A 72,089-nucleotide genomic window follows, 5' to 3' on the forward strand; every position below is an offset into this window, starting at 1 on the left:
GAAATACGTGTTCACTGCCCTGAGGACATGTCATCAATACAAGGCTAAGGTGGCGGAGTGTTCACACCCATACCTCAGTGCCATCTACGATCCAACGCTTTTCTCAAAAGGTGAGTGTGCTGAATACCAAGACATCCTCCGTACAAATTCTATTTTGTTTCCCTTTTTAAAGGCTTGGTCATACTGAAACTGGAATTGCTATGCGGAGGTGCATCCATTGTTTCCAGAATGTTCAGAGATTGTTCTGACTATAGAAGACTTCTGGCATACAAGAATGCCTTTAGAATCCAACGTTACTGGGCACATGTCTAAATCACAAAGGACTGACATGCATCTTTTCAAGGTCAGATGACCCTGTGTTTGTGTTATATTCTGAAGTCTGAGCCTCAGTCCTCTCATTTGTAAGGACAGTATGATATGCACAAGCCACGTCTGAGGTCCGGTGAAGCTAACAATTTTGTTGGCTTCCATCACAACCATGAATGATTTTATTTTTTTCCTCATCTCATTCTATTCTTTGAATTTAGGAATTTGACACCTTTGTGATAGATCTGGAAACAAAGCACAAATGTGCCAAAATTGCCACAGGGCTGACAAACAGCAGTGTCTGTGATGAGTGTAAGCACCACCTGCTACCACCATCTGTGAGGGGCTGAGGTGACCGGCTTCCACAGGCAGACAGGTTGGCTCTGTTCGCTCAACCGAAAGTTGGTTTGCAAAGGGAGGTCTGCCTGCAGCCTTCAGACTCAGTGTTCCAGCCTCATAATTTGTCATATCCAAGTAACGTTCGGCCAGTGAAACAAAAAGGAGGAAAGAAATGCTCTGCGTCCTTACGTGGCATCAGAGAAGGAGCGGAAGATAGCTGTAAGTTTGTTAACCCGATTCCTTTACGTCACCTTGAGACTATTGAACGGTAAGGTTGGGACAGACCGTTTTCTTCCCATGTAGCTTTGCTTGGTTAATTCACTGCTTGTCTCCCAAAATAGGGGGTGCTTGTTAAGGGCGGGGTTTCTCCTGTGTCATTCAGGGCACCGGCACAGCGTCTTTGTAAGGAAGAGAAGAAAGGAAGAGGGAGATAAAAAGGAAGAATGAGAATGGCAGGTCTGTCGGTGTTTACCTCAGTTCTTACTGATGACGGTGTTTCCTGTAAAAGGTTTCTACAATCAGAAATTGACAAATGATGCCAGAGGATAGAGCTCTCTGCTTAAAGATCTCAGTTTCAAGGAAAAAAAATAGCTCCAATGCCACTCGCCATTTCCATGACAGAAAATTATCATCTTTCTTTGCACTCTTGCAAATACAGCTGACGGTTGGCAGAGACCACCCCGAGGAGCCTTTCCTTGAGCCTCCTGTTGCAGCTGCAGACAGCAGCTTGGGATGTCTTCAGATGGCTGGACGTGACATAAGCTGCCTGCAAAGCCAAAGACGGGATGTGGCCAGGGTGTTTGCATCATCACAGAAGTCTGTAGTGCCAGCGAAGGCCTGTGTTCGCATTAATCGTGGCATATCCTTCATGTGAATAAGTCTACATATTACACCAATTATAGGATTTCCACTGGGTCACCAGGGAAAGATCTCCTTGGGTGACAAAAAACGGTATGGCACCAGCATTCTGAAGCAGTCATCCTGGGATGTGGCCGTCTAGCCTCCTCAAGGCCTCCAGGGAGTGCTTGCCGGCATGAGGATGGGCCGTCCGGTACCCGGGTTGACAGTCTTTTATACAAGCCAAGGCTGGATACCCAAGAGGGAGATAGGAAATACAATATAGAGTTGGAAGCAGAGGGACCATGATGATGGATGGAATGGGAATCACTGTATAAAGTCACGGTTTTAAAGGGTATGCCAGAGGCTCAGGAATTATGACGCCACAGTGACAATCAGTACACACAGCACCCAGTGCACAAGGAGAAAAACCAAAATCCCGTGGAGAGATGTCCAGCTCCATTTCCCGATCAGGAGAAACACAAAGCAAGCTTGGAAGAGCTTGTGCCAAGAAAGAGCCGCCCAGGAACAAAGGCAGCTTGTGAGGAAGTAAGAAAGGTCTATCTGCAGGCAATGACAAGTCTCACACAGCCTCCAGGACAGATGTGACTGGGACATCCAGGGACTGGAGAAAAGACAAACACGCAGGCACACAGAGAAGCTGGGACAGGATCTTGTGTGATCTAGGCTCTCAGGTGAAGAACCACAGCACTTGGGAGTTCGTCCTGTTTATTATATACAGTTATAACCCAGAGAGGCGGGGTTAGTCCATACAGCTGAGTTAACGACACAGGCTGGGCTAGTCTCAGGAGTGGGAGGGGAGCAGTCTTCATGCAGTAAATACCCAGGGCCAAAAGCTACGGTGAACACTTCTGCACACAGTATTAACATCTGCACATGGACAGAAAGAAGGCTTTACTTCTGTTTGAGCCTCACGGGGGTCCAGAGTTTCTTGGCCCTTGACCTGGCCATGCCCCTGTCCAAAACAGACTTCGTTCTCTTGGGCTTCCTCCACTCCCCAGAGAGGACTACAAGGGAGTTAACTTTTTCTTTGCATTTATTTATTTGTGTTTCTGTGAGTGTGCAGCCAAGAGCACATAGAAATGCACAGGTTTGGCCATCAGAGGCCAACCCATGGGAGTCCCTTTCATCATGTGGGCCCTGGGGATGCTGGGAATAGAACTCAGGTTGTCAGGCTTGAAATTCTGTTTCGCTTGATCAACACCTGTGCTCCCCAAGCTTTCAGACCCTGCCAGCATCCACCCTGTTTCTGTGAGTCCCGCTGTTTAAGAGCCCGTGTATGATGCTAAAGCCTACAGTTTCTGTCTTTCTGACCTGAACTCTCAGCTGAGCCCGTTCATTTCACACACTGGGTGGTGTGGAAGGCAAATGATGAAGCTGGGTGAAGACTGTGTGTAGCTTGCTCAGCCAGCCGTGTGCAACTCCGACAGGTTCGATTCCCTGGGTCATGCTCTTGTATTCTTGCAGTGAGAGGTGACTTCCCTGTCAGAGCCTCGTCCTGAAGGTCTGGGCTGCTGGCCTAGATGTGCTCTGGAGAAGCCATGTTCGCTCCTCAGTCCTCACAGCCTCCTGCTGCTGCTCCCTGCTTCCCTCACTCTGTCAGTTTGCTGCTGTTTCCGAATGACAAATGAGTGTCAGCCTTCTTCACTTTATGAGATTGTTAATGTCTCTAAAAGGCAAGATGTGTCGCAATGTCCCTGTGAAGCTGACGCTAATGCCGTCAAACCTATGAAAGTCTCCTCAGCCAAGTGAATAAAGAGAATAAATCTTTGTCGCAGATTTCTCTGTCGTTAGATTGAGAATTTCATGCCTGCCACACTTAAAATTGTGTATAATATTAAAACTAATCAGTGTTTATTAAAATGCAGACATGGTCACAACTGTTGGAACAGCTGAGTGCCTGTAAGTTAAATTGATTTTAGTCCTTAGACACCCATTAACACTTCGGCTTCCCATCTTCATAATGAAATACAGTTGTGGAGGGGTGTTTATGAAATGACACCTATCTGATTTATACGTGACCTTGACTGTGTGGGAGAATATGAACAATTACACCTCCCCCACTGTGATTGCTGCATTGCAGCTGTGGGCTCCCGTTGGCAGCCCGCACGAGACACAACAAATAACAAGTTTGATTCCTTCAGCCTACATCAGACACAATATGAACACAATGTTCAGATTTGATATTAACCGGCTCAACAGGAAGCCAGCTAAGCAGGCTCTGAGATGGTACAATAAACAACTTCAGGGGCCTTTATAATTTCAAGAGAAAAAAAAAATCAGGCTCTACCCATTGGAAACCTGTTCTTAGGCACTTTAGAACTCTCTAAAGTTGGAAGCTTACAACTTGATTGGCTCTGTAATGACTTGAGATATTCTAAGACAGCCCAGTCTAAGTCTGTAGAAGAAAGTATCAGCCCTGATTTTACTCTGTCTGCTGAGACCAATGCTTGCACACCTGAGGTCTCCAGGCTCTCTAGTCTCAAGCGTGGCCAGCGGTGACAGTGGATTGGCAGATTGTCCTCTGCCTCCACCATATTCCTTTCAAGGAGATTTTATTTGAAAACTTTTTTCCTCTTACCAAAATGTGCATAGGATGGTCAAAACCTACAGTCCTTAAAGCCATCCTTTGGATGGATGGATGGCGAAGAATCAGGAGAAACAGCCACACCCCATTCCCAAAACAGCTTTGATTTGTTTTAGGCTTAAGAATTGTATTGATTTTATATTAAACAGAACATCCCTCGAACAATTTTTGTACTTCAGTGTTTTATAATTTAAAGTTGAATCTCAAATGTCTTTTCTGTGGCTAAACCAAGTAAGCTTGGAGTAGCATTTCTTTTGTTTTCCAGGGGGCCTTTCATGTGTCAGAGTCTCTGTGACACAGAAAGCTCATGTCTGTGTACGAAGGCGGGGTGCCACTGGGTTCCACAGCTGTGGGAACACCCGGATGCAGATGAGTCAAGCGCCTCCACTGACTTTACCTCAGCGGGGTGGGGAGAGTTTCATGGAAGGTGGCAGGTAGATGCCCACATCGTTAAGTAAAGAACTTAAGAAAGCACGATTCGCATTTGGAATAGTACAAATACTAGAAGGTGAGATGTGAGCGAACTTGTCAGACAGAAGACCCGCCGCATGCTGTGTCTGCAGCCGCGTGCTGTGTCTGCAGGAGGGAAAGTCCAACATTTTTCCAGGGAAAGAAAGGAGCTGTGAGGATCATGGAGAAATGACCTGAAATAGGCTAACAAGAGCAAGAAGACCCTAAATGGACTCAGAGGAGATTTTTGTCAGTCTTTCCCCCCACACCCCCCCCCCCCCCGTGTCAATCACGGACCACCCACTTCACCTGCCCTGTACTGTAACAAGCGGTTCCTAAGTGGACAGTTTTATAGATGTCCTGAGGCTGTCTGTGATAACTGGGTCACCCTCTGCTCTCTCACTTGAGATCTCTACTCACACAACATTCCAAGCTCTATGCTGCACTTTCAACTCCAGCCATGCCTTGGACGCGTTGTCCTTTCACCGAGTTCCTCCATCAGAGTGCCCGCTGCCTTGTCCTGTCCCTGGGGTCTTAAGACTCCAGGCTCTCTCAGTGAAACCCTCAAATCAGCAGCAAGCAGAGCAGGGGCCAAGCCACACTGAGATCCTCAGTTCACAATGACATCCCAGACCAGTGATTTTTTTTTTTCCAGTCAGGCAAGGTTCCGGGCTCCCGTGTACAGATGTGCTTCTGTGTATGTGTGTGTTTGTCTTCTTCTCCGTTGTTCTTTGGGGATGGTATATTCTTGAGTCTGGGGAAAAGTGACTTTCAGTAGGAGAAGAGTTAGATGGATTCCTCCAGATTAGCACTTGAGGAGTATGGTCATTTCTTTCCAACTACTGTTAATATTCCCCACTTGCTGTTAATAAGAAGGGCTATGGGGGAAGAGACAGGAAAGAGGAACTTTTGCTAACAGAGTTAGGGTTAATTTGTCTCTAAAGGCTGAAGGTATAGAGGGTTTGTCGGGACACACTTTGGTTTTGTGTGTGCGTATTTATGCCCATGGAGACGAGGAGTCAATATCTGAACCCCTCTTCAATTGTTCGGCACATTGTTGTTGTTTAAGACAGTTTCTCGCTCAAACTGAAACTTAAAGACATCTAAACTGGTTGGATAGAATTTCGCCCAAGGGATCTTCCTGACTCCATGTCCCCGGTAGTGACGTGGCCACACTGCTGTTCTTTGTACACAGGTGCTGAAGCCTGAGATCAAGCCTTCTTGTCATGACGAGCACATTCCCAAAGGAATCATTACCCCTGTCCCCAAAGATAACATGGATAAAAATACTGTAGAGATAGACAGGTCAAATCATAGTTCATTTTGTTTGGGAATCATTACCCCTGCCCCCAAACATAACATGGATAAAAATACTGTAGAGATAGACAGGTCAAATCATAGTTTATTCTGTCTTTATAGAAACTTGGGGCAATTTAAATACTGTCAGCTTCAACATCCTTACTTTTAAAAATAGGGAAAAAATTCCTATGTAACATGGTTTTCAAAGGCCTTCCCAAGATATATGACAGTCCTTTATACTAAGGCCTGGCCCCAAAAGTCACTCAGTGAATATCCCCCCTTCGTTTTGTCATCATTATGGATAACAAATAAGAATGCTTCATTTATAGCCCACCTACTGTGGAGAAAACATTTACCCTTTGACCATTCTAGAAAGGTCTGGAAATGCTTGTGTACGTTCCTACTGAGTGCCAACTGTCTTGAATAATGAGCCCTTTTCCCTCCAATCCTGTGTTTGGATAAGACCAATAGTTCACAGACTTAAAAGGGGGAGGGGTGTTGAACTGTATCAACCAAAATGAGCAAGTCTCAGAAACATGTTCTGAATTTCCCTCAGCAGCCAGCATTAATCAAAGAACAGGAATCCCAGGGCAAAAGGCTTCTGGCAAGAGGGAGAAGGTCTGTTTAGCTGGCGTGGCCCTGAGCTGTGTAGCCTTCCTGCTTACAGCTCTCAGCTTCACACAGAGAAGCTGGTGTGTGGAGAGCTTCTCTTTGTCCTCACCCACAAGTATCCGTTCCACTTTCTCTCTGTGCTGTGCTGAACATGGTGCATCAGACTCCCTGAATCTGTCAGACGTCTTGGTGACTTTTGACAATTAAGACTTTGGAACCTGGAGTGATTTGCCAGAGGGGGAGCAGTTCTGGGGATCCTCGGCTGTGACTGGGCTCCCAGCCTCTTGATAACCCTCAACAGCTGCTGTAGAAGATCTCATTCTGAGGGGCACCATGTTGGAAATGGAGAACCGGCCTCCATACTCATTTGTATGGTCATTTGTATGATTGAATTTCCCATTTTGAGGGAGGCGAATGACACTTTATCTAAAAACAATTTAGCTTTCTTCCTTTGAGGGGGAGGATTAGGATGTGCTGGCACAATGTAAAACAGGGTAGAGAAAGGAAGAGAGTCCAGATAAAAAGGAGCAACAAAGACAAGGATGAGGGAGGACTTACATCGACCCGAGTTTGTGAGCCATGGTCACACACTAACAATCCTCTTTCTCGGTTACTTGTTCTCTTAATCCAGATCCACCCTGTGTGTATGACAAAGAAAGATGTGGACAGTCAAGTTCAGCTTGTATTTAGCACATGGTAAACTATTGAATATTTGAACAGATCTGAGAGCAGGATAGCTACTTGGGTGGGAAGAGGGCTCTGTGAGACGGAGCTGTGTGAGGCAGCCTGTGTGTGTTGAACTAGGATTTACTACCAAAGATCCATATCATAGTCAGTGCAGCAGCAGAGGACACAGTCTGTCATCCCAACTAAGATGGAGCCAGATCCGTACCTGCTCAGTTGTGGCACCCATATCACAAAAGCACTGTGATTGGAAAGGCTGTATTTAAACAGAACTCTGTGTTAAGTCCCAGAGGATGGCACTCTAAGGAGAGAATTGTAAATATGGAGTACCAAATGTAATACTATTTGCTAAAACATCTAAGTTACTTGTGCTGTGTTTTTCAAATCTCCCTTCTCCTTTTCTTAAAACATTTTTAAATGTTTTCAAAAGAGGAAGATTCCCACCCCATTTCCCAGACCTCCTCTGTGTCTGCATAGGTCACAGAGTTAGACCTCCCCCCAGAAGAACTCCAGGGACCTTATCTTCCTGGTCGCCTGTTTGGTTTCCTTTTTAGCTATACATGTGGGTTGAACATTATACACAAACTAAGATTTATTCATGAGATAACGTCAGTACTTGAAGTTCTTCTTAAGGATGTGCTTTACAGTCAAGAAAGCCATAATGTGTTTTCCCATACTGGAGCAAGAAGAAATAGAGTAACAAGATTTAAACCTATAATAGAACTGAACTGTCACCAAGCGGTTGCCAGGGAACTTAAGTAAAAGGAAGGTGGAAATGAAGAGGCAGATACTGCTATTTTAGGGTATATCTTGTGTTGTTGGGGGAGGTCGGTGACCTTTGAGAGCCCCTGTTCTTCTTTAACTGATGTACTTGGGGGTGTAGAGATGGCTCTGTGGTTACGAGCACTGGTTTCTCTTACAGAGGACCCAGGTTCAGTTCCCAGCACCCTGTGTGTACTTACAGCTATGACTCTAATCCCAGGAGAATCTTCCATTGTCTTCTGGCCTCTGTGGGCATGCACATGGTAAACTTTTTTCCTGTGGGGAAAATACTCATACACATAAAAAATGAATAAATGTGTTTTTTTTAAGTTGTAAATTGAAAGCTTTTCTATCAAGAAAAGGCCATTGGCTATTTAACCAGAGCTGCTGTAATCAACCACAGAGCCACAAAACCTTTCCTTACAGTCATGAATATCCACCATGAGATGGCAGGGTCTTTTCGCTCTGCAGAGTCTGGTTATCATGTAGATGTTCATCTTCTTCCTCGTCGGTGACCTCCTTTTTTCTTTCATGGATGCCAGTCATATTGGATTAGATGCACCCAGGTAAGCTAATGACCCCCTTCAACGGCAGCCACATTCTGAAATATACAAATGTGTAGCTAGCATACACAATTAACTCATGACAGGCAATAAAGGAAAATGTAGCACAATAACCCTCTTCTTTCCTCCTGTTAGCAGCAACCGTGCATCCTCATGTATCCATCAATAGGAAGAAAAGATTTCCACTTAAAGACAAGAGGCAATCATCAAAGTCTATAAAGAGAAAAACCTGTTTAATGCCAGGCGCCCTTTAGGAACGTGCTATGGTGCTGAAGAGACACCTCAGTTGTTAGGACCAATGGCTGCTCTTCCAGAGGACTTGGGTTCTAGTCAGTATCCCCAATGTGTTATTGGTGACAAGTGTATATCTGTAGGAACTAAACCATGATTCACATAGATGTTAACATACACACACACACACAAACACTAACTCTAAGTCTCTGACCTGTTGTTGATGATAAATACAAAATTAATATTTCCTGTATCCTATTTCCCACCACCAATACGTGATGAGAATCCCAAATCTATTGCCAGCTAACATGTAGAATACAGACAAGAGTTCTTGAAGAATGATCATTACTTACTATAAATAACTGAGAGACAGATATCCACTGAAGGCCACGGAAAATTAGCTTGTCAACTAGTGTGACAGAGAAGAAATGGAGATGAAGAATTGCTTCCTCCTTGTTGGTACAAATGCAGAGACATGAAACCATCTCTCAATGCTCTGGGAAGAAAATGCATTCTTTCAGGAAACAAGGCAAAGTCATATATCACTTCAGCAGAAAGGCAGACTGAGAGTCACACCATTTTGAAGCCTACTACAAACGAGAGACTCAGAATATTTTTAGTGGAAGCACGTGGTACACAGAGTCACCACCATGAATCCTATCATCTGAGACAGACTTGAGAATTTAAAACACTGATTCAGGCAACACTTGCACAGTTTCCCATTATAGCAAAGTTGATGGAGTGGAATGTGAACAGTCATTTTGCAGAATGGATAATCTCAAAACTATGGCCGTCTTGAGAAAGAGGACAAGCCAACATTACACTCTTCTCATCTGTCACTGTGAGGCTTCCCAAGTCACAGAAACAAGACAAACTAGGTTAGGATTTACTGAGATGGGAAAGTGCAGGGATTTCCTATCTGGTAAGCCACATTAGTCATCGAGGAAAATGCAAATTAGAACATCAGGTTGGGGAAGTTTGTTGTTCTTCACTACACAAAATACAAGATGAAAATCAATAAAAAACAAAAGGTATCTGTGGGAAATTAAACACTGTATGCTTTTCTGTGGGAACACTGTATGCTTCAAAGCCAAAAACAAAATAGTTAGCCCCTGACTGAATAATGATCAATTATGGTAAAATTCATTGCTTTTGCTATTAGTGTTTAAAAAATACAAAATATATTTCATTAAACAAACAACCATAAAGATTATAAATTATAATAATTTAAAATTTAACCAAATAAGTGATATCTTTAGACAATTAAGAATATTCTGGATTGGCCAAATTGTTCAGTATGTAAAGATACTTACCAAGAAAGCTGATAACTCAAGTTTGTCCCTTTAGGGACCCATATAGTGGAGGGAGAGGACAAATTCCTCAAGTTGTCCTCTGAGCTTCAATCTTGGACTGTGGCATGCACACATACACACACACATACACACACACACACATGCACACACACACATACACACACACATATGCACACACACACATACACATATACTAATAATAATTTCTAAAATAGGTTTTTCAAATAAAGTCATGTTTTAAAAGCATACATACTATATCCTGTTTTTCTATTATTGTATGAGATGGGCACGGACCCATGACTGGAAGATGACATAAATTGCAGACATAATTTAAAATTATCAATAAAAGAGTAGATAGAGAGATGGTGTTAATGGAAGAGGGGAGGGGGAGAGGAGAGGATGGAGAGAGAAAGAGGAGGGAAATGAGATAGGGAGAGAGGAGAGGAGAGGGGAGGGAGGAACTTGGAAGTAACTTTAGTTACAGAAAGATCAGGATGTGACCAAAGTCAGAGCATTTATAGAAATGTGGAGGGAGGAGGGTTTCAGGTTTAGGTTGTGTAGAATACAGATGTGAGAAGAGAGCAATTGATCTCAGAAGCTCATTAATTCATGGAATATTTGTCCCAGGAGAGACCCTGATGAACCCCCACCCTCTCATTTGACAGACAGGATGAAGAAGAGCATTCAGCATCTCTCTATATTCTGAATAGAGACCACTGTACTCAGGAACTCCTCTAGCTGAACCATATCCAGCACAGTCTTCAGAGATTTGACCCTGGAAAAGAAGCATGGGTTCCATGTCTTTAAAAATTTCTTCTAAATCAGGTTTCAGTCTAACATATGTGTGGATTCGTTTCCAGTCATATATATGAATATATGCATGTTTTCAGAATCCCCAAATAACTTGTTTTTTCATATGACCTTTATTTCATATCAGCCTACAGACCACCTGGTGAAGTTTAGAATCCCGGAATGTGGCATTAAAGGCCTTAGAGAGCATTCAGAAACATATCGCTTAGAAGTTGAAAGCGCTGTTTTTACACACTGTCTCATATGCCAGAGTCTCAGAAGCCAAGTGACTACTGAATAGACTGCGTCCAGCTTACTGAAGACTACGGTAGTGTTACATCTTCTGTTCTTTCTTTCTTCTTTTGTTTTTATTCTCTTCTTAGCAACAAAGGAAAGGAGGGGGGGGGAGATGTGAAGTTTCCATATTAACTGATAGAAATGATGGGTTTTAGTTTTTAATTTAATTTTTTACTTATTCACTTTACATTCTGTTCACTGCCCCCTCTCCCAGTGTCTTAGTTAGGGTTTTACTGCTGTGAACAGACACCATGACCAAGACAACTCTTATAAAGACAGCATTTAATTGGGGCTGGCTTATAGGTTCAGAGATTCAGTCCATTATCATCAAGGTGGGAACATGGTAGGTATGGTGCAGGAGGATCTGAGAGTTCTACCTCTTCATGTGAAGGCCTCTAGCAGAATACTGGCTCCCAGGCAGCTAGAACAAGGGTATTAAATCCCACACCCACAAGGCCACACCTACTCCAACAAGGTCACACCTACTCCAACAAGGTCATACCTCCCTACAGTACCACCCCTAAAATCAAACATATACAAACCCCCTCCCACAATCCTTCCCCCATCCTCTCATTTCTCCTCTGAAAATGTAGGACCCCCCCCCCCACTCCAGCCCTGGTACTTCAAGTCTTTGTGAGGCTAAGCTCTTCTTCTCCCACTGAAGCCAGACAAGGCAGCCCAACTAGAAGAACATATTCCACATACAGTCAACAACTTTTAGGTCACCCCCTACTCCATTTGTTTGGAACCCACATGAAGACCAAACTGCCCATCTGTTACATGTGAACATGAAGACATAGATACATCTGGTGTATGCTCTTTAGTTGGTGGCTCTGAGAACCCAAGGGTCCAGGTTAGTCAGACTCTTGGTCTTCCTGTGGAGTTCCTGTCTCCTTCAGGGCCCACAATCCTTCCTCGTATTCTTCCATAGGAGTCCCCAAGCTCCACTCACTGTTTGGCTGTGAGTGTCTGTTCTATTCTCTGACACTTCTTCCAGTGATCTACACTGTCCAGCAAGAGATGTCAGCTTCTGTTCACAGAGTTCACAATCCCCATCTTCTCATTTACAGATGGTTATTAAGCAAGGACTGGTTTGGACCCCATTTGAAGGACTGGTTTGAACACCATTTGAAGGACTGGTTTGGAACCATTTTCAGAGCCATGTGAGCAAACAGGTCATCTCATGCATTTGTTACCTCAGTCAGCAGAGACAGCACAGCCTCTGGAAGAAACGGGCAGGCACATGGAAAGAAAAAAAAGGGACAAAACCCAAGCCATTCCTCTGATTTTTTGTCTTCTGGTGGGAAAGAAAACCATATGTGGATCTGATGCACCCATGTTGGATCTGCCCTGCTATGGATGTTGTACAATGGTCCAGCATACAGCATCATGGTCAGTGATCTTACATGTGGCTCTTGACTCTCTTCTCTGTAGGGAAGGAATCTACTTTATCTTCAGAACTTCTCACAAATAGCTCATCTCTGAGCCCCAATTTTAAAGTACAGACCAACAGATCCAGTGCATAGTATATTGCAGGGATTACACTGATAGATGTGATCATTGTGCCTGTGAATGTCAGAGATTGTTGTTGGTTTCAATAACATGAGAGCACAAAAGACACCACGTGTTTACTTGACTTGAAAATGTAAAATTTCTACTCTAGCCAAACCATGATTGTGAACTCAGTTTCTGAAGTATAATAGTGGTGGTGGGTACAGAGTCTGGGTAAAGAAACTTTTCTGAACAAAGTATTAGAAGCAGGACCCAACCTGACACACTAGAGAGCCCTGCAGATATCTGGAACGGCTAGGGCTGGGTATGTAAGCCCAGTAGCCATGCATACCAGACCTTAGCCCGAGGACCAGAGAGTGGCAGGCAGCTGGGTCTGATGTAGCCACTTGCGCTTTGCAATTAGGTGTCTGATCTGGAAACTGAGGGAGTAAGACTAGGCAGCAAGTGTTGTCCTTTCCACTCTGGAGTTCCAGGGATTTAACTCGGGATCTAATCAAGTTAAGCCAGAAGGTTTAGTTTGCCTTCTGGAAAGACCAAATATTATTAGCTGGGAAAGAATGAAAAAAAATCTGTCAGCATTATAGAGAAAGAAGTAAAGAGTATGTGAAAGCATGTGTGAACTTCCATACAGATGTAGAATAAGGGGTTAGTTCCTCGGTAGAGATAGATGCAATAAATGCTACCTAAGAAATGAAGAATTGTCATAACTACTCTATACTGAACTACATGTGGATTTGCTCTCTTGCTATTGAGGTGTTTTAAAGCTTCTGAAATATATATACACACACACATGCATGCATGTGTATATGTTCATATATTATATTACATATATGATTACATATATACATATATATATGATTGAGGGTATGCACACTCATATATGTGCATTGTGGTGTGATGTGTCTGTCTGTGTGTATGCAATGTATGTGTGAATGTGTGATATGTGTGCCCACATGTGCATGCACACATACATGTGTACTGGTGCTTGGGTCAATCCTAGGCCTGTGTGTGCTAAGCTCATACTTTAACACTGACCTCTACATCCAGCCAGCCCTATATTTCAGTCACTACCTAACCTCCTAAGTGTTCTGCTGCCATTATCTTGAAAGGACATGTTTGGAACTTGTTATGAAGCGCTAATTTAGAGAAGTACATGGTGTTTGTATTAGTCAGAGTTTCTATTTCAATTGTTGTGATAAAAATGATTATAAGCAACTTGAGGAAAGAGTTTGTTTGTCTTATGTTTTCCATGTCCCAGTTCATCACTGATGGAAAAAGCAGAGCAGGGATCCAGAAGACAAATTGATGCAGAGGCCGTGAAGGATGCTGCTTACACATTCCCCATGGCTTGCTCAGTCTTCTTACGGTTTTAACAGAACTCAGGACCATGGCCCAGGGATGTCCTTTTTTACAAAGTGTGGGGCCCTCCTCCATCAATCATTAATCAAGAAAATGCCCAACAAGCTTGCCCATAACTGGATCTTATGGAGCCATTTTCTCAATTGAGGCTGCCTCCTCTCAGATGATTCTAACGTGTATAAAATTAACATAAAAATTAGCCAGCACAAAATTGATCACTATTGACTGGCTGATAAAAATGAATCTAAAGCAGAATAAAAGAGAAGATAATATAAACTATGACTGAAAAAGAGAAAATGTCCATTTTAGAAAAAAGAGAAAACAATATGTAGGTTGTTTTGAAAAAGGAACATCACAAGATTAAGTGTTATTGGGAGAGTCTCCTGACTATAGGAGCTGTGATCGGGATTTGAGGTGGGAAAGCATTAAAAAAGAGTCAGTATATCTCTTAATTACATTCTTTTTGCGGTGATGACATCACAAGAAAGCACCCATTTAATTGAGGCCTTGCTTATAATTTCAGAGGATGAGTCTATGATCATTATGGTGGGGAGTGTGGCAGCAAACACCTATAGTGCTAGATCAGTAGATGAGAGCTCACATCTCATTTATAGGCAGAGAGTGGGAGACGGGGCTTGGAGTGAGCTTTTGAAACCTTAGTAACTTACCTCTTCCAACAAGGCCATACCTCCTAATCCTTCTCAAACAGTTCCACCAACTAAGGACCAAAAATTCAAATATATGAGCCTATGGGGGTCTTTCTCATTCAAATCATCACAGTACAATTTAGCAGAGGTGACATGTTTGGAGACTCAAAACAAAAAGGAGGTTTCCTTTAAAGCCTAGAGAGTAACTTCATTAAGAGGTACAGTTTAAAAGAAAACTACGAGAGGTAGGATGATGGGGAAAGCTCAGAAGAGGTCCTTTAGAGAAAAGCTCCAGAGAAAAATACCAGATATATCCTTTCAGGGTTGGTGACAAGTTCCATCCATGTGACTTATTCTGAGCTATGCTATATGACAAAGAGCATAGAGAAGCCATATACCATAAAGTAAGGCCTGTCATGCTAGAACATTATATCACTTCCTAATTCTGTCCCAGAGAGAGCACTTCAAAGATGAGCAGCCTGATTTCTTCAGGCTGTAGTATCCAGCCACTTAGAGTGACCAGCATCTTAGAGGAGACGCATGACTTGACATGACCCTAAGAAAGGAATTGTTGACACACCTCTCTATGTGGAAAACAAGATTCCCACTCCATAGCAACAAGTACCACATCTACAGAGTCAGAAGCAGGACAGCTACACTCTTGCAAGGCTAAGCACCAACCATACAAAATGGTGGGTGTGCCAAATTAGGTATGAAAAGTCATTTGTCTAGCCCAACTGCAGGTCACCTTCCCTCTACACCTCATTTCAACATTGGCTGTGTAGAGTTATTTTAATCCAGCAACATGGATGCTCTGGCAAGGAATCACATCCAAAAATATGATCCAGCCAGAATGAAGACACACCCTGGCTTACAGTATGATCTGGCTGGAATACAGACACATCCTTAGTACACACTTTTATTCCCTAACAATGACAGTAAGGTTAGTTTGTAGAAGGAAGCAGCCATGTTCAAAAGTGATGTCTAATTGAGGGGTAGACAAAGTGATGAATCACAGAGAGATTTGACAGAATGAGTCAGAGACAGGATATGCCCAACTCTTATGGGAACAGCACAGGGAAAAGAGGCTACTTAGGAACATAGAGAGAGAGGGAGAGATGGTTTGTGTGTATGTATGACTGCTTTACTGGGGCAGTTTTACAGAGATAGGTTACAAAGAGAACAAGATAGACACAGGTGAAGACAGAATCAACCAATTAGAACATATTGCTGAGAGGACTGAGTTAGCCAAAGCCAGTCTGACTCTATGACAGACTACAAACTGGCAGTTTGGGAGGCTAGGCCTAAGTTTCTGTTTCTCAGAAATAAAAACCCAGATCCAGAAACTTCTGGTTAGCCAACCACAGCCTTAGGCAACTGACCGGAGGACATCATGTCATCTGGCCTGAAGTAAGAATAAGTAGCTAGAATGAGTAAGCCACCCCCTGGGAAGTCCTCAAAGCTTAACCAATTGTAGAATCAGTCAGATCCCTAGAAATATGCTAACCAACCAAGATAAAGGGACATATACTCCTCTGTGGAATTCCACTAACTGACAAGAGAAACTGAGGCTGTGAGTCCCAAATGGGGAGAGCTCCTGCATGCAGAAAATTCTGCTGAATAAAACACTCTTTGCTGTTGCATACTGTTTGAGTTGCACAAAGTAGAATTTAGCTGATGGAGAACTCCCTATTCCCACATACCTACAAGCCAAGCAATATACTAACCAGGCCTGTTAGTGTAACCAGGGTGTAGAAGGGCCAGATGATGCACTGCTTCTAGATTTCTGAGCACCCAGAAGAACCTCAGGAGGCTCTCTATCCTGAGCCCACGGGTAAGTCCCCACTGTAATGCTGCTCATTCTGCCTTTATATGTTACCTGTCCTTTTCCTTACTGCTGTAAGTATCCTTTATTTGCTTTGAACATTTGGTGTTTTGACTATTATGTGTCAAGAGGAATTTCTTTTCTGGTCCAATCTATTTGGAGTTCTGTAGGCTTCTTGTGTGTTCATGGTCAACTTTTTCTTTAGGTTGAAGATGTTTTCTTCTATGATTTTGTTGAAGATATTTAGTGGGTTGTGGAGAGCATTTTTGGCACCTCTGGACAGTTGGTGGCGAATAATCTTATTTTACTAGGACACTCTGAAGCTGGCCAAAGGCAGGAAACTGGTCTTAGTGCTATGACCTGGAAAGGCCCTTATTGAGTACATTTGCATCTGAAAGGTCAGGGCAGAACACTTAATATTGAAGCCCAGGGAAGTACATTTGCATTTGAAGCTCAGGACCGTGCAGATTCAGTGGCTGTAGGCTGGGCAGTCTCTGATCACCTTTTGTCCCTGATCTTCACACCTGTCCTCCAGAAAGATGTTTACAGGATCTTTGATTGTTAACTTGTTTGTTCCATGTCTCAAAAATGATGTTACCTTTCTGTATGTAATTAAAGTGGTTTAAAAGAGGACTAAATAAAGAAGGCTTCTCTTCAGCCTCAAGTCTGGCCAAAGTCATGTTACAATTTTGACTGACTGTCTCTTTCTTCTTTCAATCCTCGCTCAGGCCCTGGGGAACCAGTTGTTTGACTGAGCTGGTCTCAGACAGTGGGTCTTTTTTTTAGTTGGGAGTCTTCGATCTCTTCTACACCTATTATCCTTAGGTTTAGTCTTCTCGTTGTGTCCTGAATCTTCTGGACGTTTTGGGATAGGAGCTTTTCAATTTTTCATTTTCTCTGACTGATGTGTCAATGTTTTCTATGGTATCTTCTGTCCCTGAGATTCTCTCTTACATCTCTTGTAGTCTGTTGGTGATGCTTGCATCTATGACTCCTGATCTCTCCATGCTTGTCTCCTTTTATGATTTTTTTTATTGTTTCTATTTCCATTTTTAATTCCTTCACCTGTTTGGTTGTGTTTTCCTATAGCTCTTTAAGTGATATTTTTTCCCCTCTTTAAGATCTTCTACTTGTTTACATGTGTTTTCCTGTAATTCATGTGCTTCTCAAGGATCTTCATCATCATCATGAAGTATGATTTTAAGTCTAAATCTTGTTTTTCTGGAATGTTGAGAAATCCACTACTTGCTTTGGTGGGAGAACTGGGTTTTGATGTTGCCAGGTTGTCTTGGTTTCCATTTCTTAGGTTTTTGCCATCTTGTTGTCTGTGATGCTAGGTGATCTTGTTGTCTCTGTCTGGAGCTTGTCTCTCCTGTTGGTCTGTGGGTCCATAGACTCAGAAGGGAGAGTGCTCCTGTGTGTTAAGTTCTCTGTGGGTAGGCTGTGAGTTCCAATGACAGTGGGCCAGCTCTGGCTTTGGGCTGGAACCATTTGTTCCCAGGCAGTACAGTGTTACCTGTACCTCAAGAGTTCCCAGTGGTCTCTCCAGATAGTCAGTGGAGAGGAAGTGTGGACTCACCCATGGGCTCAGGAGGGAGCACTCCTGCTGCTCCTCTGGGTGCTCAACCAAGATACATTTTTAATCACTGCAGTCAGAAAAATATCTAGGGTGTGGAGTACATTGCCAACATCCCTTTATGGGAAGAAAGATGAACATCACTTTGTAAATATTTTTTATTTATGCTGTTCTGTGACTTCTCTTCCTTAGGACATAAGATGATCTCTTATCCTTTCTCCACTGTAGAGCAGAAAATGATCTTATCCCAGCATCTGTGGCCACTAATTGAGTAGAAACATCTAGAGTTCTACAGACATAATGATAATGGAGCTATTGACACTTTAGTAATAAAGTGTGAAGGGGCAGAACATAGCATTGGAACCTGACATTAAATAAATTACTTCCACCTACCCATCCCAAGCCTCAAGTCATCTTGGGAGATGCTGGAACATACAGGAAGAAAGAGGTCAACTGAACCTTGTAATGCAGCTGTCATTTGGGCATCATTCATGAAGGCAACTTGAACTGATGTCAGCTCTTTGGGGGTCTCTCACACTCCTAGAAGTGACTGTAAGCTTGATGAATGACTTTCTGTTGAATCTTCACTCTAGCCCTGTGGTCCCCAGCCTTCCTGATAATGCGCTTGTTTAACACTGTTCATCATGTGTGATGACCCCCAACATTATTGCCACTTCAAAACTGTAATTTTGCTAGTTATGAGTCATAACATAAATATCTGTGTTTTCCGATGATCTTAGGTGACCTTCGTGAAAATGTTGTTCGAACCCAAAAGGGTCATGACCCACAGGTTGAGTACCACTTGGACCTCTGCTGTGAACACAAATTTGGTTACACCTCCAGGAAGTTAACACAACAAATGTCTAAAATTTAAAAGCAAAGCTGGAAACCTTTAGCTCTCCTGATGATGCATTGTGAGTGAGGCGCTCTGCTTTCTCCACTGATGAGCACAGGAAACCTAGCATTTTGTGCTCTGGAGCTGATTGCTTTGTCTAAAATATACAAAGATTTAAACACTTCAGTTTCTTTCTAGTCTTCAGTGTTCCAAGAATGAGACAACAGGTCAACAAGTATGTCCCCTTCACTGCAGCAAACTCAGTGTTGGGTCAGCAGCCATCTTAGATTTGATATACTTCTGCCCACTCGTATTTGGAGTAATGATCCAAGGCTTAATGTAATTGTTGGTCTTTTTCTTTTTTTTCTTCATGAAACCTTCAATTTATGGTTGGAAGATTGGGGAACCCTTTATGGTCCTGGCAGTATGTAAACCTTAAACCAAAAAGTTAGTTGACTTCTCTCTTCAGAGATGTCATAGCTTACATATTTGGTTTTCGATAATGTCATACACCAAACCCCAGAAGCCGCAGGCACAAAGCTTACCTTGTTTTGACATTACTCAGATACTTCTGTCATGAGTGTACTCCACTGAACATAGGAAACTGGTTTCTGTCTTTTCACAGTGTCAGAATCAGAATTGAATGAGAAGAAATTTACAAAGCATTAGGGTTTCACTGGCAGCACTATGCCAGATTTTTCCCAATTTTCTTGAAAACTCTGGTCCAGGCAACAAAATAAATATTTTAATGCTTTAATTTATTTAGTTTTGTTTACTTGTTTGTTTTCATGTGTATGTGTGTTTTGCCTAAGTGTGTGTCTGTGTACCACGACTATGAGTGGTGCCTATAGGGGTTAGAGAGGGCACCAGATCCCCTGGGTAGTTACAGGAGGTTATGAGTTATCATGTGGGTGCTAACATGTGACCCAGGTCCTTTGGAAGAAATACTCTTAGCCATCGAGCCATCTCTCCAGCTCCAACACAGACATTCCCATCTTCATGTTTTACATTAACTTTCAGGTCTCATATTACATATCACATAATAAATACATGTATATTATATATGTATATATGTACATATGTGTGCATATTTGTGCCAATAAGGGCATGGCACAAAGAATTAAATAGGCACGGAGTTTCACAAGGCCCTGAGAGGCCAAAGCATTTCCAATAATGTGATGCTGAACCTATCAGAGCTGCAGAAGAAGCCAGGAGAGCTGTTGCAGCTACTGGCTGCTGCTGACCACGGAGTCAGGCTGAAGGGTTAGAGGTGAACTACAGAGGCAAACGCAGTACTGTGCAAGTTTGGGGATGAGCAGACGGGTGGACAACAGGTTCAGGAAGGAGATGTGATTCAAACTGGCCTCATCAACAACAACAACTGAAACAAATGGAAAGCTCTCTACCTATTCATTCTTTTGGTGCATGTACTGAGTGTTGGGATTCCATAAACCCCACCCCTCAGTTACCTAGCAACAGCCAGGTATACCCCACCCCTCAGTTACCTGACAATAGCCAGGTAACCCCACCCCTCAGTTACCTGACAATAGCCAGGTATGCTCCGCCCCAGTGACCTGACATTATAAAAGAGGATGTGTGTCCCCTCCTCTTCCTCTTGCTCTCTCTCACCTCTCTTGCTCTTGCACTCTTACTCTCTCTCTTGCTCTCCCCTTACCCCAGCCCTCCTCTTCCCCTTCCCTTCCCCCATCTCTCTCTCCTTGCTCATGGCTGGCCTCTACTCCTCTACTCATCTATTCCCCCTCCCATGCCTCTACTACCCTCTTAACTCTTCGATGACCTGAATAAACTATATTTGTACTATACTGTTGTGTGGCTGGTCCCTCAGAGGGAAGGGACTTCCAACATGGGTCCCCCAGAGGGATGTGTCTCCCTTGTCCCCAGGCCTCGCTGCACCTCCATGGGCCATATCTCCCCCACTCTCTTCATCCTTTTCTTAACACTGAGTGGTCGGATAATAGTTTGGTGAAAGTCACTGCCAGCAAAGTGTCCACCTCTTGATGTAGGTCACATGAGGGAGTTGCCTCTGTCTTTTTTTCAGCCTAGCTGTTCAGTAAGTTTTGGGCATGGTTTTCCTGATGTGCTTTTAATATGCTGTGTGCTAATATGCCCTGGTAAATTTACAGAAGAGGACTCATCATATTCGAAGCAATCAGTCATTTGTCAGTCTGCACCACGTGTGTGCCCCTGGGCAGATGGTTCCATTTGTGCTTCTATCCATGTTCACAGGGAGCCTCCATCCTCAAAAGCTGTTGACAAAGTGGAGAGTTTCAGTGCTGAGAGATGACACAAATCAAGAGCACTTGCTGCTCTTCCAACTTCAGCCCTCAGCACCCATCCACGTGGCAACTCACAATCATGAATAATTCCAGTTCCAGAGGATCTGATGTCTTCTCTCACCTTGGTGTGTGTACTAGATACACACATGTAAATATACAAAGGAAAAATAGCAACACAGATTAAAAGATAAATCTAACTCTTTAGCCTCTTTTATTGAAAATAGACTCATTTCTCATATAACAAATCCTGATCAATTTCATCGCCCCTGATTCCTCCCAGGGCCTTCTCACCCCTGTCTGATCCACTCTTTTTTGTCTCTTATTAGTGAAGAACAGGCTTCTGCCTCCTCCTCCCATGAGCTCTGAGGGGAGCTGTGTTCCAAGCTCTCTGTGCATAATGTTTGGCTGTGGGTCTCTGTATTTGTTCCCTGGCACTGCAGCAGGAAGCATCTCTGATGATGGTCAAATAAGGCATTGATCTATGAGTATTACAAAATATCATTAGAAGTTATTTTATTGCTAGTTTTCTGTTGTTGTTGTTGTTGTTGTTTAGACAAACAGTACTGTGGTTTTATCCTAGGTCCCTGGGCTATCTAGACTCTGGTTCTTGGTCACTCAAGCAGTATCAGATATGGGTTCCATCTCGTGAAATAGGACAGTAAGTCAGATATTGGACGATTATTCCCACAAGCTTTGTGCCATGGTGCCTTAGCATATTTTGAAGGCAGGAAAGGTTATAGATCAAAGGTTATGTGGCTGGACTGGTGTTTGTAAGTTTCTTTTGGTATCCTACAGAGAACCTTTCCATACCTAAGTCACAGGAGTGTGAAGGTGAAGGCTCTAGGCAGGCACCAGCTCACCTTCTCCATGGTGAGAGTTGTGTGGGTGTTGTCTTCAGCAGTGGAGACTTGCTGTCCATTTATGGAAAACAACCTATTGTGTTGGCAACAGTGTGGGTTATTTGTGTATTTCCATGGAACTCCTTTAGTCAACAATTGAAATAAATATAATCCAGCCCTCGTACTAAAAGCTTCTTTTGGTGACAAGAGATAGCCAGTTGGAGCTCTATCTCCCTCGTCATTTGGAAATTCCATTAGAATCACCTTCATATATTTTAGGCTCTTTCCACTGCATTAGCTTTCTATACCATCCTCATATGTCTCTCAATTTTAGCTCTCTCTCTCTTCTCCTTCATACCCTCTTCTCCAACCCCATGTTCCATCTCCTTCTCCACCTGGTCCTCCATTTTCCATCTCCCTTTTTCCTAATCTACCAAAAAACCAACCAACCAACCAAACAAACAAAAATTATTGTTTCCCCAGGAAGATGCATATGTTCCTTCTAGTCCCTTTCTCTACACCTAACCTCTCTGGATCTATGGACTGTGGACTGACTATTATTTACATAATGGTTAATATCCAATCCACACATAAACAAACATATACCATATGTATTTTTATCTGTGTTACCTCACCCAGGATTTTTTTCTAGTTCCATTCATTTATGAATGTTTACATATTTACAAATTTAATGTTACTTTTTAAAAAATCTGGTTAATACTCTATTGTGTAAATGTACCATTTTTTAAAATCCATTTATCTGCTGAGGGATATTAGGCTGCTTCCAGTTCTGGCTGTTATTAGTAGAGCAGCAAGGAACGTGGTTGAGCAAGTGTCTCTGTGGTAGAATGAAGCATCCTTTGGGTATATTCCCAAATGTGGTATAGCTGGATGTTTAAAGTAAATCAACTCCCATATTTTAAGGAAGTACCATACTGATTTCCAAAATGGCTGTACAAGTTTACACTTTCCCAGCAATGCAGGAGTGTTGCCCTTGCTCCATCCTCGCCAGCAGGAGCTGTCACTTGTGTCATTGATCTTAGCCACTCTTGGGGTGTGAGGTGGAATCTCAAAGTTGTTTTGATTTGCATTTCCCTGATGGACTAGAACGTTGGACATCTCTTTTAAGTGGTTTTCAGTCATTTGAGCTTGTTCTATTGAAAGTTGTGTTTAGATTTATACCCTATTTTAACTGAATTATGTTTTTTAATTTAGTTCTTTTATGATTTATTCATTTAGTAATTTACAGCATTCTGCCTGCACATCTTCAGGCCAGAAGAGGGCATCAGACTCCTTTCCAGATGGTTGTGAGTCACCATGTGGTTGCTGGGAATTGAATTCAAGCTCTCTGGGAGAGCAGTCGGTGCTCTTAACCTCTGAGCCACCTCTCCAGTCCCCAAAAATTTAGTTCTTGAGTTCTTTATATATTTTAGATATTAGTTTTCTACTAAGTATGAAGTTGGTTTAAGAAAAACCTTTTTTCCATTCTAAAGGCAACCATATTGTCCAAGTAATGACGTCCTTTGCCTTGTAGGTGCTTTACAGTGGCCCCATACATTAACTGATGATCTCAGTGCTTATACTAATGGTGCCTGTTCAGAAAGACTTTTCCTGTGACAACAAGTTCAAGCTTATTTTCCACTGTCCTATCAGGTTTGATATTTCTGGTTTTATTTTGAGGGCTTTGATCCATTTGGAGCTGAGTTTTATATAGTGTAAGTATGGGCCTGTTTGTGTTTTCTACATGTAGCGAACCAGTGTGACCAGAGCCATTTGTTGAAGATACTGTCTTTTTTCCAGTCTGTATTTTTGTTTTATCAAATGACCAGGTGTTCATAAATTTATTTTTATAAACTGATTATCAAACCCTGCTTGTGTTTCCATGTTTCTTTTGCCTCTGTCAGAACGCCTTATGTCTCCGTACATGGATTTATGTCTGGGTCTTCAGTTTGATTCCACTGACAAACTTTGTCTGCATAATTTTTAATGGAGTCAGGCAGATAGGGAACACACAGAGGCCTGCCTGTCACCATGCAGCACAGCACAGAGGAGAGGATGAAGACATTCAGAGACCTGCCTGCCTCCAAGCCAAGTTGGTGAGCAGAAGACATCCAGAGGTCAGCCGGCAGCCACACTACACAGGCAGGTAACGGACACACAGAGGCCCTCCTACAGCCATGTCACACTGCCTGTGTAGAAGACCCCCAGAAGCCTTCCTGTTGCCATGCTACACAGAGCAGACAGAGAAGGTGACCCAGAAGCCTTGTGCCCCACCTACAGTAGAAACTACCACCAAGTGCAAGTGTGTGGCAGACAGATGTGAGAGGATGAGAAACTGAACAGTTTCAGCATTATGAGGAGAGGTGGAACTGGAGATTGAGGATGGAGAGAAATGGCTTGCTGTAAGTAACCTGCACCACCACCTGAAGCCATGGTGAAATCCCAGCCTGTGCTGCTACTGAGAGCCATCCGTGCAGCATAGGAGTCTCAGTGTCTGCTGCTCATATTACCGCTAAAGACCATGTACACATCCTTGGTCTGGGCAGCCACCCAGGACTGCATAGATGTCCAAAGGCTGTGCAGAGATGGCCTGACCCTCACTGGTTGTAGCACTTTGAAGAATGAGCCCTACCCCTTACTTGGGCAGCACAGTAGAGCTGTCCTCATGGCAAAAGCACAGAAAAGCCAGCACTGAGCGTATGAGAGCAGGAGAGCTGGCCCTGCCCCTCAGCGGTTGCAGCATGCAGGCCCTGCTCCTCTCCTGGGCAGCACAGTGGAGCCAGCTCTAGTGGTGTAAATGGGTGAGCTTGCCATGCAAGCATGAGAGAGAAAGAGCTGTTCCCGGCCCATGACATTGGGTGAGCTAGCCTGGGCAATGCTAGAGACCTCCCCCTGGTGATGTGTGCATAGAAGAGGTGGCAGGCTGACCAGCTCAGCTACCACCCAGGGCTAGATCCAGGGCTTTGAGTTGGCCCACTGCAACATTTACTTCAATCTCTGAACTGCCAGAGTATGTGAAAGGGCCAGTTCTACATAACCAAAGTTACAGTATATACAACACAGGGCAACAATGCAATACGGGAGTCCCAGCAAAGATCCAGTATCGATGGTGCAGTAGAATCTGGAGACCCTGAAGCATACAATGACCTGCTGCAATGAACATTTGCAAGCAATTATGTGTAAACAAAAGGGTATATTATGGGAAACACTGACATAACACAGCTTCCACAAGGATATTTTTCTATGGTTTGCTTTGTTTTATTTTTTAATTTTGTTGAGGGAGCAGGGAGCTGGTAAGGCTAGACAGCAGATATGAAATAACTGAGAGATCAATGAGACTGGGGTGCATGGTGTGAAACTCATAAAGAATCAATAACACGTTTTTAAAATGGAGTCTTTCAGGCCAAGGGAGGCACTGTCTGAAAAAAAAAATGTATCTCATACAATACTTAGTAACCTGCTGTAGGACACAGCCTAATATCAATAGCTTCATGGTTTGAAAATCCATCACGCTCTGAGCTGTGTACTCTATGTTGTGAGAAGATATCACAAGGGAAATACAAACCAAAGCACAGCCTCCCCACGGGACCAGCAGTGCGTGTGGTGTTCCAGCATAAAGCAATGGCATGGCAACTTCAGGAAACTCTGCAGTGAAAGTTCCACAAGGAAGTGCAATGGGGATCCCACGCATGACACACAGTTTGTCACCATTATTTTATTTAATCTTAGTTCTGGCCTTGACTGCTTTAGAAACATGACTGTTCGATGTCAAGAGATTAAGCAATTTGCTCAAAGCCAAAGACCTAAAATGACAGTGACGTGGTGTCTGTAATTTCAAAGCCCAGAGGGTGCACAGAGCCTTACGCCCTCCGGAAGCCCTGATGGGCCCTGATGGCATCCATACAATGGTTTCCCAAGTCCCTACAAACCACTAAGAGTTTTGACAGCTTTTCAATGGTTCTGGGGAATTTCTTTACTCGATGTATCGAGATCCCCACTGTTGCCCCATTTCTCCCCTTGTCTGTTAAACAATATTTATTTGAAACAGAACGGAAACTGCTTCCCAGGCCAGTCTTGAATTCCCAGGCTCAAGTGTTCCTCCTACCTCAGCCTTCTAAGAAGCTTGGAGCACGGATGAGCGGCCTCCGTACCCAGCTGTCTTTGTTATGAGTACTCCAAATGCTTTCTCTCTTCAACGCCTCAGTGAGAACACAGTGCTAACTGCCCAGCTAAGGTTCTGTGCTCTATCATGGTTCTCCCGTAAGCCAGCTGAATCCCGGGCTCTCATCTTACCTGCCCCCACAACACTCTCCTTAGAGGGTAGCACCATTCTCCCGTCTGCCGCTCTCCTGGGTTCTCTATGTGCTGTTTCTCCTCAGCTTGGCCCATAACTAATATTGGAGAAAAGATGCTGTCTCCCTGCTCCCCTAGCCATCATCCTTTCTTAGGTAACCTTACATGTGCCTCTACTGCCTACATGCTGATAACTGGCCTCAGCATTTGGTATCAGGTTCCCATGCCCTGCAGCTCACTTGATAGCTTCATGGGGAAGAGGGTTTTCCACAGTACCCTTGACCTTCGCCCTCTCACCCTCAGCTGTTCTGTCCCATAAAGGCTCCATTGCCAACAATCATCCTTGGCTTCTGTCCCTTTATTTTCTATGGCCAACTAACTCATCAGCAGATCAACTCTCCCCAGCACCGCTGCTGCCATTCTAATCCAAACAACCATTACTCCTTCAGCGTTTGCCCCAGTCTCCCGCCCCCTCCTTGTCTATCAACTGCTGTGTAGCCATCCCTGTTTTTTATTTTATTTTATTTTATTTTATTTTATTTTCCAGCAACAGCACTGCTGACATTCTAGGTTGACAGCTTCTTTGTCGTGGGGGATTTGTTCAAGCATTGTAGAGTATTTAACAACATATCTGGCTTCTACCCAGTAGGTGCTAGTGGCACCTCCATCACCAAAATTGCTAAAACAAAAATATCTCTAGACATGGTCCCTAGGGAACAAAATCACCATCCAGTGAGAATCACTGCCACAGGGCCAGGGAGAATGGTCAAAGAGTAAAGGTGCTGTTGTGAAGACAGACAGCCTGAGTTCATACTCCCAGAAGGCATATAAAGGCTGGACACAGTAGTGAAGTGTCCATAACCTTAAGGTGCCTACAGAGACAGGAGAATCTCTAGAAGCTCATAGGCTGTCTAACGTGGCTTACACAGCAGCCAAAGGACCTCACTCAATCTAAAGTGGAAAGGCAAGGGCCAGTGAGTGAAGATCCTTGTTCTCTGACCTACACACATGAACCTTGGCACAAGTGCCTACACACACACACACACACACACACACACACACACACAGGGAGTAACACATCCACACCTACATACATGAGCACACACATACTCATACACCTCACATACATTCACATTATAAAAATGAATCATAATTAACAATGTCACATGCACTGACCCAAGAAAACAGCAGTACTGTGACCTGTCTAATTTAAGCTTCCTTATGGTTCTCCAGACATTTTCTCATTGTCAGGAAGTTTATCTTCCTCACCTCTAGCCAGTTGCTTCTCTCTGTACAGAGCTTCCTTCTCTGAACTTCATCATGGCTACTTTCTTGCAGAGTGGACCCTCAGCCTGCCTCTCAGGATCTATTCCATGTGTCCCTACTCTCTGATGCTGTCCCCTCTGAGTTTCTTTAATGCTATATTCATCACAGCACACCTGCTTACCTAGAATTATCTTCAGTTCACAGGTCTCGTTTTTGTCTCCCAAAACAACACAGCACTGTGAAACAGAGGATCGATCGTGCTGAGTGCCTCACATGGTGGCAGCCACAGAACAGGTGCCTAAGAAACACGAGGTTTCGGAATTCTTCATACTGGTTTATGGATTACTTTGATAAAGTACATCTTTGTAAATTGTTGTATTAGGATACTGGTCACACAGAGCAGATAATGTTTTTGTCAACACAAGGTGCTTGCTAAGACAAACAGGGAGGACAGTCCTCCTCAAGGAAAAGCTGTGAGCTTGCTTGGGCAGTGATTAGGGTGCAGTTGTCAATAAACAAAGTTGGGACAGTTAAGATCCTGAGACTCATCTTTGCAAGTGACCTCAGCCTGTTGAAACCCATTCCCAGAGGGGACCACCGAACAAGTCTGTCTCCTGTGCCATCCAGCCTTCTGTTTGATACATGTTTTGTCAAGGGAATGAGTTATTGACGTTTTAATGTCTGTAGATTATGGTAATATGCTGAACTATATTGATCTGTTCAGTATTTGGACTTGCTTTGGCTGCTGTCCCAAAAATTCCAAGAGAAGGAAGTGTCCAGATGGTCAAAACATGAACTATGAAACGGGATCAAAGATGCAGCTTATCAGAGTAATTCATAAAACATTAGACATTAAATTGTGACACTTCAGTTAATCTGGAAGTCTAATGAGAAGGTATTTAATGGGCTCAATTAATCAGTGTGTGTGCATGTGAACGTGTGAGTGTACGTGTGTATGTGTGTGTGTATGTGCGTACGTGTGTGTGTGTGTGTGTGTGTGTGGTGTATGGTGTGTGTGTATGTGTGTGTGCATGTGGACATGAGTGTACATGTGTGAATGTGTGTGTATGTTTCTGTATGTGTGTATATGTGTATGTATGTGTGTGTTTGTGTGTGCATGTTCACGCTCACATGTGACAAGAATGAGGATTTCCTAGCTAATCTGCAGAGTCTGTGGGAGGGATGGAGAAGCAACTTTTCAGGCAGAGTCGTTTGCCATTCAAACAAGTACATCAGAATTAATACAGTAATGCAACGCACAGGAAGAGAAGCCAGGAGAGCCCCTGGGCCTGGCAGAACTCAGGGAGGCATCTGTGGAGTACGGATTGAGCAGGTTTGCTTAGCCCAGCCCCCATTCTATCCACTTGCATTTGCATGCCCACGTGTGGTTTGTTTCCCTACGTGTTCACCTTTCTTCTGAGAGAAAAGAGAGAAATAATGTTCCTCATCCCAAGGTGATGGGAGAATAAAATGTAGTAGCGTATATGCCAAGGACTGGGACCAGAACCGCGCTCCTCCCAAGTCTGCTCTTTCCTTCCGACCTCTGCGGCCCTGGCTCTCGTTAGGCTGCCATATGAATTACCTACTTGACCTTGAAAGCAGCCAAGTCCTTCAGAGACGGATCTCTGTGCAGCATCTCCTGCCCTCAGCAGCTTTTGCAAATTGCCTCGGAGGAAAGATTAGCTCCTGTGAAATGCTGATATTGAATTACCTTCTGCTCTGCAAAGGTGATGGAAGGCTTGGCAGGAGGGCCTGAGGGAGTATCTGTGCCCACTACCCCAATTTGCCAACCTGCAACAGAAGAACAGAGACCAGCACCTCAGGGCCCTGCCAGCATGGCTCTTTGCAGTAATTATAATAAAAGCTACGTCTGCCAGCCCTGCCTGGCTCCGTCAGAGTCGATAAACAATAACTAGAAGATTAAATAATGTGGGACATTTCATATTTAAGTGTGAGGGCTTGGTGGAAACTGAGAGTATAGTAAATAAAAGCTCTGAGAGAGCCTTTAATAAAGCCAACAGACCAAGGAGTCATTCATTTGCCATATCAAAGATTTGTTTTCCAGGGTAATCATGCAAAAAGAAAACCAAAAAAAAAAAAAAAAAAAAAAAACCAAAAAACTTAGTCTTTCCTGCATATGAGAAACTGCTCTGACCTATCCTTCCAAGCCAAGCAAACTCTGCAAACAAGATTTTCAAAGTACTCTTTTTCAATGAATGCTTTAGTACTTTGAGGCTTTTCGTGGAAGTTATAACTTCAGCTGTTCAAGATGACTTATGCAACTGCCTGATTTACAATCACACCCACGCGATGCCAGTGGCCTTTGCAAATTCAATTTTTAAAATAATCCTCAAGGCGGCTCCTTTTTATGCACCCAAATGCTTCCTGTGTGCAGTCTCCCAGCCTGATGCTGAAGAATGGTTTTCAAAACTGGCTGTACATTCAGCTCTCCTATACACTGATGGGCCTCTTTAGATGGCCTTGCCTCTGCCTGTTGTTTAGACACAGCGGGGGCAGGGGGTCAAGAGCTGTCAATCACCAAGGCTTCATTATGCTCGCCGATCGCAGCTGGTCATCCTCTTCCCCCAGCCCTGCTCTGGGTGTCTTGTCTGAACTCTCTCTACCGCGGTGAACTGAAGGCCTTCCCAAACCTTTGTCTCGGTACATCAGCCCTTGCTCAGGAAACTGCTTGTGGCACCTATTTCCAGTTGAAATCTCTACTTCCTTCTCACTCTTGTATGTCCCTGTCCCTTCCCTCTGTTGGCACAGCCAGCCTTCCCCAAGGTCATTGCTAAAACCGCTGAGTGTGCATTTGCTGGCTGGCGTCACGCAAAGCCAGTCACTTCAGCCTTAGCTTATGAAGTTTGCATGCTTGATTCATTCACCTACAACTGCACCAAGAAACGTTATTTGTTTTGTTGCTCAAAAGTCCGCCATAAGCCACCCGTGCCTCCTTTCTTCCTAGTAACCATGACAACCAGTATCTTCTCCGAGTCGGTCTTTCAGACATCTTACAGTTGGATAATGAGGCTGTGGCTCTTCCGGTAGCTTCTGTCACTTTGTAGGACACATCAACAATTCCAACATGTCTCTTTCTAGGTTAATCGTTCACTTTCTTTTTCAACATGGAATGATAGTCCATTGTACAGAGATATGTTGTTCCTTTTGACAGTCACAGGAAATCATCATTTTATTACTTTTATTTTTCAAGATTATGACATATTATACCATTACAATAGGGTATATTAGTTCCATATAAAAGATGATTAAAAATGATACCATTTCTCTCTTCCCTTTCTTCCCCCTACACCCATATGGCCCTCCTTGCTCCACATTCACGGTGAAACGATAACAGGTCCAATCTTATGGGGGAAGAGAAATTAATTTTGGTTTAAATTGTATGTATGTGCATGCTTGTGTGTAACCATATGTGTATGGATGCAGATACACAGCACCACACACACACACACACACACACACACACACACACACACACACACACACACACACACGCGCGCGCGCGCGCGCGCGCGCGCATACCGAACTTGAGTCTTTAGAGAGAGCCTTCCTTTCCATGATTATGGGGATCAACCCCACATATGTTGGGTAAGTGCTCTAACACTGAGCTACGTGGAGCTTTAGAAAAAACGGATGAAAATCTAGTTTTTCTGTTGCTATTGTTCCTGTTGTCACAAAGCTGTTTGCGCATGCTCAGTAAGAACCCCCCCCCCCCACTGTGGCCTGTTCAGCTCCGCGAACTTTTCCGCAGCTCTGTCCGCCAGTGTTTTCCACACCCATTCTTTTGTTTCAGAACACCCTAAATTTTTTTTTTCCTCACTGGAATTTTCACCCAACCTTACTTCCTTTGCTGAGTACCGAACTCTGCCTTCCCAAGTACTGACTCTGCCTCTTCGCAAACATCCAGCTCTGGTTCCGCTGTTTGACCACCACGGGGAACATTCTCTCTGTGAAAGTGCATAGTGTGCAAGGATACAAGCTAAATGTGCATGAACTTGAACATTAAAGATTCAGAAGCTAGAGTTTAGTTACGTTAGCTGAAAACCGTACCTTTGCCTCCTCCGGAGTAAGAGTTAAGAGATCGGTTACTGGGTAGATCCACAGTAATACTAAAAGCAGTAAACAGAAGCCACCGGGTGCTTTAAAAGATGAAACTAGATGATACTAAAGAATGTTAAAGCTAAGAGCAGCATCACCCAAAGGAGCATGCTCACGGCTGTCCAGAGCAGAGGTGGAGCTTTTGTTCGTCACACACAGGGTCTCCCACCTAACAAACAGGCAGGCATCAGTGAGCCCTGGAGCTGATGTGTGTAATTTTAAAATCGCATTCCCTCCTGTGCCCTGGACCACGGGCCTTGCTCCTCGTTTAGCTCCAAGATTAGTTGCTGCCCGCCCCACTCCTGCCTTGTCTGTTCCTCAGCTTAGCCCTGCCAAGGGCCGGCTAGTTCCTCCAGGGATCAGTGATTGTGTCCCAGCCCCTTCCGGCTGAGCTTCACCAAGTCCGGCTTATCTCTGTCTCTGTCCACCTTGCTTTTAGGAAGAAAAGCATTTAGACAGCTTTATTATCTGAGAACAATTGGGCGCAGAACCTCCTGCCCTAACCTTACTGGCGAGCCCATTTCAGCCATCCGCTGGAGGCGGTTCTAGCTACCCCAAGATCTACGTGGTTGTTGCACGCTCCTCATTCCAAAGCCCAGCAAAACGCCCTTTCTCTTTCCTCGCTTCTTTCCTTTTGGGACCTAGAAGTCCCACCATTACCCTTTGCCCAGCGATTGGGTCCCACCTTGGCCAAATCAAGAACCAATTAGGGAACCAGATTTTGGTATCAGCTCCTCCCCCTACACGGAGCGGAACTCACTGGAGAGCCATCTTCCGAGGAGCCTTGCTGGTGGGTCCCTCAGCTCTGCTCCCTACTTTCAAACAGCTACGCTTGCTTTTCCCTCATACTAACTGTACAGTTGGCTTAGAGAAACAATGGCCCCAGAGTACACCATGAAATTTGTACCACAGTGAGAAATGTGGCTGGAGACGTCCTACCTATATCCCGGACCCAGACACCTGGAAGTAGGTGTGGACCGTGAGCACCGAAATTACAGTGCACTGAATGCTGAGGTGAGAGGCGACCCTACAGAGCAGCAGTGAAGTCTCCACCGGCTCTCCTCATTAACTTATTAGCCGGGATGCTAATTCCCAAAGCCGAATAGACAACCCATATCATTAGTCATGTGAGGAAAAGCAATAGAATTGAAAAGAAACAACACAGGGGAGAGCTAGGAAAGAAGATTCTGATTTGCGTTAGTCAGATGAGAAATGTTAGAAGGTATAAAGATAGCTCAGTATCAGGGGGCCGCAGCAGGAAAATAAAGGGTTCAATACCATCCTGGGCTACATAGTTTGAGGCTAGCCTAGGCTACAAAGAGAGACTGTCTCAGTTCTTCTCTCCCCTAGTGTAAGACAGTTATGAATAATGTAGCTAATGCTAGGAATTCTACCTGCCAGGCGTGCATAACACTGAAAACGTGCAGTGAAGGAAGTTATTGAGGAATCAGGATGGTTATCTCCCTTCACAGACACCCCTGTCTTTTGATTAAGGTATGTCTCAGGCAACATCTCGGCTTCTCAGCAACTGTGATGGTTGCCGATGTCTTTATCCTTTGGAGGGAGATTATTCCTAGTCAGGAATCAGCTGGGATGTTTATTAAAAGAGGTGCTATGAACAGAAGGACCACAAACAAAAAAAACTGCGTGTAGGAAATTGGAAGAATGTTAGCCTTAACAAGAAGATTACAATCACTCTGGCTGTGTTTAATGAGGATGCAGAAAACATAATGCCATGAAGGAAAAAGTCATACATTTTCATTTGAACCAAGTATTGAAAACCAGAGCTAAAAAAGGAAGTGATACCAGAAATGTACGGTAAAGATGCACAAAAATCTTACAATTTTGAATGGTGGCTGGAAGATAAAAAAGGCGACTCCACTAAAACCTCCTAATAGCCTTTCTGTCATTGTGACAGAGTGCCTGACATAAACCCCTGAAAGACATATTGATTGGGGGTCATTGTTTGACAGGTGTCTATCTGCCCACCATGGCAGGGCGGGGAGCATCACAGAGCATTTAACATCGCCACAGCCAGGAAATAAGAGGAAGAGAACAAGATACAGGCCCCATGGACATACCCCCAGGGGGAGCCATCCCCTTCCTTTCATCCACTGCAATATCACCATCATATTGTGAACCCCCAAAAAAGGATTTACTCCTTTCCTGGATCAGAGCTTTCAAGATGTAACCCTTGTGCCAATAGTTTCACAGGAACACCTAGAGACATGCTTCAGACATCCCCAAGAATCTGGAAACGCTGAGAAACAGCACTAACCCTCCCATGCTGCCTCTGCATAGCTCTACCCATTAAAGGGTGTGAGCATAGCATTTCCTATTTCTCGGATCCTAGCTATATTAATCAATTCTATGAGGGACAAAATTTACATTGCAGTATATTTCTCTTTCTATCTGGGTTCCTATTTTTTAATTACTCTTTATTTTTATCTAAAGCATGAAACATTTAACAGCTATTATAAAGCAGGATATAAATGCTAATAGTAACTAACATTCAAAACCATGGTACAGCTAAGAAGTTGAGAAGAAACTAACTACAGATTTAAAATAATGCAGGAGTACTGATTAATTCATTTCATATCACCAAACATAAGCAAATTCATCCATAAACCAGTCATTAGAATTGCGATTTGTAGTTTGATGTTGTTTTTAGAATGAGCTAGTTATGACTGGAAGAAGATAGATTTCAGAAACTTGTGTGTTTTGTTTTACTAATATTATCAAGTTGTTTAACACACACACATGACTTCTATGATGCCTCTAAAACTTAGAGTTTTCTCATTCTGTTTCTTTCAATTTTCATGAAAGCAGATCATTTCAAAAGTGATAATTTTCTGCAGTTGGCAGCCAACATGTCTTCAAATTACTCCGACACGTTGTCATGCTCTTACCTGGTATACCTTTAACTCATCTGAATGTTTACATCTTCCTTCTTGACTCTACTCCAGTGTATACTTGGCCTTTGTATACGTCTCCCTGGTTTGACCAGTGAATCTCTCTAGGGATCGTGCATAACTCTGATGGTTCTGTATTGGTCTGTTTTTATAACCATAATGAAATTCTTGGGGCAGACCACTTTACAGAGAAAAGGGAATTCGTTCAGTTCTTGGTCAGGAAGAGTAGAGGTAAGGGGCTGAAGGACAACACAGAACCCATTAGTCTCCATGAAGGACCAGGCACCCACTCCAGGAACAGACCATAAAATCCAGAAACAAAGTCATAAAACCCCCTCCCAAAGAACAAAGGACAAACACAAAAGCAGGAATATCTTATCTCAGAATGGGCCGTCTCTACTGGGCAGCTCTATTTCATTGTATGCTAAACTTCATAACACACAAATGCAGATCACTGACCACCTGTGACCCCCTAGCACCCACCAATGAAATTTTAGATTACCTAATCCTTCTAAAGAGTTCCCCCCAGTTCCCTATAAGAAGGCCTGCCTGCCTTTGTCTACAGTCGCCATCTTGGAGAATGTTTGACCCTCACATGCTGGTTGTTTCTGCAGAATGAACACTCTTTGTCTTTCCATACTGTCTGAGTCTGGGGTCTTCTGTCAGCGATTTTCAGACCCTTACAGGGCTATATCTGATAATGCAGTTTTTACTGAAAAAGGCCTCAGATGGTGCAAGCAAGAAATCATAGAGTAAGAAAGAATAGCACGAGTGCATGCATGTGAGCTTGCGTGCACATATTGCTTTCTTTTTAAGACAGGGTATCATTCTACAGTCTTTTCTGGCCTGGAACTTGCTGTTTGATATGTTTTATAAAGAAGCCCCATGATGTGGCAGGAGAGGGTGCCTTAATGGGACCATGCTGGGGCAACCCCCCATAGTATTTGCCACATGACAGCTCTAGTATAAAATAAAGTTTATTTAGGACATGTAAAGTGGGGGGGGGGGGGGGTTAGGGGAAGGGAGTAGAGGTAATCCAATCATCCCAAGGCTATGAGATCCTGCCTGTGCCTGACAAATAAAATCAATGACCCAGAGTAATTCTCAAAAAAAAAAAAAACAAAAACAAAAAAACAAAACAACAACAACAAAAAAAAAAAAAAAACCCCACAGAATATACTGACTGATAGCCACTTGGATCTCTAAAAAGTCTTAGATAGGGTCCTGACACATGTCATAGTTAACTCATGCTCTAATCACCCATTTCTGAGAAACAAAACAAGGACAAAACCTCTCAAAGTTTTGAAATATATAAACAAGGTACTGAAAATATAAAAACAAAGTTTTAGTGAACAGGTCAAGCTATCCTGACCTGTTAAGACAAAACAAAAATGAGTGCTTTAGGAACAGCTCCCCTACCCCTCCCTGTACTGAATTTCAAGGAAAATGCAAATTATCAACAACCTTACTGCCAAAGTTTCTCCCCCCTTCCTCTCCTCTTTCTGAAAATTATACTGCTGACCAATGGTAAGATAATAGTACACCGCCCTCACAAAAAAGTATAAAAGATGTGTGCTTTTTGAGTTCGGGGTTGACTCTCCCTGGGAGGATGAGCAATGCCGTGTACATGGAATAAAAGCCTCTTGTTATTACAGTGGTCTATTGTCTAATTGTGCTCTGTGGGTCATGCTCCTGAGTTAAGACTCCTCGGGGTCTTACAACAGAGGCGGAAAAAGAAAGGGGACAGAAAAGGACAGAAAGAGAGGGGAAAGAGAAAGAAGGAAAGAGGCCACCTGGGAACATGTAGATAGAGAAAGAAAATGGGGAAAGTGAAAGTTGTGTGTGTGTGTGTGTGTGTGTGTGTGTGTATGTATGTGTGCATGTGTGTGTATGTATGTGTATGTGTGTGTATGTATGGTATGTGTGCATGTGTGTTTGTATGTGTATATGTGTGAGTATATGTGTGTATGTGTGTGTGAGTATGTGTGTGTATATGTGTGAGTATATGTGTGTATGTGTGTGTGAGTATTTGTGTGTATGTATGTGTGTGTATGTATGGTATGTGTGCATGTGTGTTTGTATGTGTATATATGTGAGTATATGTGTGTATGTGTGTGTGTGTATTTGTGTGTATGTATGTGTGTGTATGTATGTGTGCCTGTGTGTGTATATGTGAGTGTGTGTGTGTATGTATGTGTATGTATGTGTGTATGTGTGTGTGTGTGTGTGTGTGTGTGTGGAGCAGGGGGGAGAGAGGGAGAGAGGAAGAGTAGGAGGGAGTAAGGGAGGGAGGGAGAGAAGGAGGGAGCATGTGGTCCAGGTTTGTGCCTGTCTGTTGCTGGGTAACGCTTGGGCAGAGTCTAAAGGAAATGCTAATATTGACCAGGCTGGCCAGAGAGCCACACCCCAGCAAATGCAGGGATTAAAGACACGTGCCTCCATGCCAGCCTTCTTTATGTACAGTTCTTAAGAAGCCATCCAGATCCAGACATGGAGGCTGGGCTTTATGTAATTCTTTCTGCTCCCAAAGGCATAGCCCCTGAAAAAACAAAGTAGAATTAAATTTCTACCCTCTTACTTAAAACTTACAATGAGGATTAAATTCCACCAGCTTAGGTAATGCTCTCAAATTTTATCCAAAACCAAATCCTCTCTAGTGGATCAAGTTCAAGGTTCTCAGTTGTGCAGTGGAAAGAAGAGCTTTTGTGTAGAGGGAGGTCTGAGCCAGTGTTACTTCTAGGTCTTTAAAATAACGTGTTCACCAGTCTCATACCCAGCCATGCTGCTGACAGGCTCAGACTGCTTGTAGGCTAAGATCACACCCAAGCTCCGTTTCCTGGAGGCTACATTGGAATGTGTTTTATACTGGCTTTCCTCCTTCCTTCCATCCCAGGTGCCAATCACTTGTACCTAGAGACACTCTCTCCCTGGGACCCCCAGGGGCCACAAGGGGCTGGGACTCAGGTGAGCAATTTCACTCTCCTTCCTGTTCTTCATTACAAGTGAAATACTTATTTAATAAAACTTAAAGAGATGGAAGAATGAAACTGAAAAAGATACTAAAAGATGGAAAGACTTCCTATGCTCATGGATGGTTAGGATTAATATGGTGAAAATGGTCATCCTACCAAAAGCAACATACAAATACAATGTAATCCTGATCAACATTCCAAACACAACTTTCTGCAAAACTTAAAGGACAATTTTTAGCTTCATATGTAAACACACACACACACACATACACACACACAAAACCCAGAATACCTTTAATAATTCTGAATAATAAAACTTCTGGATGCATAACCATCCCCAATCTTAAGCTGCACTACAGAGTATAGTAATCAAAAACAACATGATATTGACATGCAAACAGATATGTAAACAGACATGTTGGTCAAATGGAATAGAATTGAAAACCCAGGCCTACGTTCACAATGTGTGAACACCTGATTTTTAACAACAAAAAGCCAGAAAGACATCATCTTCAACAAATGGTGCTGGTCAAACTGGACAGCTTCATGTAGAAGAATGCAAATATATCAATATTTATCACTGTGCACAAAACTGAACTCCAAATGGATCAAAGATCACAGCATAAGACCAGCTACACTGAGTCTGATAGAAGAGAAAGTAAAGTCCTAAACTCATTGGCACAGGAAAGACCTTCTCAACAGGGCATCGGCAGCACAGGTGCTAATAGTAATAATTAATAACCAGGACCTCTGCAAAGGAAAGGCTGTGTGGAAGGTGACACCAACTCCCCTCTAGAATCCCTTTTCCCAACAAACCCTACTTTAATGTCTTTACAATAATGCACTGTCTTACTATTATCATGGTAAAAGGAGTCCATTTGCTTTATCTTAATATATCCAGGTAAGCACCATCACCTAGGGAAGTTGCTCAGGAACTCAAGTAAGTCAGGAACCTAGAAACTAAATAGGTCATGGAGGGGTGCTGTCTACTGGCATTCTCCTGTGGCCTGCTCAGCTTGCTTTCTTATAATCTGGGGACCACCAGCCCAGGGGTGGCATCAACTACAGTGAGCTGTACCAACCAAAATCAAACATTAGTCAAGAAATACCTACTGAGTTTAATTAAGGCTGCTTGCATGTTCTTATGTATGGCGTTATCTGCTGGATCGTAGGCAACTTTCTTACTGGCTACACCTCAGAGGAAAACTGGTTCCTTACCTCAAGACTGACAATAGCTCTAATCTAGAAATGGGGTTTCATTTGCCCCTCCCCCATTCATATGATCATGATGACAGTCTTGATCTCCTATAGGTCTTATGCAGGTATCTATGGGTATTATGAGTTTGTGACAGCAACAGCTATGTCATGTCCAGGGGACAGCACTTCACAACACTTCTCCCCATTCTCTAGGCCTTACATTATATCCTATCCCTCCAATGATGTTCTTTGAGAATTTAGTGAGGAAGGAACCAATACCAATAATTGGTGCAGTAAATGTTAAGAAATAAAATCGGTTTATCTCTTTCCCAGTCCTGAGGTCTCACTCCTCAGGTCCGACCCTGATACGGAGCGTCACACACCTCTGGAGCCCAGTCTGAGCCACCTACATGGCCCAACTCGTCCATGCAACTCTCTTCCCTTAGCGGTTTTCTACCGCCTGTTCTCTGCCTCTGTCCCAGGGTATTTCTGTATCCTAAAATACCACACAAACACAACTCTACAGCCCGATAGCTTTTCATACAGGTTTATATATTCAACTCTCAATCCACAAACCCTCTACACAACAAGATTGCATCAAATAAACAATGATACAAACTGCCCTTCTATATGAGATGTTAGACCTGTAAAATCCTTAATGTTCATAGCTATTTAACAGCAATAAATCCCACTTGGGTCTAGCTGGTCCTTGGGAAGCTCCATGTTGCCATAATCTCTAACCTCCGTCCTCTGATGCCTCAGAGCTCTCTGCCCTCTCTACTTCCCTCGCCCTGCCCAGTCACTGACTTTCCTTTATTTTACTAATTAAATGGGGAGGTTCAGTTGGAGTCACATGACTAGCCAGCTCTTCTTAGGGAAGTGGAATTAACATTAAATTACAAACAGCTTCAGGACAATCTACAAATAATGTCTCATTTAGGGCTGAATTCTCAGTTATCTCTCTCTCTCTCTCTCTCTCTCTCTCTCTCTCACACACACACACACACACACACACACACACACACATACTTATATATAGTGATCAATGGAGAGGGCCCAGCTCATTGTGGGTGGTGCCATCCCTGAGCTGGTAGAACTGGGTTCTATAAGAAAGCAGGCTGAGCAAGCCAGGGGAAGTAAGCCAGTAAGTGACATCCCTCCATGGCCTCTGCATCAGCTCCTGCTTCCTGACTTGCTTGAGTTCCAGTCCTGATTTCCTTTGGTGATGAACAGCGATGTGGAAGTGTAAGCTGAACAAACCCTTTCCTCCCCAACTTGCTTCTTGGTCATAATGTTTTGTGCAGGGACAGAAACCCTGACTAAGACACACACTATATTTTATTACCTCAAATCATTCCCTGCAGGGGCACTACACCTATATAAGACCTCATCTAACTCCTGTTCTTTGTCATCCTTCCTTCCTTGCTTGCTTACATCTTCCGCAACCTAATATAACTCAAGAACCAGGACCCCAGCATGGAGGAGCTCCGTACCTTTTCTTTAGGAGTCACGTTTGTCTTATTCTCCAAAGAAAGTATTTTTCTAAGTTGCTTTTTAAAATTCTTGTTGTTGTTAACGTCATGTGTCTATATACCTTAAATTTTGCTTATTTATGTTGTTGAATTTTACAAAAAGAAAGTCATTGTGTGTAGTCTAGGCGTAGTTTTTCTCCTTCAACAGTGTGTAACTAAGATCCACATTCACCAGTACAAGGGTGATAATTCACTCATTTACACTAAGTAATAACCTGCAGATGATTTTTACATTCCCCCACTATTGATTATATTGTCATTTGCAGTTTGTCGGTTAGCTGGTCGTTTTATGTTTGTTTGTTTGTTTGTTGCTCTTATAGAGTTCCTAAAACATTTTTGAATGTGTCCCCTGGTAAAAGTACCTTTGAACATATGCTGAGGAGACAGTGGCCTTAGGGCATATAAATATAACACTGACATGTTTTCTTATGTGGTGGAAGCCATTCTCAGGTCCTCTGGGAACATGAGAGGGGCTGCTCTGCACTGCCAGACCTGGAGTGTCATAGTTCCTGTTTCTTCCATATGGCCACAAAACAGTCCTGTGCCATAGTCTTATGTTTACACAAGGAAAAAATTATACTACTTATGAACATGCGTGGCAATAATAAAGACTTCAGTTAGGTAGGCATGGTGCACGTGCCTAACGTCTGTAATTCCAGTGCCTACAGAGGTGGAGGCAGGGGAGTCAGAAGTTCCAGGCAATCTTATGTACAAAGTGAGTTCAAGGCCTGCCTGTGCCATACAAGGCCCTGTCTCAAAAAGTAAAGAAGAAATATTCCAATTCAGAAACTCACATTGTTATAAACCCCGCACCACAATCACAGCACATTGTGTCAGTGCTGATTAAAATAAAAACACAACCAGAACAAGCATCATTATGAACCAAACATGGGAAAGTGAAGACTGCAGAATCCATCTTCCAAGCGACTGTAAACAATCATTACCTTCTGGATTTTGTTTTCTACTGTACTGGAAAGCAACTATAAGAAAGCAAGTGAGAATGGGCTGGGTTTCATGCTCAGGATTTCTTTTGGGTTGAATATCTGAGTCCATGTTTAGAGTTCATGTGGCAACAAAGTAACTATTTAACCTAAATGTTGAAAATAAGCCTTTGGGATCTAGAGACCCAAAGTGTTCGGTCACATTTTCACGTTGAACTTCCCGGACTGGCGTTCACTGAAGGAGTCCCCTCTCTTGGCTGACTCCCCTGTAAGTTCCTTGCTCTTCCATATAGGAGCTGTCAATCACTTACAGGATAAACCGATGGGTGTTACATAAACACTGAATACAGCTGCTTGTTCCTTTCAAACGGCATCATATTAAAACGTCAACAAGGTTCCAGGAGTTCACAGGACCCCAGAGAAGAAAGCAACGTGAAAATCCCAGAAATGCTGAAATTGCTAGTAAAATACGTCTGTGACATTGACTCTGGAACATAACACACACCCAAACAACCACACTGACAGAGGGAAGCAGACAACGTACTGAAGCACAAGGCTGTCCTGTATCCAAAGAGACTATTTCCCATAGACTTGACGGAAGCTATTCTGATGAGCCTAAATCGTGGCTTCCAGCGGCATGTGCAATATGGAGGTGTTTGTGCATCAGCAACGCTGAAAGTGCCAACCGTGTGCTGGAGACACAGAGGCCATGTGCCTTGTAGAAAGAAGAACAAGCAATCCTCTGCTGCTATCCTCAGAATTTAATACCAATTGAAAGGAACAAGCTTTAGCTGTGTTTACCTCTCACTTGATCCTATTCCCATTAGTTTATTGACCGCTACCAGGGGCCTCCGTGAAGAATGTGAACTATTTAATAGCCAAAGAACATCAGTGGTCAGAGGGTATTTGAATGAGGACAATTGGGATAGAAAGACGTCAAATGAGAGGCTGGTCTCTAAGATGCCTTAAACATGGCACTGAGGGAGGTGGCTGCTGCTGATCTGGGTAGAAAAGCATGAACAGAAGCTCAGACACACAGCTGAACCAGACACAGGAGTGGCTAGGGTAGCAAAGAGTGTGTGGAGAAATGAGGTGTGTGTATGTGACAGAATGCTTTAGGCTGAAAAGACAAGACTGCCAGTGGGCTGTGTGTGTCAGTGAGAGTGGTCCTCACAGGCTCATATCGTGAATGCTTGATCCCTAGTTAGTGGAACTATTTTGAGAAGGAATAGTGGGTGTGGCCTTTATGGGGGACTTATGATGTCACTGGGAATGGGTTTTGAGGTTTTAAAAGCCTGAGCCAGCCCTGTCTCATCTCTCCTCCTCCTCTCCTCCCCTCCCCTCTCTCGCCTGTGAATCAGGATGTGAGCTCTCAGATACTTCTGCAGCGCCGTGCCTGCCTGCCGCCGTGGCCCCTGACAGGGCGTTCATGGACTCACCCTCTGAAACTGTAAGCAATGCCCAGGACGTTCTTCTTGAGAATTAACACTTTTTTGGGTTTTTTTGTTGGTGTTGTTTGTTTGTTTGTTTACTTCATATTTCATAGAACCTCCCCCATACTTCCTTCCCCAATACCCTGGGTCTGGATGAAACCGGTTGCTGAAGCAGCAATACTACTTTACTCGTAAATCTAATTTTGACATTATTTCTTCCTTACAGTATCTCAAACAAAATGACTTTTGAAATTAAAGGGTGGGACTGGGGAGAGAATTGAAGGCTGGGAAGAAGGAGGAATCCAGAAGTGTACAACTTTCCTCCTTGTGTTTACTGCCATTTTCAGAAAATATCTAAGGATTCCACATGATCAGGGAAGGTCGAGGCTGGCATCAGACTCCTCTTTCTCTATCTACCAGGTTCTTTCTAAGAACCTCACTAACTTCTGCAACACCAGCAACATCTAAGTTTATCTAAAACAATGCATCCTAGCTTCATTTCTGTTACTGTGAAAAAAAATACCCTAAAAAGAGCAACTTGGGGGTGGCAGGTTCATGTTAGCTCACAGTTCCTGGATATTGTCCATCACTGGGAAGTCTGTCACTATAGCAGAAACATGAAGGAGATGGTCATATACACAGTTAAAATCAGAAAGAGTAAATGCATACCCAGTACTTAACTCATACATAGACTCCTATATTCAAAAACAGAACAGGACAAACTCAGGGGATGGTACGCCCACAGTGGGCAGAGTCTCCCCACATCTGTCAATTGACTTAACTGTCAAGACAATCCTCACAGGCATGTTCACAGGCCAGCCTGTTCTAGATGACCTTTCACTCAGGCTTCCTTCTCAGGTGTTCTAGATTGTAGGGAGTTGACAATTAAAAGTAACAATGTAACAGCTGAAGAGATGGCTCAGCTATTAAGAACACTGACTGCTCTTCCAGAGCAACCACATAGTGGCTCACATTGGATCCAATGTCCTCTTCTAATATGCCTGAAGACAGTGACCATGTACTCACATACATAAAATAAACGAACCTTTAAAAAAACAATTAAAACATAAAACCCCACTAGCAATCGCTACCTTGTCAACATGACAGACACTATACCACTTTAATCTATAACCTCCCATCTCTTGCCCCCTGAACAAAAGGTCACCTTGGGTTTGCAGGGCTGGTTGCTATAGCCGAGAAGATAGACTATCTTTCCTTATTAATGAAAGGTTGCTGGGCTCTGGTCCGGATACCCATAGCAATGCCTGCCAGTGTCTAAAACCAAACTGTTCCATGGGAATGTGAAACCAAAACCTCATTTCCCCTTGTAAGCAGGGTTCCTGTGGAGTGACCTTCATTCTGACTCAGCCACGCGGACCCTGTGAGGTCTGATGCTTACAACAGTGGAGTATCTGGACACATATGGTCATGTTGTATCATCAGCTTCTTAGTTGTTAAAAGTGGGTGTGTGTAGTCCAACCCTGTAAGCATCCCATGGAAGAGCTCTCGATTCAGCTTTCCAGAAAGAACCAGCTCTCGGAGATACTTCTTTCCCATGCAAGAAGAGAAAGGAGCCCTGAGAACAAGGTATCTCCTTCTAGGTACACCACCTGTGACCTATTCCCTCCACATAAGTCCCACCCTCTAGTTCCCACCCATCACATCCCAATAAGGAATCTATCAAATTATGAACCTGCCAATGGATTAACTCACTGAAAAGGCCCCAGGCCTCATTTCAATCACTTCCCAAAGTCCATCAATTGGGAATCAAGTCTCTAACACATGAGTATCTGGGGCTGGGGTCCCCTCACATGTAGACTGTACAGGAGTAAGCACAGATGTGTAAGGAAGCTGTGAAAGCTGACGGTGAAAATAAGTCCTGTCATCCCAGGGAAAGCTAAACACAGGGCAATGTTGTCAACACCATTGTGGTGATTTTCCCCGACTGCCTGAAGCCAGCTTCTGCCTGACTACTGAAAGTAGTAAAAAGCAAAGGGCAGGGTCTATCCACAGGTGATCTTGGAGCAGAGCCAAGGACCTGGTGTGTTCTGGGCAGATATAGCACACAGCAGCACAGTTCCCACACATGCAGAACTGGGACAATGACAGTGCCCCAGGTACATATGTGAAATGACACTAGCACCTGAGTACATATGTGAAATGACACTAGCACCTGAGTACATATGTGAAATGACACTAGCACCTGAGTACGTATGTATATAGGAATGATAATAAGAAATTTTGTTATTTTGAAAGAGCCATTCATCTGTCCAATAATCAACTATCACAGTCTGAAACCTTGAATAACCCCTTTCTCTTTGGCACTCCAGTTCCAGCTGGAGCTGACACCCACCCCACTGCCCTCTAGAATGCAGTGATTTATGCAGTAAAAAAGAGATTGGCTGCAGGGCACTAGCTGAAGGGCAGCAGAGAGATTTTCTTCTGCAAGATTTCCGGTCCTGGCCTCTCCTGACCCTTCACCCCTGTGGTGGGAATTTGCTAGTTGGGAGAACAAAAGGAGAAAAGGCTCTGTTCAGATGTCTGAATTAATAACCTCTCCAAGCACCCCCTGGTTTTGGTGGTAATTTGAGGATGTGGTGGAGATGGATTTTCAACAATAGCTGCATCTTTATTGGGATTGCTGAGGAAGAAGAGACTAATATGTAAATTAATGCTAAAACTCCATCCTGGGCGCTGATCCCAGGGGAAGTTAATTCTAAGCTGATCAGACAGCCAAGCTCATCTTTCCTGATCTTTTCCCACAGACATACATCCCTTACCAAAGGTTTGGTAAGAAGATGACAGGCTGTCTTTACCCGGACTTGCCAAACAAATCTGGTAATTAATCAAAAAGGAATGAGCATCGAAGGGACCCTGGGGCACACAAGGCCGAATGGAACCCACGCGGCAGGTGTTTTCCCTGAACTAGTTGACTGACTAGCACAACAGCCATCAGATGCTAGTGGAAAGACCACTCTGGGAAGTCAGAGGGACTGAAAGTCTGAGCACTCTATACTAGCCTGCAGTTGCCTTTTTTTTTTCCAGCTAAAATGAGGCTACACAGATGTCTACATTAAATACCCGGAACAAGACAAGCAGTTTGGAGAATATAACATCAACCTGGACCTGGGAACGCCCTCATCCAAGATGGCTGCCCTCACTATAGCAGCCTTCTGCTAAATGAATAGAGAGAGCTGAAAGACAGTGTGGAAGTTTGAATGAGTAAGGCTCCCATAGGATTGTATATTTGAATACTTGGTCCCCAGTTAGTGGAACCATTCAGGAGAATTAGGAGGTGTGGCCTTGTTGGAGGAAGAGTGTCACTGGGGGTAGGTTTGAAGTATCAAAAGCCTACACTATTTCCTGTTAACCCTTTCTGCCTCAGCTCCTCAGCCTCTCAGCCTCTCTGTCTCTCAGCCTCTCAGCCTCTCAGCCTCTCTGCCTCAGCTCCTCAGCCTCTCAGCCTCTCTGTCTCTCTGCCTCTCTGCCCCTCAGCCTCTCAGCCTCTCTGCCTCTCAGCCTCTCTGCCTCAGCTCCTCAGCCTCTCAGCCTCTCTGTCTCTCTGCCTCTCTGCCTCTCAGCCTCTCTGCCTCTCTGCCTCTCAGCCTCTCTGCCTCTCAGCCTCTCAGCCTCTCTGCCTCTCAGTCTCTCTGTTTCTCAGTCTCTCTGCCTCTCAGCCTCTCTGTCTCTCAGTCTCTCAGCCTCTCTGCCTCTTAGCCTCTCAGTCTCTCAGCCTCTCTGCCTCTCAGCCTCTCAGCCTCTCAGCCTCTCTGTCTCTCAGCCTCTCTGTCTCTCTGTCTCTCAGCCTCTCAGCCTCTCTGCCTCTCTGTCTCTCAGCCTCTCAGCCTCTCAGCCTCTCTGTCTCTCAGTCTCTCTGCCTCTCAGCCTCTCAGCCTCTCAGCCTCTCTGTCTCTCAGTCTCTCAGCCTCTCTGTCTCTCTGTCTCTCAGCCTCTCAGCCTCTCTGCCTCTCTGCCTCTCAGCCTCTCTGCCTCTCTGCCTCTCTGCCTCTCAGCCTCTCAGCCTCTCAGCCTCTCTCTCTGCCTCTCTGTCTCTCAGCCTCTCTGCCTCTCAGCCTCTCTGTCTCTCTGCCTCTCAGCCTCTCAGCTTCTCTGTCTGCCTCTCTGTCTCTCAGCCTCTCTGCCTCTCAGCCTCTCAGCCTCTCTGTCTCTCTGCCTCTCTGTCTCTCAGCCTCTCAGCCTCTCAGCCTCTCTGTCTCTCTGCCTCTCTGTCTCTCAGCCTCTCAGTCTCTCAGGCTCTCAGTCTCTCAGGCTCTCAGCCTCTCTGTCTCTCTGTCTCTCTGCCTCTGTCTCTCAGCCTCTCTGCCTCATGGCTGTGTCTTAAGTAAGCTCTCAGCTAGTGCTCCAGCCTCAGGCCTGCCTGCCTGCCGTGCGCTCTGCTGTGTTGGTCTCTTCCTATATTCTTGCTCTGCTTTCTCACCTCTATCCTGTGACCTCCACGCACACAATATCCACCATGATGGGTTACATCTCTGAAGCTATTACCAATGTAAACCTAATATCTGCTGAAGCTGTCTGTCAGGTGTTTGATCACAGTGATGAGAAAAGTAGCTAACTCACCGTTGTCTCACAGTGACAAGGGTGACATGGTGTGTCACAGTGACAAGAGTAAACAGCACAGAAGGCGCTTGCCGTGCTCAAGACCCTGGGTTGTTCCCTGCACAGAACCAGAGTCAGCCAGGACAGTGGCAGCCACTGTGAAGGGCCTATTATGTCAAGTGCTATAGCATAACGTTTCCATTTGTTAGCTCATTTAATCTGCTTAAAAGCTCCAGAAAATGAACATCACAACCCCATTTTATGGTTGAGGAAACTGACTTAGATTGAAAAATCAGTTTGCCCGAAGTGACACAGAGCCGGAGAAGACAGAAAGAAAACGGGACTTCAGCCAACCACGGTGTAGGTAAGGAAAGTAGAGGAGGCCAAACAAGTGAAACCTGGTGACTGAAGCAGGTGATGAGATGGAAATCATATTGCAAGTCACAGTTAGGCAGCCGTGTGGAATCTGGGCGAGGAGATCACAGATGACAGAGCGGCCATGCCTGGTAGCATCTAGGCAAAGGCCTCCCACACTTCAGAATGAACACGAGCCATTTAAACAGGGATCACGTTAAAATGTACAGTCTCATTCCACTGGCTCAGATATGAGCGAGAGTCAGCCTTTCTAACAAGCTGGGTGATGTGATAGGCTAGATCTAAGGCTCCACCTTGAGTAGTCACATTCTAGGCTCCTGCCCACAAAGCTGATCTAGAGAACAGTGCCATGAAGTAAGTGAAAGCAAGGACAGCAAACCAGAGTAGAAAACACACACAGACACATGTACATACACACAGACACATGCACACAGACATACACTCACACAGACACATAGACATACACATACAGACACATTCATACAAACACAGTGACACACACTCACATAGACACATGCATACATATACATACACACAGACACATACACAGAAACACACACACACATATATATATACACAGAGAGACACAGAGACAAACACATACATATATACCATATACATGTATACATCCACACATACACATATAAACATACAAATCACATATATACATACATACACATACCCCAAACATATACATTTGCACATACTCATACACACACACCACATACACACACACCACATACACACACACCACATATACACACATATACCATATACACACATACCACATATACACATTCATATATACATACCCCACACATATACATTTGCACATACCCATACACAAACACCACATACACACATACACACACACCACATACACACATACACACATGCACAATGCACAGCCAGTAAAGCTGCTTGCTACCAAGACTGACAACTTGAGGTCGATCCCTGGGACCCACATAGCTGAAGGAGTCAACTGCCACAAGCTGTCATCTGACCCCCATAGATGCCAAACACACAAATAAATAAAAGTAACTTAAAAAACAGCTTACTAGTCGTTGCTCTAATTCAACCACTTGGTTTGTGAGAAACCAAGACAACACAAAATGATCAGCAGAGAGTCCCGAGATCCCTGGTCTCTGGTCAGCAGAGTCCTGAGATCCCTGGTCTCTGGTCAGCAGAGTCCTGAGATCCCTGGTCTCTGGTCAGCAGAGTCCTGAGATCCTGGGCTCTGGTCAGCAGAGTCCTGAGATCCTGGGCTCTGTCAGGCACACACTGCAGTCACGGGTGCAGGTTACATTAGCATGCGCAGCAGTGGGCATGGCACATCACCCTGAGAGACACAAACTTGATTATATAGCAAAGTCTTCAATAGTTCAATCAAAGGAGTAGGTAACATAACCAGTCTTATTAGCTGGAAAACTGACCCTAATGACACCGGATATCACTGTGAAGGACAAGGACAGGACACTGCAGGGTCCAAGCGAGATCTTACTCAAGTCCCCTTGATCTCCCTAATATCCAAATAAGCTGTTGTTTAAATATGATTTTTATGTTAGCATCATGTGTGTGTGCGCTTGTGACATTAGGACTTGTGGGACATAGTGTCTCATATGCCTGGTGCCAATAAGACAGTATTCCCAGAACATGCTTATGATGGCTGTGTGGCCTCAGCACATGCTGTAGAGACAGGCCCCTTTGCCCTTACATTTCCTCATCGTTAACTGTAAACAAGTTACCATTTCTACATACTCAGATGAAGGGGATAGCAATATAGTCTAATGTAGTACTAAAGGAGATTAAAACCTGATGAATTGTAAGACACTTAGGACACTGTCAGGGACATGGTACACTTAATAAACATTTAGTAGCTGTTGTCATAAATCGTCAGTAGTTAAGAACACTTTCTGCTCTTGCAAAGGACCCAAATTTGGTTCTCAGCATCCAAACCACCTCACAACCACCAGTAACTCCATCCCGAAGAGCCATTGCCCTCTTCTGGCCTCCTCAGACACGGCACGGATGTGATGTACCTATAGTAATTTCACGTTCCCTGTCTAGTCCCGACCTTCTGTAGATAGCTTTGGGAGATTCGAACCGAGTTAATCTTCCCCTTTTCTTGCATGACACACAGAAATTCCAATGCTCTGCTTTCCCTCCCTTCAGACTTTCTTCAATTGAACATTCTTTTCCTGACTGGAATTATATTCTCTTAAAAGTGGGGCTTTTGACATCTGACACTTGTTCAGTTTCCTGAATGCTTGCCTCATGTTTGTGTCTTCTGGGTTTATCTTGGTTGGGGTTTCTACGGCTGTGATGAAACACTGTGACCAAACAGCAAGTAGCAGAAGTAAGGGTTTATTCCCTATCTCTGTTCATTACTAAGGGAAGTCAGGACAGGAAGGGCAGGAACCCGGAGGCAGGAGCTGATGCAGAAACTACAGAAGGGTGCTGCTTACTGGCTTGCTCCCCATAGTTTGTTCAGCCAGTTTTCTAATAGAACCCAGGACCACCAGCCAAGGAGTAGCACCACCCACAATTGGTTGGGCCCTCCTACATTAATCACTAACTTAAATAATGGTCATGAAGTGTACAGCCTTAAGCACCTTCTCTAGCTAGTAGTCTTGATTTAGGAGGTTGGAGAACCTTTGGAGCCTAGAGTGTGTGTGGGGGGGGTGGGAGGCCACTAGGGGTGGGTCTTGAAGGCTATAGGGCCATAACCTATCTGTCTCCTGATAATTCGAGGAACATTCTGTGTTCTGAGGACTGGAACTCTGGCACCCCTTCTTCACCATGAATAACTAGAGCTCATTGTAAAAGACAGGCTTTTCTATGACCACACTTGCTTTGAATAATGACATGGAGACCTTTTCATATTTATTAATAAGCTTCAGGCACTATAGCTGAGCAGATACTTCAATACTCTCACCGGCTGTGCTGGCCTAGCCTACTCCCCAGCCACGTAGCCTGTTATCTGCCATCTTGTTCCCAGCCTGGCACTTCCTTCTCCATGGGTCCTGATGGTGAATCTCCTTGTCCCACCTGCAACCCTCTCCTTTCATCTGGTCTTGGGGAAGTCCTGTTGGGGCTTGAGGAAGTCCCAACTTTTGCTCTTCTGCCCAGCTATAGGCAGCTCTTTATTTGACCAATAGAAGATGAGGGTTCTCCCTCACTGTTTTTTTGTTTGGTTGGGTTTTTTTGTTTTGTTTTTATTTTGTTTTTGTCTTTTAACAAAATACTGAGTCAGAAAATGCTTCAGAATGATAACACTACCAATGGCTACAACCAAATCTCTGGGTACAGAAACCAGCAACTGAATGCACAGGGCACAAAAACATCTCTCAACCACCAATCACAAAGGAGAGAAAGCAGATCAGGTTCCAGTGCCTCTCTGAGATCTGTGAGGCAGACTACAAGGTGTCTCCTCTTATGTGTACCCCCAGGAAAAGTCCTGTCAATATGAAACCATAGCAAAGTTATTTTTTATCACTTTGAAATTTCTGTAGCTATTACAATCTGATTTTATAGTTATGTAGACATTGCTTTTTATTACATATTCTTGAGAACTCATAAAAGTAGACTATAAGAAAAGTGCTTTGGCAAAAGCCATGCCATATACCCAGCACTTCAGAGAGTACAAGAAACCCACGGCAGTACCTCAGGATAATAAATGCACTAGTCTTTGACCTGTATTAGCAATGGTGCAAACAATTACATCAAAGTTAGTGTCAGGTTGTATTGTTCTTGATAAGGTGACCTTTTGTGAATTTATTAGTCTTTGCTGTAATTAAAAAAAAAAAAGCCAGGCATGGTGGTACATGCCTTTAGTCTCAACACTGGGAGGCAGAAGCAGATGAATCTTTGTGAGTTTGAGGCCATAGTCTACATGGTACGTTCCAGGACAGCCAGAGAGCTATAAAGTAAGATCCTGTCTCATAAAAACAAAACAAACAAACAACAGCAAAACAACACCACAACAAGGAGGAACAATAAGTAACCATGGCAATGTCTATTGCAATTTCAAAGTTTGGGAACCTGGTGCTAAGGAGCCTATCCGTGCCATTAGTAGGAAACTGTCGCTATTTATCAATGAGACAAAGATCTTCCTAACGACTACTAAGTTGCTGGACTAAACACTTGATAAAGGAAACATGAGCTTGACAAAGCCTCCTCGGGTTGAGGACTCTTCTCCATCACGGACTCAGAGTTCTCTGTGTCCATGTGGAGCATGGACAGCATCGTCCTCAATGCCCCAGATGCATTAGCGTTGTTTTTTAAAGACTACTCCACTTTCTGGAGTTTTATGCTTGCTTGCTTTTTCTTAGCCCCATGCATTCTAAACACTTTGTCACTAAAAATACCTAAGGTGCTCAATGAAAGGTTTTTAAGCAACAGCCAGGACTCCTGTTCACGGATAGCCAACGCTTGAGAAGACTGAGTCCCATCATGGCGCTGGGGCAGGGTTGGGGGTGGGAGGCTGACAGGTCTAACAGAAGCAGTGAAAAATAAACACAAACAAACACAAACAAACAAACAAACAAAAACCAGAACAGCTGCGTCAGGCCACATGGATGTTAGATTAAAGTTGAGCACCGGCTTACATTTCAGTTTCAAACGGTTGTAACATGCATCAGCAAACCAATAAGAAGCTGTCACATCAACCACAGAGCAGAGAAAGCTGAAGTGGCAAATGAAAAACACGGGAGTTTTGTAAACTTTGTTTTTGTAAGCGTCAGAATCACTATTCTGGGGACTGAAACGGTCTGGTTACAGAGCACAGGAATGGAATCTGTAACGTTCAAAAACAAGAGCCTGAGGGGTGGGAAGCACTGGCCTAATCCATTCAAGGTTCTAGGTTTCAGCTCCAGTAACAGGAAGTAGGAGCACACACTTAGATTTTTCAGTGTCTTTGTACCCTTGAAGAGTATTCTGAGAGTGCCTAGCCCTGTGCCTGATCCCAGGACTTCTGGGGAAGAAACAATCCACCAACAACTCTTCAGGCCTCCCACCTGCCTGATTCCAAAGCCATGGCCATAAATCCAAGTCATGTACGTCTGACCCTGCAATCACTTACACATACGCCAAGGGTCCTTAGTAAGATTAGGGTTTAGAGAGAAAAAATGGTCTAGATATGTTCAGTAAATCCCTTGTGCATTTCATTCTTAGAAATAACTTTAGGTTAGTAGTTAAATTCACTGGTTTTGGTAAAAATAGATCTGGATGTAGTTACAAATTCTAACTACATCCTGTATTAGCTGTGTGACTGTGGGCTTCTCAGCCTGTTTTCTTGTCTTATGAAATAAGAATGGGTGTAGTAGGAGTCAGAAGTGGTGGTCAGAGGCAGAGGCATCTCTGAGTTCTAGGTCAGCCTGGTCCACAGTAGTGAGTCCAAGACAGCCAGGGCTACAGGGTTAGACCCTGTTTCAACAGAAGGGACTGTAATGAGAGAAAATCAGCTGAAGTGTGTGAAGCAGTGTTTAGCTTTCACACATATTTAAACACCACAAAGACCAGGGTGGTCTGGCTCATTTGACACATCTTCAGATGCATTGGGATTGCTCTCCTTCTCTTGCCTAAATTTTATTTAGAAACTTTCATGGGCTTTCAGGGAACATGATATAGTGTAGAGTCACATGCGCGGCCTTTCCATCAACCCCTCCACAGCTGCTCCCCTGTCTAAGCCACTGACTCATTTTTCCAGAGCCAGACTGGACATCTGGCTTCTACCCCTGCCCTATGAAATCCATTCTGCATCCACATGTCTAAATGTCTTTTAAATTTTGTCATCACTGAGGCTAAAGTCTCTCCCATTGCACTCCCAATGAAAGTCAAACACAACATACAGGTTTTGCAATCTGACGTTCTACCTCATCTCCTGCAACTACATCCATCACTTCATCAGTCTCTAATCTGCCTTCTGCTCCATCAACACCCATCTGATCTAGAACTGGTCTCTAGAACTGTCAGATCTCTTGCTAATACCGGTGCTGAAACAGATTGAAATCTCACCACACAAACTCGCCATCTCTTCCCACACAGGCTCCAGAAATGCTAAAGAAAAAAAAAAAAAAAAAAAAAAAAAAACTCATCTCCCTCATTGAGAAAATACCTCCCTTAGACCTGGCTGTGGAAAGTCTGCGGGGCATTTTCTTAATTAGTGACTGATGGGGGGGGAGCCCAGCCCATTATGGGTACTAGCATAACTGGGGTGGTGGTCCTGGGTTCTAAAAGAAAGCAGGCAGAGAAAGCCATGATAAACAAGTCTATAAGCAGCTTCCTCCATGGCCTATCAGTCCTGCCTCCAGGTTCCTACCCTGTTGGAGTTCCTGTCCTGACTTCCTTTGAACTGAGATATAGAAACATAAGCTGAATAATCCTTCCCTCCACAAGTTGCTTTGCTCATGGCTTTCACCACAGCAATAGAAACCCTAACTAAGACAGACAGACAGACAGACAGACAGACACACACACCACCACCACCACCACCACCAACAACAAAAACAACAACAATTTGAGTCAAACACATGTATCCTATTCTGAAGACTGCCCTCAAACAACAAGCAGCAACAGCAGATAAGTCTGTCAGTAAGTGAATAGTTTCCAAGGAATATCTGAATCTTCATTATTGTGACTTACCACAGGAAAGACTCTATAAAATTCATTTAAATCAAAACATGTATTACTCCTCATTATTACTCCTCAGCATGTGCAATCAAAATCAAAATTAAAAAAAAAATAGTCTTGGAAATAACATGTAAAATTATAGCCACAGGCTTAAGGCACAAACAGCCCTTCACAAATATGGACTTTTCCCTCAAATTCTCAATTTCTCCTTGATCCTTGAGATACAGTCCTAAGTTAACAATTCTGTCTAATGTGAAAGTCTTTCTGAGTCCAGTCTGGGGCAGGGTACTTATCTCATAAGGCCTCACCTAAATGCAATTAGGTAGATAAAACTTCACTCAAGTGCACATAGATAGATATTTCATTCCCATTTGAAATGGAAGCCATTGAGCAATCACATAGCTAGATGCTGTGTACTCGTTAAATTCTAGACATTTGTGATCATGTTTATTTCTCTCAGAACATATTTGTGGATTAGCTTAAATCTCTGAAGATGAACACTCAAATGGGATATGCTCTAAATGCTCAAAGACTTCATCTGATATGGATCAAAGACTATTTTCTAAAATGGGAACATCACAGCAGAAGTGTGCTCCAGAGAACACAAGAAGAAACGGTCACTTTTCAGAGTAAGGGAGAAGGACAGTCAAGAGCTGATCATGGCATTCTGAAAATGGAGAGTCCAAGGAGCAACCAACCAAAGCAGGGAGGGAGAGATGGGAGTACGTTCAAGTGCAGTGAGGAAGACTGTCACTGAGCCACTGTGGGCAACTAAGAGCAGTAGGCAAGGTGTTCAGGGAGAGTCATTTGATCAGCCGGGAGGGTATGTGAGTGGCTAGGAGTCACTTCATTTCAGATTATCCATTACAACTGAATAGTGTTATGTGTTATATGTTTATGTGCCTCTATAAAAAAATGTGTTTGCCACGTGTGGATTGAACAGCAAATTCAAGCGACTCTTCCTAACCCTCAGAGTATAAATTGTCTGATGCTCTGAATAAAGCTGGCTATCGTATGAGACATTAGTCTACCTCATTTTTAAGCTCCACTCTCCTATGTTCACCCTGCGAACCGGAGCAGCATTTCAGCAGTGGGATGGGAGTAAGATGAAAAACACAATTACTCGAGGAGATGGAGAGACTGGAGACAAGAGGAGCTAACAACCAGGACACTGGCCCTGCAACACACCTCCCTGGTCCCTCTTCCTGCACAGCTCAACGTGCTGTGCCCTTGGGGTAACTCTGCTCATGAGGCAATGAGAGCTAGTTTCAAGGAACAGAATGGGGCCCTGCGACACCAAGTAGCACTGATGCAGGTTGTCACACCAGTGTTATCGATCTTGCAAGGACTCTGAAATGATTGAATTAGTCACTCCTGTGTGTCACTTAAGGAGCCTTCTATTAAAGGATATTGGATTCCCTAGAAGGGTGCAGCATTAGCAACCAGTAATGCCCTGCCCTTAATTGCTTTGCCAGATTAATTAGGTGGATTCCCAGCAAGACACTAATCAAAGAGAGGCAGCACAGATAAATGTGATGCTGGGGAGGAAATGAGATTCAAAGGCCTGGAGAACTCTGTGCTATAAACTGGGCAGAAGTGGAACACTGAATACACAAGAGATGGAGGAGGCACACAGGACTTCTTAGTCTTGGAACCCGGAGATCCCATTCACCATATATGGTAGTAGTTCCTACTGTATAGGTGGAGGTCCTCATGAACTAATCAACCCAACTTCTAAAATGTCCTCAGCAGAATAACAAGATCTCAGCCAACTTTCTTCCTCTCTTCCTCTTTCTTTCTCTCTTTCATCCTTTCTTTCTCTCGTCCTTTATTTCTTTCTCCCTTTCTTCTCTTTCTTTCTTTCTTTGGTGAATTTGTTTGTTTGTTTTGAACAGGGTCTTACTATGTAGTTCTGACATGCCTGGAACTCACAGAGACCTTCCTGGGATTAAAGGCATGCACCACAGTACCTGGTTTGTCGATTTTCAGTATTGTGCTGTGAGCTAGACTTACTGCGTGTATTTTCTGTGAAAAAGCAAAGTGTCAGTAATTTTGTCATGGTCATCCAGCTGAGTAGCAGAGTCAGAATTTGAGTTTGTATCTACACTAACTCCAAAAGAATCAACTATCAGTTCATCTGTGTTCATCTGTGTCCCACCCTTGTTCAGATACCATCTCTATTCTCCCGACTGTTGGAGGCTTCAAAACGCCTATAGATGCATTTTAGTTAGTCATTTTACCATTATACCCTTGCCATGCCTTAGATTTGCATTGTACAACAAACCATGATATCTTCATGTGAGCTTGCTACATCAAGAAAACTGCTGGGTTCTTGCAAAACAAGCAATATAGCTTAGATTTCAAACCAGAACTGGCTGAATCCAAGAATGCAAAACCATACTGAGTCTCCCAAGAGGTGATTACCTTTGAACAGTGGATTATATGGGTGAAAATTTGAACAATGGATTATATAGGTAGTCTGGATATAGCAGAGATTCCTTGGAGAATGGTGAGCCTCGAGTGTTTGTGGGATAAAGAAAACAGCAAGAGGTGGATTTGGAAATGTAACTTGAAATACTGCCAGGAAACTGTTTTAGTCACTGTTCGGTTGCTGTGAAGAAGTCCTGCGAGCAAGGTGACTTATAATGGAAGGTGTCTAATTGGGGACTGGATTACAGTTTCAGAAGGTGAGTCCTTGACCAGGAGCATGGTGGTAGACAGGCATGGGGCTGGAACAGTTTATGAAGAGCCCACATCTCACTGAAAGTTCCAGACACAGAAAGATACCATGACATGGTCTTTTGAAACCTCAAAGCCCGCCCTTAGTGATACATGAGCCGAGGAAATAGTGCTGCTGGAATTGCACTCTGAAGTGGCTTGATCAACAATGTTGAAACATAAAAGTAAACAAACAAAAATTCAGTCACATGGGACATATCTCATCCAACAAGACCACACCTCCTTACCCTTCCCAAACAGTTCCATTAGCTAGGGACCAAGGATTCAAACATAAGATCCTATGAAAGCCATTCTCATTCAAACCACTGCAGAACATGATGGCATAGGAAACTACCAGTGAAAGTGTGTTCTTGTCAGTGGAATGATTCAAGTGTTTGAAAATAAGGAGTTAGCAACTCTTACAGTGGAGGTAGGTGATTGTTACTAGTATGTGGAGCCCCTGGGTGGGTGGGAATAATGAGAAACACAGAGCCACTAACTAATGAACTGCTGTGTGCTGAACATGCAAGTAAGTGGTGGCCCTTACAAAGAGGCCCTACTTCCTTCATTGAGAACAGGAACAAAATCAAAAGCTGACAGTTGAGGCTGGTGAATTCCATAGATATGAAAAGGCTTACCAAAGGAATTCTGTTTGCTAAGGTGAAGGCTGAGCTTGGGAAAATCCAGAGCCCTGGAACCTGAGATGTGCCCATTTAAGCGAATGCTCCTCTGAGTGCTAGTTCTGTATATCCCTGTATTCCTCTCTCCAAAAGAAGAGCCAGTGGCCCAAAGGGAAGAGTCTTCAGAGACAATTCTCCCATAAGACAATAGGCAGTCCCACCAGGAGATAATCCTGCCTTTACTCTTGGCTAATAGACTGACAATAATGGAAGTTGAGGCCCTGCAGCTAGAGACCTGTTGGATCTGAGAAAGAAAAGCGTGTGGCAAAGGAGGTTCAAACGTTAGCCAATGCAGATACACGAGCTGAGGGAATAGCACTGGAGTTGCACTCTGAAATGGCTTAATCAACAATGTTGAAACATAAAAGTAAATAAACAAAAATTCAGTCACATGGGACACATCATTAGATGAACAACAATATGGAAGTATAAGCTGAACAAACCCTTTCCTTCCCAAATTGCTTCTTGGCCATGGTATTGTAAGTTTCCATTGTTGTAGCAATGGAAACCCTAACTAAGGCATGAGTCAAGTATACCTGTTTATTAAAACTAGTTGGGAAAAAGAAAAAAAGTGAGGTTAATGGCAGCTAGGGAGTGTGGGGGAGGGGAGGAGGGAAACCGGTCTTCTAGGGTGGGGGATGGTGTAGAGGATGCTTCAGGGGTGCTAACACCCATGTGGAGAGCATTCTATGCTCACTTTAAGAATGTTCACTATTTAAGCTTTGATACTCACTCTTAGAAATAAAGAAGGAAGGTCCTGATTTGCAGGGGATCATCTTTGAGTTCACCAGTAGAAACTGAACAGACTCTTTGATAATTATATAAATTAAATTTTTAATTTGATAATTAATTAAATTCTTCTCACTCTTTTAACAAACTCTGGGGATATTTTGTATATGTTTTTTAAAAGTTATTGAGCAGATATATCAAGAGATTCCACGTGGAATAGAAACTCATCACCTGCTCTTATTACATAAATCTGTGGGTTATTTTTTTCTCATTCCATATTAACTGCTATATGTCACAGATATGAGCTCAGTCAAGAAGGTTTTTCTCAAAAGAAGCAGAGAAAATTACCATGGCTGTGACCAAATGACTTGAAAAAGAATGTTAGGAAGGTGTGCCAAACAGATTGTTCTCTGTGATTCACCCACCATTATGAAATTTCTCATTTGTTATCTCATAAAGATAATTTGAGTCAAGTAAAGGGTGGAGTTCAGAGTGAAAGCAACGAAGAATTTATACTCAGTTTTGCTGTGGCTGCTATGTCAGCATCCATGTTCTGGTGAGCTTACGTATGGGCATACATGACTATGCGCGTGGCTTAAAATTATAGCAGATCCCCTATGGTGCCATCTTTGACATCCGGCCCATGCACATATGGGATTATTAGCCACACAACATCACACTTCATCATATCCAGATATGAGAGCCAGGTTCCAGACTGGTGTTCAACTTTCTTTTAATATGTTAGCTACAAAAAAGGTGGAGAGATTCATCTCCCACAGAATTTTACTGTTACAGTCACCTAGCTAATATTTTCCTATTGAAGCTAAAAGAGATAGTTCACTGAATTACTTGAAATGATAAGTACTATCCGGAGAAAAAAGTTTATTAAAATAATATTAAAATTCTAAAATGAATGATATCTCATGGATTTGGAGGATTGTTAATTTTTTTAATAACACAATGGAAATGTCAGGAAGAATTTGCTCTCTGAGATGATTCTGAATCACTACTGTATGACCAGATCCTTACTGAGTAACACTCAGTGAAATGGGTCTGTGGCCCCACTTACCAGATAAGTGGGTAGGTCAGCACTTAGGACACACCTGTTAAAGCAATGGAGCTGAAGAGACAAGCCTCAGCAGTAGTTAGGAGTGCTTACTGCTCTTCCAGAGGATGCAGGTTTGGTTCTGAGCACCCACAAACACCAGTTCCTCCAGTTCCACGATATCTGAAACCTCTTCACACACACACACACACACACACACACACAGAGAGAGAGAGAGAGAGAGAGAGAGAGAGATTAATCAAAGAAACACAAAAACCATGCTAGTTGGATATGCTAGTGCATACCTATAATCCTAGAATTTGGGAAGCTGAGGAAAGGAAATCGAGAGATGGAGCCAGCCTGGGCTACATAGCAACACTATCTCAAAGCAAGACAAGGAGACTGCACTGCCGTGGAATGAGCCAGACCCAGCACATTAGTAGGAGCTTTAGACACCTAACCTCAAACTAAGCACAGCCACGGAACATTATCTCCATCACTGGTACCTGGCTTTTGAAGCTGCCTGTTTTCTACACGAATGGGTCTCTGAGTAGTAAGTAGCCCACATGGAACTGTGACAGCCATGCTCAGGGACAAGAGACAACCTGAGAAGAAATGAGTGGTGTCTTCTTTTTCTCACAAGTTCTTGTGGTGATTAGAAAAATGTCCACAAATTCTCCAATCAGTTGGCCCCTCTCTTAAACCTCAGGGACAACCTCAATCAACATAAGAAAATGGATCTCCCAGTCTGTCGCTTTTGAGGCTGGAACAGAAAAGTCCAGGCAGCCCCTTGGGATGTTAGGTCATGTCATTCTCAGATCCGTAGTGTCTCTCTCTAATATTAATGAGACTGCAAAGAAAGCAGGCAGAGGAGCAGTGACGGACCCTGAATCAAGCCGGGAAACCCCAGTGCAGGCACCAGCTATATAGGGAGTCCAGAGACTTCAACATGACCCCAGGCCCAACTCCCTCTTCCCTGCTAATGTATGGGGACCTCACGAGAACTGTGAGTCCTGTCAGTTCCCACATTTCAGTGAGAAATGACTACCTAGCATTGCTGTGAGGCAGTTCAGTAAGGTTTGTTGTGTAGGATAAACTCCACAAGGTGCTTTCCCATACCAGAAACTGTTAACTTCCCTTACACATTGGGGAGATCACCCTGGAGGTATGCAACTTGGGTGTGTGTGTGTGTGTGTGTGTGTGTGTGTGTGTGTCTGTGTGTGTGTGTGTGTGTGTGTGTGTCTGTGTCTGTGTGTGTGTGTGTGTCTGTGTGTGTGTGTGTGTGTGTGTGTGTCTCTGTGTGTGTGTGTGTGTGTGTCTCTGTGTGTCTGTGTGTGTGTGTGTCTGTGTGTGTGTGTGTGTGTCTGTGTGTGTATTCAGAGTCCCACCTCTTTCTCTCACCTACTCTCTGAGTGTGGGTAGGCTTCTCTTAGAGCCTAGAAGAATCGGAGGAGCAATGTGTTCTTGTAATGCCCTAGGCTACAAAGCCCTTACAAGGCCTTTGGTGGGACCAGTGGGATTCCTGTTGCTAACCTCAGAGGGCCTGGGGCTTTATAAGAGTCTTCTGAGTGGAAGTTTCAAAGGCAGAGGAGGCAGATACCACAATCAGCAGTGTATCATGCAAGTGTGACTAATAATGGTGTCAATGCCACCAAGCCAAGATCTGTACAAGCTCCTTCGGATGACTTTTATGCAACACTAAACACGACTGTGGTTGGAGAGAACATCTCAGTGGTGTTAGAAATCAATCTGTGTGGCAAAGAAATGAAGCACCAGCAACCAAAGTGTCATTCCTGACCTAGAGAGTGTGCTTGGAAGATAGAACACTCAGAGACAGGAAGTACTTTTGGTTTTTATTCTAGTTCAGGTTGTGACGATTCCTATTGGCTGGCCTCATAGTCTTACTTTAGTTGGCTTGTCTGAGAAGAATTAGGACACAGGAGAAGGAAGAGGGGGATAAAGGGGTCCCTGCTTCAGACTGTCACATTCCATAGGTTTTTGTCTGCCTGGGGTGGGGGTGGGTTGGGAATAAAACCTTTCCGTACAACTCCTACAGGTGTGAAGGAGGAACATTTGATTCTCTTGTCCTAAACACAAATTTCATACTATTGGTTAAAAAGACTCATATTTAATATTTCTCAGGGTGGTTAGAATGTGTCAATCACCTATAATTGAAAACAAACAAACAACAAAAACCTGCTGCTGAGTTTTCCATCATGGCATGATTTTTAAAAATGTCTAAAATCCTTTTTTACCACAAAAACTTATTATCAACCCACTTAGTCGCCCCACCCCCACACACCCCACCCCCGAATGAGGTGTACTTGCTCTCTCTCTCTCTCTCTCTCTCTCTCTCTCTCTCTCTCTCTCACTCACTCTCTCTCTCTCTCTCTCTCTCTCTCACACACACACACACACACACACACACACACACTTGTGAATGACAGAGTAGCTGTCCCAGAGGTTTTCAAAATCCTTCTAAGAGGCTTTGATATCAATAAGGCAGATGAAGTTCTCACCGAGGAGTTTTAAACTATGTAAAAAAGGAGAGATTTTAAGAACAACTAAGTTATCGGAAGGTAGTTATCTGGGCCTTTGGGGAGCCATTAAGTTGTCCTTGCTACTGAAAACATACCCAGTCCTCCAGTTCTAAAATCCTGAGAGTTTTCAAAGCTACAAGATAGCCTGGGATTTTGAGAGCTCCAAGGTGACTTTGTTACAACATTTGTTCTCTCTGGTGGCAACATTAAACGCAGGAGGTCCAGGACTCACACACAGAAGTTACTATTAACCAAATCATTTCTGTGCATGCCAGCGATAACATTGCCAGCTGTTTCCATTCTATCTCCAAACAGCTCTTTATAGTAATCAAATGAGACTGGCTGTCTGCATCCAAAGACCTGAACCTGATCACTGGAGACATTCTGTCCTAATTGTTTCTTTCTCTTCTTCCCCTGGTCTCTCTCACTAAAACAAATCATTTATCTTGGTTCGGGAAATAAACTCAAAGTGACTGACGTCTCTTCTCTGTGCCTTTCCTCTTTCAGCAGCGTGTTTTGACCCATCTTCAGTCGTGATTCAACCCCAGGAGAAAGGTACTTAAAGAACTCCACAGCCAATCAGAACCAACCATATAAAAGAGACTTGCCCAGAATGTTGTTGACATGCTCCAAAGTATGCCCTATGTCAGATCTGGGGAAAAGCAGCCCCCTTAGGCGGTCCACAGCATGGCGTTCTGATTGCTAAGGCGTTCTCTCCAAGGGGACTTGCGCCTGGCAAGCAGACAAGACATAAAAGTATGAAAGAAACAAATAAACAAACTCATCCTCAGAGGGCCCAGCTTGTTTCCTCAAAGAAGTGGTAGAAATAGATCAAACCAATGCATTTTCAAATGCCCAAATAAAATAGAGCTCTTTGAAAATCCAAATTCTAAGGTAGCAGATGGCTAATGAAAGTGAGGCAGGCAGCTTCCTTAATTCATCATGATGATCTGTCGTCTGCCTTTATTAGATAATGATGGATAACTTTCTTTTTAGCAATATTTTAGAGACCACTTTTTCTATACCATGTAAAGTTTGTTTTTTTAATATGAGCCTAATTAATTTTTCTGATATAAGAGAGAAAATGAGCCTTCTATAGGCATGTTTATCGCCAAAATGAGGTTGCTTTATTCACACCGGAAGAGGTCTCTGGGTGTGAGGATAGATTAGGTTGTGGGTGACTTTGCGCTCCCAAGTATCAAAGCTGAGGACAAAGTTGAAGCAAATGGCCTTGCAGTATCCGCTATAGACGCTAGAGGGCGCAGTTGCTTCAACTGATCTAAAGCAAGGAGAACCCAAACCTCAAACCAATTGCTTTTTCACTGTGACCTACAGTTACAAACTCAGATCATTAATGCAAGCTTGTTACTCACTAAAAATTATTCCCAGTCTGCTGTAAGGAACAAGGAACAGGAGAATAGAACACAAAATTTCTATGGTCATCGTGGATGGTTTCCGCGGAGGCCTTGACTGGTGAAAAGCAGCAGAACATACTCAAATGTCCAGTCTTTCAAAGATTGTCCTGGTTTCGAATTATCAAGCGTCTACTCAGTTTCACAAGAGCTTTTGTTTATCTGTTTCTCCTATTCTAGAAAAAAAAAAAAAAAAACCTCCAAAACAATCCATGAACATACATAGTGGACTAGGAAGGATGTAGTATGATTTTCAGTGTCCTAAGGAAAGTATGCATGTGACTCCATCTTACTGTATCTTTTATTTATTGCAGAAACTGGCTAGTCAATGACTTCACTAGCCCTTAATGCGGTTCACACATTTTCTTGTTGATTCCCACAAAGAGATTGCTAAATTTTCTCTGCTTTGTTTCATATGATTTTTCTGTTTCTCAAACTCTGTAGTAATCATCCCAAGGCCCAGACCACGCCCCTCCGCTCCCAGGCCACGCCCCTCCGCTCCCAGACCACGCCCCCTCCGCTCCCAGACCACGCCCTCTGCTCCCGGACCACGCCCTCCTGCTCCGGGACCACGCCCTTCTGCTCCGGGACCACCATCACCACCTCAGCTCCCTCCCGATCCTGTTCCTGCCGCATCCCGCCCAACACTTGCAAACTCCTGCTTCAGTTCATCAGTTCTTGGCCCCTCAGACGAAGTGCATAGCCCTCAAATTGACCTTCTTCTGAGTGGAAGGTAACTGTCCCCCCATATCTTCATCTTTCTGTATGTCCAAACACCCCAAGTTACACATCTGTAGACAAATGGTGAAAGCATTGTCCCCAGCTAAGGAACAGAATCCTACTCCAGGAAGTAAAATGTGGCCTGTAAAGAATTTTCAGGTGAGAAGTATCTAAGTCCGTAAGCTATAGTGTTAAACTTTTTCTGAAGCAAATATTTCACTTATCCCTAAAATAGTTCAAGCCCCTCTGTGGCCCCAGCATTTGGGTCTCTGTAGCTGCCACTACTGCCTGTTCTGTCTTCCTGCTACTCCTACGTGTTGTCAATTTTTACACGACAGAATAAACTTTACAGAAATGATTTAGACTGCTTACTAGTCAGCTAGCTTAAACTAGGAAGAGGTGATGTATTACCCAGACAGGCCTAGCATCATGCCCATGGAACTGGATTGTGCTAAGTATCTGCAACAGCATTGTTTGTTTTTTCCATGTCTGGATTACTTATTTATTTGTTTTTATAATTTTTCTGACCAACAAATATATTTGTGGCCAAGGTTGCTGGTATCATGTCTGAACTTTATTTTAGTTTTTAGATTATAGCTTAATATATAAATGTTTTTGACTTTTTAAAATTTCCTGTCCTCACAGGAACAGGCAACGATTTCAGGTGCAACAGATCACTAGCATACAGGAGTTCCGGAGAGCAGCTCAGAACATCCTCCCGGCTGACCCAACTCGGTAGATGACGTCATCTTATTCTGGAATGTTCTCAGCCGCCTGCCTGGCGAATCTGACGTCCTCTGTACAGCGTGGCTACGCCCAGAGACTGCCCAGGCTCCACATCTGTCTGTCTGCTTAGTTTGTCTCAGCCCGGAATTATAAACCTGTCTTTGTCCGTTTCCCCTCTCTTGATGCTAAAGCCTTTGCATGTTGGAGAACTCGGCACCTCTGTTGACCTCAACAGTATTTGTAAACAACATATCACCGTTCTTGCAATACAGAATATAAAACCTTTCAAGTTTGAGCTATTTTCTCGTTTCCGCTTTCTCCTCCTCTTCTTCCTTTTCTTCTTTCTCTTCTTTCTCTGCTGTTTCTGCTTCTTCTGTTATTTAAAATTGAAAAAGAAGGTTCTAGCTCCTAAATGTATAAATAATGACAAGCCTCAGCATTGCATTGATTTAGCCCCAGCACTTGGAGGCAGATCTCTGTGAGTTCAAGGCCAGCCAGTTCTACCTAGAAAGTTCCGGGTCACCACTGGTCCACAGTGAACCCCTCTTATGGGACTCTGTCTTTTCTCTTACGTCTGATGATGTTTGATGTCTGACCTTTCAATGGATGACAGTGTGGAACTCGGGGCCATGCTCGTCGGATGTCCTAGTTTGGATTCTGTGATAAACACGGACAAGGCAACTTGGGGAGGAAAGGATGTATCTGGCTTCCAGGCGATAGACTATCATCGAGGGAAGCCTCTTCTCCAGCAGCTCTGAGTGGCCAGACTAAGCTGCAAACAGGGGTACAGACTCAAGTCTCACAATGATGCCATGTCACAGGGGAAAAGCACATGGCCAGTTTGTGGTAAAACCCAGCAGCCATCTGTCCTGATAAGCAGGGCAGAAAACGTACTGTTCAAAAGGGGAAATGCTTTTAAGGAGATTGTTTCTTTTTCTTTTATTTATTTATTTATTTATTTATTTATTTATTTATTTATTAAGCCTGACAGTGATGTAGAATCCAGGACAGGAGCCAACCTACAGAGCAGAGAAGCGTCTGTTTTTTGAGGTTAAAAAAGACTGAGCTGTGAGGTAAGTAAAAGTTGTTTAATTTTATATGGTAACGTATTTAATTTTGGAGCCCTATCGAGGATGTACCACACTAGACTGTTTCAACAGGCAAAGAAGATTTTAGTCATGACTCTTCAGAGAATGCGGAAGAAGGTGATGTGACCAGGACAAAAATATCACAGCTCACTGTTTCAAAGGCCCGTGGTCCTGTGGGCAGTGTCTATACAGGTGAGGACAGGCACAAGATAAGGCAGGGCCTGCGATTGGACAGTGAAAAAGAAAGGTAAGGGCAGAGTTTTAGAGAGGCAGGAGAGATAGGAGGGGAAAAAAAAGAGGAAGAAACCAGGATGGAGGAGGAGAATGGCCCAGTTCCATGTGACTTTAAATAGCCACAGGTAGCTATGAATATCTTATAAGGGATGGATTATTACAGGACAATTTGTTTTATCTAGGTGGGCAGTTTGTATCGATATCAATTGGCTCTGAGTTTATTGTGGGGACATTTTGTGGAGTGAGAATTTACTGATCTAAATCTGACTAATAAGTTACAAGCCTCTTGAGTTTTGATTTCACCTGGTTACAGGGGTTTATGGAAGTTATATGGGGCAGTGTGGCAGTGGCCCACCATGGGAACTATTACAGACAGCCATTACATGGGGCTAGCCATGGAGGCAGAGAGACCACCAGGGACAAAGGGTGGCTGACCTGCTGCCTCTGTGACAACTACTGAGGGGAACCTGGAGCCCAGAGCATGTGGTGCCAACCGGACAGCACACAGGAAGCAGAGACAGAAGATGTCCCCTAGGCCAGTCTCCAGTGATCTTCCTCCAGCTAGGCCTGGTCTTCTAATAGCTCATACGGCTGTGAACTTTAAACCAACGGAGCCCAAGGTATCCAATCACCTCTCAAGTTCCTGTTCTGAATACCACTAGACTGAGAACCAAAAAACAGAGAGCATGGATATTTGGGCGGACATTTCCCACCCAAACCATAACAGTACTGCCATACAGAAGACATCGCACAGCAGAGATGCAGGGATGGAACCCAGCTCCGATGAAACAAAAGACGTAGAAACCACAGGAAACAATGGCAGGTAACAGTGGAGTATTGTCACTGGTCGAGGCGCCCCCACTTCCCACAGACACTAAGGTGGGGGGTCCCTGTTTTCCTTCAACATTTCATCTCAAAAGGATAAGAAAGACACCCCTGAGTTGTGGAAGGTTTTACTTTTGAAAGAGCCATTGGGAAATTAGAATCACAAATTTTGGAATATAGAAGCTTTGCAGGGTAGAGAGAAGCTGGGTGAGGAGGAGCTGCTCTGAAACAGGCTGAGGCCTTCCAAAATCAATCCCTAGGTGTGACCTTCAGAAAACTGAAATGTAGGTTTCTCGTTTTTGTTTATTTATTTGCTTGTTTTGGAGTTTTCTTCCTAACTCTAGGACCCATTTCGGTCCCTGCCTACCTCTGCGGGTCAGGAGACCACCATGTCAGGTCCCCAGAGGCTATCCCCTTTGAGCATCTGTGTAGCCCAGCGTGCCCTCGGTGGTCCTCATAGCTCTCAGCCACTTAGTGCCATATTTAAGACACTGATTCATTGGCAGCCTATGAGCCAGTCTGCCTAAATGTTTTAGATAGTTTTCTCTCTGACACATTCTTCATCTGATCAAACCAACATGTGGCCTACATAAAAGGAAATGGGAAAGGAATCCCAGAAACAAAGAGAAAGACATAATGCTGACTAGCTTCTCAAGCATAGTCTCTGCAATTATTAATAAATAACTGATTCATTCAACAAAACTTAAGCGTTAAGATGCTGAAGTCTGGGCATTCGCATGCTACCTAAGGAAATGAAGACGCATCTCATCAGCCTGAAGGTTTTAGAGCCTGAGTTTGGCTGTAAATTCAGTGTAGTTTGTGTGGTATTCAATGTGTCTGCTTGAACTGGAGCCCTACATTCTAATATTTAATATGTGTTTTTCTCAGGAACACTCAGGATTGGAAAACATGTTAACGTTACATTTTTAAAATATGCTGTTTAGCCTCCACGTTCTTAAACACTTCTCATTGTGTTTTATCATTAGCTGTACGAGAATTTTTTCATGTTTTAATTTCTTCTTGACCTTTTTGATAATGACAACCAGTGAAAAGAGAATAAAGCAGTGCATAACAAACTATGGAATGCACTTGTTGTATACCTGAAAAGACAAAGTATATTTCCATGCATAATTATGGATAGCTTACCTCTGCACCTGAGACATGAGGTATATGGTAGCATTCCTAGAGAAGTTTTATTTTTTAATATGGCTTCAGTATTCAAATCAGAAATAAGTACTATAAAGCCATGCAATGATTTCTAAAGAGATTGAGAGATAAAATATCAAGTCTTTTGAAAGAAAACCTTGCAGTTTAAAATAACACATCAAGACCAAAAAACATTAAGGAGGTTGAACCTCAGTTCATAGTGTTGTCATGGCAACAGTTCTTTATAACAGAAAATGAGGACCAAGATGAACAAAAGTTTAAGCTGTGAAAGGATCAAATTCTTATTGTTTTTGTTTTTTTTTTTTTTTAAATTATTTTCCCCTAGTTGCTAAGTTTCAGCAAGAGGTGCCGCTAGACAACAAAGTCCCTCCCTTCTGAATGTTTCTCCCAAACCTCTTTGCTTCCTAAGGGTTTCCTGATGTTGCTCCCCACCCAGCCCCCTGAGCCTCTCGGCTTCCCTTGACAACTGGCTGAGAAGTGGTGGAAAAAGAATCTGGTTCCTTAGTAGTGCAGCAAAAACAGCTCAGATGCTCCAAGAGAGGTTCTCAGGAGAAAACAAAGGACAGTTGGATGTTTTTCAGCTCCTTGAGTCGCACTTGAACAGTTCCAGGTCTTGTGCTTTTGGAACTGAAACTAAGGAGACCCACCCACCCCAGCGTGTCTAGGACCTCTCTGGTTTTTAAGCTCTTGAAAACACCAGACATTTACTTTAGTTCTCAGTTCTGAGCAAACTGGGGTGGTTAGTCACCCTACTATTAGAGAGGACATCCTAAAATCTCTCTTTTCTGGTCCTTAGATTTTGTTTCCCTGTCTAACTCTTCTGATACTTGTTAGAACATGAGTGCTCCTGAGCCACAGACTTGTTCAGGAGTATTCATCCCAGTACATCCCCAGACAGTATTCTTAGGAAGAGGTAGCCTCAAACCCCAGCAGTACTATGATGCACCCAAAATGCTTATCAAGTGTTCTCACTGCTGCTAGTATCGTGTGGATGTGGAGGCAGGAAGGAAGATCAGGAATTAACTTTCATCCTGAGACAGATGAAACCCAGACACAAATCACCGAATACAGAGATGAAAGAGATCACTTGACGAAATACGCCATTGTACTTTGTCTTTTGCAGTCCCAACTCTAAATATGAATCACACAGTGAGTAATTAAAAATGGAGAGTTGAAGGGGATGTGGTGGCTCACACCTTTACTAACTCCAGCTCTCAGGAGGCAGAGGCAGATTTCTCAGTTTGAGACCAGCCTGGTCTACAGAGTGATTTCCATGACAGCCAAGGCTACACAAAAACAAACAAACAAAAACCCAAAACCTCTGTCTTAAAAAACAAAACAAGCAAACAAAAAAAGAATATATAACTATTATAAATAACTTATATACCTCATGTATATCTACATGCTATAGAAAATAAAAGTCATCTGATGACACTTTGTCATCTCTTCTTGATGTCTTCCTTTACATACTAACACATATGTAGTGTACATATAAATAATAATGCATTTTAACTTTCTATTCTGTTTTTTTTGCTTGAAACATTTGTTAATGGACTAAATATTGTTCCTGCTTTTCCCATTCCTGAAAATGAATGTGCTAAAGCTACCCATCAGCAGAATAGTATGTAGAGATGGGATTTGGGAATCAATCAGGTTTGCAGGTGACCGCGAATGAGGGCCCTAATTGTGGAATTATCACCCTTCTAAGAAAGGGCTACAGAACTCAAACAGTCTTTCTATCCCACTGAGGTACTGTGAGACGATGCTCAGTGCAAGCTCCAAAGACAGCCCTCCCCAGAAACTACATCAGGTAGCACCCTGATCTTGGATGCTCCAGCTTCCCAAAGAACAAAATCAGCTTCATTTGTTTAACTCTCGAGCTTGTGCAATTTTGCTCTGGCCGTCTAAGCAGACTAAGATAGCATTTGCTATACTGTGAATCTTTCCTATGCTAAACACTCTTCAAATACAACATGTATTTATACTATTCGAGATAATAACAACTGTTACATTAATAACATAATAACCACCAATAATAATTATTCAAGAGAATGTGTATGTACCATAATTCAGTTTTCCAAATCACTATCTGAAATACCCTATTGTATACTGTCTTACTTAGGGTTTCCATTGCTGTGAAGAGGCACCGTGGCCAAGGCAACTCTTATTAAAAGGACAACACTCAATTGGGGCTGGCTCACAGGTGTAGTCCAATGTCATCAAGGCAGGAGCATGGTGGCATCCAGGCAGATATGGCACTGGAGGAGCTGAGAGTTCTACATCTTGTTCTGAAGACAAACAGAAGATTGGCTTTTTTGCCCTGGGTAGAATTTCAAAGTCCAACCCCACAGTGATGTGTTTCCTCCAACAAGGCCACACCTCCAAATAGTGCTACTCCCTGGGCCAAGCATATTCACACCATCACCTGTATAATTCACACATTTTGTTGTCATTTCTATTTTCTAAAAAGAATTACTAGGAGGTACATAAGACAGCCTGACTCTCTAAGAACAATACAGTCCTCTTCTCTCTTCTGAGTGAAGGACATTGGGAAATTCTCTTATGTCTAAGACAGAATCATAAGAGATGGTCTCTCTTTTCTCTAGACACTGTAAATTCGGGCTATACAGACTTTCTACTTCATATCTGTTCCAGAGAAAAATGTCAGAGCAGATGCATAAAGCAGTTCTTTGCTGCTGCTGCTGAATCACTGAATCCCACACTGAAGATCATGTTATGAAGATCATGAACGTGTTTCCTGTTATATAAACAAAGTCTGTTTTTCTACAAGACAGATTCTCCAAGGTCCTAAGTAGTAGCATCTAAAATTATTATACCTTATCAGTTTTTGCCTTTATGCAGTCTCTGCTCATATATCTTTATCCATTGCCTTGATTACTTCTCAGTTGTAGAGTTGTAAAGGGGAGTCCTGGGTCACCCTCTCCACAGTAGCTGACTGGTGTCTCAGTAGGTCTTACCCATCATCAAGGGTCACCCCTAAACTTTACACAAATGCTCTGTGTGCTGTGACATCAGTTTAAATATTTGTTAAAGAAGCTGAATATGTTGTGTGTAGCATTTATCACCCATTTGTATTTAGTTATCCTGTATCTACCTATCTATCATTGGCTATATTTAAAGCTAAGTAGTCATATAAAAATTCAACCATAATATTTAATTTTAATGTTGTCCTGAATTAGATAAAAGGCATATAATATTATAGGACACAAGTTGATGTTGGTGTTTTATAAAAAATAAAAATTAAGAAACACAAAAAATCACTAAAGACAAAAATCTCTCTTCCTTGAAAGATATTCTTATCTGTGGAGTTTGAGGAAATTCATGAAAGACTTTAATAGCCATAATCTAAATTCACATGGAACCCTGTATCTTTTTTAAACCAAAAGTCAGTACTTTCAGTCTATCTAACTTCTCATTTTAAGGCTTCATTTATGACCTGCTCAGCTGTATTTAGGGTTCTCTTTACTGACTTAATGACCCACTATAATTTCCCTCAAACATCCTTTCACTAAAAATTGTTTTATGTTAGGCTTATGAAATTTATATTCAGCTGGAGAGAAATGTGCATGTATAAAATTAAAAATGAACTCCAATAATATTACATACTCAAGATATAGAAGGCAATACCAGTCCATTTTCATTCTGAAAATGCCAGTTTTCAGTGTGCCTGCAGTCCTGGAAAACAGGATAATTCAATCTCCATTATTGATGTGCTCAATTATACATTTAATATAGGTGGGCACTAGCAAGGTGCTCTCCTGAGAAAAATGGGGCAATGGGAACTAGGCCCACTTGCTTGCCTCCAGGAGCCTCCCATGACTAGACTGAGAAGTGTGGGGCAGGATGCTTGCTCATCCCCAAAGTCACCATGCTTAAAGAAGCATCATTATGACCTTTGCTTCTGGTTCTGTCCCCCACAGGCAGAAGGACTTTATGAATAGTCAACTCACAGGCAGGGCAGAAAAGCACCATCACAGAAG

Source organism: Micromys minutus, assembly GCF_963924665.1.
Source record: "Micromys minutus genome assembly, chromosome: 19".
NCBI classification, from domain to species: Eukaryota; Metazoa; Chordata; class Mammalia; order Rodentia; family Muridae; genus Micromys; species Micromys minutus.